Source organism: Cetorhinus maximus, chromosome 4, assembly GCF_964194155.1.
Source record: "Cetorhinus maximus chromosome 4, sCetMax3.hap1.1, whole genome shotgun sequence".
Classification (NCBI taxonomy): Eukaryota; Metazoa; Chordata; class Chondrichthyes; order Lamniformes; family Cetorhinidae; genus Cetorhinus; species Cetorhinus maximus.
The window spans coordinates 48,964,201-49,036,289 of NC_135882.1; the positions used below are offsets into that span (position 1 = coordinate 48,964,201).

A 72,089-nucleotide genomic window follows, 5' to 3' on the forward strand; every position below is an offset into this window, starting at 1 on the left:
GTGAGTGTCTGGAATTCGCTGCCAGAGGAGGTGGTGGAAGCAGGTACGATAGTAGTGTTTAAGAGGCAGCTTGACAAATACATGAATAGGATGGGAATAGAGGGATATGGACCCCGGAAGTGCAAAATGTTTTAGTTGACGGGCAAAATGATCGGCGCAGGCTTGGAGAGCCAAAGGGCCTGTTCCTGTGCTGTACTTTTCTTTGTTCTTTGAGTTCCACTGCTCTGATGCAGACTTAGCAAAAGTAACTGCTCCCAGTCCACTCTGGCCAAACCATATCTGATCTTATTAAATCGGCCTTCCCCCAATTTAGAACTCTGATTTCTGGCCCATCCTTGTCCTTTTCCATAACAACCTTGAATCTAACGGAGTTATGATCACTATCTGCAAAATGCTCCCCCACTGATTCCTTTATCATTTGCCCGGCTTCATTCCCTAAAATTAAGTCCAGGACTGCCCCCTCTCTTCTAGGATGTTCTACGTATTGGCTTAAAAAGCTCTCCTGGATGCATTTTAAGAATTCTGCTCCCTCTAAACCTATCACACTATTACTAACCCAGTTAATGTTGGGGAAGTTGAAATCCCCCACTATTATTACCCTATTATTTTTACACTTCTCTGAAATTTGCCTACATATCTGCTCTTCTATTTCTCTCTGACTGTTTGGGGGCCTATAGTACAATCCCAGCAATGTGATTGCTCCTTTTTTGTTTTTAAGTTCTATCCATATGGCTTCATTTGAGGAGCCTTCTAATATGTCATCCTTGCTTACTGCTGTAATTGATTCCTTGATCAATATTGCGATACCCCCTCCTCTTTTACTTCCTTCCCTGTCTCGCCTGAAGACCCTATATCCTGGAATATTGAGCTGCCAATCCTGCCCCTCTCTCAACCATGTCTCTGTGACAGCAATGACATCAGACTTCCAAGTGTTAATTTGCGCCCTCAACTCATCTGCCTTATTTGTCAGACTCCTTGCATTAAAATAAATACCTTCCAACCTTACCAAGCTCCCTTGTGCCTTAACTGACCTATAATTTCTATGCCTTCCAGACTCACTTGCTCTCTTTTCTAATTTTGGCTGTGCATCTCCCTCTGCTGAACCTCCTCCCAGGATCCCATCCCCCTGCCAAGTTAGTTTAAATCCTCCCCAACAGCACTAGCAAACCTCCCCGCAAGGATGTTGGTCCCAATATTTCCTACACCGTAGTTGAAGAGTGATGGAAGTTGTGTTTTGTAAACCCAAACACCTTGGAAGCCTTGGAGGCTGTTTATTGACTTTGTACATTCCACTTTAAATTATTTTGGATGTGGATTCCTAAGTAACAGTATTCTTTCGTAACGTCAAGGTGGGCATTGTGCATTGTGTAGTTGGGACATTGAGTATTTCTGGTTCGCATGATGTTGCTTTTTTCTACATTGAATTTCATTCCCTTTATGTGGCTTATTTAACAAAATTTAGGTCTTCCAGGAGACTAACCTCATCTGCTGCTTCAGTAATGGTTCTATAGACTAGGTAGTCATCTGTAAAGAATCTGATCCAGCTTCCATTCTGGATGTCATTTATAAAGAGAAGAAACAAACGTGGGCCCAGGATGCTACCTTGGGACATGCCGCTTAACACTGATTTTCAGTTTGAGGCCTCCCCATTCATTGTGACTCTTTGTTGCCATTTGGTAAGAAATATTCTTATCCGTTGCTTCTTCCAGAACTCTATTGTGCAATTCATTCACCATCCACTGGAAAGGGATGGGGGACGATGTACAACAACAATATGCATTCGTCTAGCACCTTTAATGTAGTAAAACATCCCAAAGAGCCTAACAGGGATATTATCAGACTAGAAGGGATATTACAGCAGGTGACCAAAAGCTGGGTTAAAGAGATCGTTAAAAGAGCATCTTAAAGGAAGGGAGGGAGGTGGCAAGGTTTAGGGAGGGAATTCCAGAGCTTAGGCAGCTGAAGGCACGGCCACTAACGGTGAAGCAATTAAAATCAGGGGTGCTCAAGAGTCCTGAATTGGGGAAAAGCAGAAATCTCGGAGGGTTGTGGGTCCACAGACAGTTACAGTAATAGAATGGGGCGAGGCCATGTAGGGATTTGAAAAGAATAAGAATTTTAAATTCAATGCATTGCTGGGCCCTCCCTGTTTTCTCCCTGGGAGCGTCGGAGAGCATCAGAATTATGGGCTGGAACGCTACTTTTGTCAAAGCAAATAATAAATTGAAAGCAGCAGAAACTATTTGCTGTCAAAAACCTGTAATTATTTATGGTCACTTACCATGAAGAACAGCAGCATCAGGAGCAGACTGAAGTGCTACAACTATATGCAAAATTTCTTTAGTCAGTGCTTTAAGCAATGCTGCCTAATTACATTGCCAGCATGCTTCTTTGATTTGATTAGTTCGATTACTCAATTTCAGTTCTATTAATAAGGTTGAAACAGCTCTGGTACAGTGGGGAATCCATTTTCAATGAGTTGTTGAGATGGGAAAGTGATAGAGTAAAGCTTGTGTGTATGTATTACAATGACAACATTCCAAAGTTTCACTTCACCATTTAATTGAATGGCATGGTACTCCTTTATTTTACTGGTACTTATGGTGCTTTAAGAGATGGTGGTGTAATGGTAATGTCACTGAACTAGAACATGGGTTCTAATCCCACCACGGCAGCTGGTGGATTTTAAATTCAATTAATAATTCAGGAATATAATCACTACTGTCAGTAATGGTGCCCATGACAACAGCTATCATTGATTGTTGTAAAAACTCATTTGGTTCACAAAGAAGGAAATCTGCTGTCTTTTAAACCTGGCCTGGCCTGCATGTGACAGTAATGTGATTGACTATTAACTACCTTCTGAAATGGCCTAACAAGCCACTCAGCTCAAGGGCAATTAGGGATAGACAAAAAATGCTGGCCTTGCCAACAATGCCCACATCCCATGAGAGAATAATAAAAGCTCCTACCTTAGTGAAATGACTAGCATACTTGCTCCCCAACCTTATGTGACTCAAATCTGTTCTCCTGGGCCGGTAGATTAATTGTGTAGGCAAAGTGGGCATTCCAGCGTCATTCTTGCTTGACAGGGGGAAGCCCATCTTGCAAAGTTAGAAAAGCGGGACCTTTGTTTCACCAGAAAGAGTTGTAAGGGAGTTGTCGTTTTCCGATGAAACGTTAAACCGAGGTCTCGTCAGCACACCCATCCCCCCCCGCCCAGGAGGACCCAGAAGATCCTATGGCCACCAATCAAGGAAGAGCAGAGAATTCTTCCCCAGCTCCCTGGAGCCAACACCTATCACACAGCCAACAATGCCAAAAAATAGACCACCTGGCCATCACCGCACTGCCGCCCATGGGAGTCCACTGCATGCAAACTGGCCATCATGTCCTCCGCACTAGAACAGTGACCACACTTGCCGGGCTACGGGAATACAGTGGGGAATGGGACTGACTGGATGGTTCTACAGAGAGAGAGCTGACATGGACTGGATGGATTGAATGGCAGCCTCCTGTGCCATAGTGACTCTAGAATTCCTTGATTCTATGACTGACTATAAAATAAAAATGTTTCTTTATTAAATACCATTTTTCTTGCCAATTTTTATTTTTTTTAGCTTTATTTTCACTGAAGTTTTTAGTCATGATTATATATATTATGTATTCCAGCTGTTATGAGTGAGTGGAGCACGCTTGATAAACCAGCCAGTCTTATTCAGTCCATCAATTTTATATGTTTGTATTTGCATGGTTTGCTCTATGAATTCCAGATAAGCTACAGAAACAGCCTCACATAGCCATATTTTAGTGTAAATTTGCTGTTATATTCTAGTCAAACCTATGTGGCATTCCAGAGGCAGCTGGCATAACTTTGGCATTTCTTTAGCATTGAGTCCTGGAAGCAGTGTTGTGAATCTGAAAATATTTCAACACTTACAATGAGCTCCCTGCTTACTGCCAGGCACTCAACAGATGCCTGAAGTAACAAAACTTCCAAGTTTCAAATAAAACATTTAATGGCGAAATACTGGGGCTATATTTTGTGTTCTTTATGTAAAATGCTTCTTTATTCTCCTTATCCCAGCAATCTATGTTCTTCCATGCTTGGATGGAGGCCTCTGTTTAGAACAGTACTATTGTGATTGCCCATCAGGGCAGACTGGCTCACGATGCCAGTGTGGTAAGGCTGCTTCAGAGCCTAATGTGCCACGGTACAAGGGTATCTGAAATGAATCATACAGCACAGCAGGAGGCCATTTCGCCCATCATGCCCATGCCAATCCATCAAAAGAGCTATCCTCTTCGTCCCGTTTCCACACACCCCACCCACAACCGGTTTTTCCCTATTGTCCTACACATTTGTCCCTTTTCAAGTATTTATCCAATTCCCATTTGAAAGTGACCATTGAATCTGCTTCCATCACCATATCAAAAGTGGCAATTCCAGAGCACAATAACTCGCTGTATTAAAATATTTCTCCTCATCTTCCTCTTGGCTTTTTGTCAATAATCTTAAATCTGTGTCCTCTGGTTACTGATCCTCCAGCCAGTGAAAACAGTTTCTCCTGATGGATTCTGTCAAAACCTTTTGTAATTATCAAAACCTCCTAAATCTGGGAAATCTTGTAGCGCTGCCTCTGCCTCTGAGCCAGATGCTCCAAGTTCAAGCCCCACCCCGGGACTTGATGACTAAGAACAGTGTGTTCAGAACGCTGCCGTAGAGGCTGATACTCAATCTACAAATCCTTCCAATACATGACAATGGCAGGTGGTAAAAATAGGAGAGTTTCCTGGTCAGCCATGTGACGAAAAGCCTCTACCATTACTATCCATAGCTCCGGGCTGCAACATGCATGTAAAAGTGCATGTTGCTACAACAAATCAAGAATCCAAGTGAACTATGACATACCACCTGTTAAATCTCTCCTGAACATACTCATGCTGCTTTATCTTATTTAGGGGTCAGACAGTTTCTAGGAAACTGATTGTTTAAGACCCACGCTCTATTTCATGAAAATTTGTTTAGGTCAAATCAGAAGCTTATTCATGTGTATATGTTACAAAAACTGGGGCAATTAGACAGCATAAGTTGCTTGTTCACTTGGGTTGTTTTAATGAGGGATGTATCACATGCCTAAAAACACAGGGCTAGCATGTGAACGGTCTGATGATTTGTTGGTCTAATTTAACTGATATAATTTCTGTCCATTAATTAGCTATGTACCATCTCCACTTTTAAATGGTGGCAAATACATTTGACCCAATCAATGTCACTGCCTACCTAGTTGGAGTGACAATGACCGCTCCAGGTAAGCCCATTTCCTTCATTTTAATTATTCATAGTCTAGTTTAAAAGACAACATTTGAAAATTGGCTACAGGATGAGATTATAACTGTAGCATGTCAAACTGCTAAGTCAAAGTGTCTTTTTGTTATGAAGTCTTCAATTCATCACCTCTTACACGTCTCCCCATACCGTACACTTGTCACGACTGAAGGGGCAAATAGGCAACTTCCCAACTGGGAGTTCTCCCCAGTGCCCTGGACAATATCCATTTACACCACAATTGCAGTGCCACTTTTAAAAAAAAATTCATTCAGCCAGCATTTGTTTCCCATACTTAATTGCCTTTTGAGAAGGTGACAGTCAGCTACCTTCCTGGATTGGGTGGGTAGTGCTGTTAGGAAGGGAATTCCTGAATTTGACCCAGTGACGGTAAAGAAAGGACAATATAATTTCAAGTCAGGCTGATGTGTAGCTTGGAGGAACTTGCAGGTGGTGATGTTCCCATACACCTGTTCCCCTTGCCCTCTTTAGATGGTAGAAGTTGCACGTTTTATATGTGCTGTTGAAGGGCCCTTGGGAGGGGGGGTGGTGGGGGTCGGGTGGTTGCTGTTGTACATTTGTAGATAATGCACACTATTGCCATTGTGTGTTGCTGGTGCAGGGAGTGGATGTTTAACGTGGTGGATGGGGTGCTGATCAAGCGATCTGCTTTGGCCTGGATGGTATCAAGCTTCTTAGTGTTGGAGCTGCACTTCTGCAGGCAAGTAGAGAGAATACCACCAAACTCTTGACTTCTGCATTATAAAATGGTGGACAGGCTTTGGGAAGTCAGGAGGGGAATTACTCACTGCAGAATTTCCAGTCTTTGACCTGCTGTTGTGGCCACAGAATTTATAGGGCTAGTCCAGTTCAGTTTCTGGTCAATGGTAATCTCCAGAATATTTATAGTGGAGGATTCAGCAATGGTAATACCACTGAACAAAGGGATTGGTTAGATTCCCTCTTGCTGGAGATGGTCATTGCCTGGCACTTGTGTGGTGCAAATGTTATTTGCCATTTATCAGCCGAAGCTTGAATGTTGTCCAAGTCTTCCTGCATATGAACACTGCTTCAGTATCTGAGGAGTAGTGAATGGTGCTGAACATTGTGCCAGCGAACATCACCTCTTCTGACCTTCTGATCACGCTTAGTCAAATGCTGCCTTGATGTCAAGGGCAGTCACGACCACTTCACCTGTTGGACTCTTTTGTCCGTGTTTGGGCCAAGACTGTAAATAAGGTCAGGAGCTGAGTGGCCCTGGCAGAACCCAAACTGAGCACCAGTGAGTAGGTTATTGCTGAGTTGGTGCCCACTTGACAATACCTTCCATCACTTTGGGACAGTAATTGGCTGAGTTGAATTTGTCCTGCTTTTTGTGTACAGGACATACCTGGGCAATTTTCGACATTGCTGGGTAGATTGCCAGTGTTGTAGCTATACTGGAACAGCTTGGTGAGGGGTGCAGCTAGTTCTGAAGAACAAGTCTTCAGTACTAGTGCCAGAATGTTGTCAGGGCCCATAGCCTTTGCAGTATCCAATGCCTTCAGCTGTTTGATATCACATGGAGTGAATCAAATTGGCTGGAGACTGCCATCTGTGATGCTGAGGACCTCCAGAGGAGGCCGAGATGGATCATCCACTCAGCACTTCTGGCTGAAGATTGTTGCAAATGCTTCAGCCTTATCTTTTGCATTGATTTGCTGGGCTCGTCCATCATTGAGGATGGGGATAATTGTGGAGCCTCCTCGTCCAGTGAGTTAATTGTCCACCACCATTCATGACTGGATGTGGCAGGGCTGCAGAGCTTAGATCTGATCTGTTATTGGATCACTTAGCTCTGTCTATCGAATGCTGCTTCTACTGATTAGTATGCATGTAGTCTGTTGCAGCTTCTCCAGGTTGACATCTCATTTTTAGACACGGCTGATGCTGCTCCTGACATGTCCTCCTGCACTCTTCATTGAACCAGGATAGATCCTTGGCTTGAAGGTATGGCAGAGTAGAGGATATGATGGCCCATAGACATCCAGTTTTCAGTTGCTAGATCTATTTGAAATCAATCCCATTTAGCACAGTGGTAATACCACATAACACAATAGAGTATGTCCTCAATGTGAAGATGGAACTGCTTCTCCACCAGGACTGTGTAGTGATCACTTCTATGCCATCATGGTCAGATGCATCTGTGGCAGGCAGATTGGTGAGGATTAGATCAAGTAGGTTTTTCCCTCTTGTTGGTTCCCTCACCACCTGCTGCAGGGCTAGTCTAGCAGCTATGTCATTTAGGACTCGGCCAGCAGTGGTGCTACTAAACCACTTGCTGATGGACATCGAAGTTAACCCCCAAGCCCCCAAGAGTACATTCTGCGTTCTTGCCACTCTCAGTGCTTCTTCCAAGTGTGTTCAACATGGAGGAGTACTGATTCATCAGCTGAAAGGGGGCAGTAGGTGATAATCAACACAAGATTTCCTTGTTCATGTTTTACCTGATGCCATGAGATTTCTTGGGGTCCAGAGTCAATGTTGAGGCTCCCAGGGCAACTCCCTCCTGGCTATATACCACTGTGCCACCACCTCTGGTGGGTCTATCCTGCCAGTGGGACAAGACATACCCAGGGATGGCGATGTCAGGACAGTGCCTGTAAGGTATGATTTTGTGTGTATGACTATGTCAGGCTATTGATGGACTAATCTGTAAGACAGCTCTCCCAATTTTGGCACAAACTCCCAGCTGTTAGTAAGGAGGACTTGCAGGGATGACAGGACTGGGTTTGTTGTCATCGTTTCTGGTGCCTAGGTCGATGCTGGGTGGTCTGTCTGGTTTCATTCCTTTGACTTTTCTGTAGTGGTTTGATAAAACTAATGGCTTGCTAGGACATTTCAGAGCCAGTTAAGAGTCAATCACATTGCTGAGAGTCTGGAATCACATGTTGGCTGGACCAGATAAAGATGGCAGATTTCCTTCTCTGAAGGACATTAGTGATGAGATGGGTATTTACATCAGTGGTCAATGATTTCATGGTTGTCATTACTGAGACTAGCTTACAATTCTAGATTATTAATGAATTTAAATTCCACCAGCTGCCATGGTGGGGTTTGAACCCACAAAACCAGAGCATTAGTCCAGGCCTCTGGATTGCTCATCCAGTGACATTGCCATTACATCGCTGCCTCCCCCTAGAAGTATAGGTATTTGCCAGGTATGAAGGAGAATTCCCCTGCTTAGAAGACAAGAATACAAGAGGAGGAGTGAGCCATTCAGCCCCTCAAGCCAATTCCACTAATCAGTAAGTTCATGGTTACTGATCTTAGCCTCAACTCCACTTTCCCATAACCTTTGACTCACCTATAGTTCAAAAATCTAACTATCTTAGCCTTGAATATAGCAATCAGTCATCCTTCACATCTCTTCAGGTTGTAGAATGTCAAAAGTTCATGATCCACAAAGAGAAGAAATTCCTCCTCATCTCCATCATAAAAAGGGATACTGCTTATTTGAAACTTGGTCACATAGTTCTAGATTTCCACACGATAGGAAGCATCCATTCAGCCTCTACCTTGTCAAGCCCTCTCCAGAATCTTACGATTCAATAAGATCACCTCTCATTCTTCTAAACTCTAATGAGAATAGGCACAACCTTTCCTCATAAGTCAACCCCTTCATCCCAGGAATCAGCCTAGTGAACTTTCTCTGAACTTCCTCCAATGCAAGTATATCTCTCCTTAAATAAGGAGACTAAAACTGTGCAGTACTCCTTCGAAATAATGGAATCTTTTACATCCACCTGACAGGGCAGGTGGCACCTTAGATTAATGCCTTACCCAAAATATACCCCAATAACAAATCATAGGGAGACATTTGATCAAATTATAAAATCTTTATTTGTAATATATTCAATACAACACAATAGATTGAGCACCACTTTCCTTTTTAACCAGCAGACACAACATGCAATGTAATAACTACATGATTCAAAGTAAAAGCTTGAATAGGGCTACTGGCAATCATATTCAAACCTTCTCTTTTCTTCATGATAGGAAGAAAATTGTGTACACAGAAAGTGAAATACAATTACTAAAAAAAAAAAATTTTCTTTATGCAACAAAAGGGACTGAGGAAAAGATCTGTGATGATTTTTATTTTGAGAGACAGTTTCAGTCCTAATATGTAGTCCTGCATTCAAATTTCATGGGGGTAAAAAAAAAATACATTCCTCCAAAATTATGTACAAAAAAGGTCTCTGGTTAAAAACCAGACAGAAACAAACATTTATGGAGAGCTGCCAGTCAATAGATCTCTCCAGGACCAGAAGAACCACCAGAAGCAGTGTCCACTGCCAGTATGACAGGAGGATCAGGCAGACAATCAACAATGGAGTCTCTGGAATTGAAGAATGGTTAATGAGCAGCACACTGTCTGAACCAGGAAGTGAAGCTGGAATAGTTTATTCAATGTTAAATCATAAAGACATGGTGAAATAAAGGGAGGGAAAGAAAAATGGGATTAAGAGGGTAAGATAAGAGGTACACAATGGAAATGCTACAAAAATATTGAAGCTTTTATTTTTTTAAATCTCCAACAATAATTAAAATCTGAAAGAAAAAGACACTCAAAAGCATTTTTCCACCTAGGAAACCCTTTAAAAAGATCACAGGCTAATTCCAAGCTTCTTACACGTAATCCAAAATCAGATAGTTTCAACCATTTACACATAATCTAGACACAAAATTTCAACACAATCCAAAAATCAGTCGATTTGAAACCTGTTATACATGAACAAATCTATACATATCCCAGCAGAAAGATCCTCAACCTCTTTATTTAGACCAGCACACCATAAGATTGTATGCAGTAACATATCATTTAAAAAAAACCACACAAAGATCCATCTACTGAACCCTGAACTGTACCACTATTGGAACTGCTCCCTCTGTCTCTGATATGAAGTAGTGAGTAAACTGAGCAACAGATCAACCATGCAAGTTTTAATATATTGGCACTGTGTTATTTTAAATTGACTGATTAGAGATTTATTGGACCCATATGGTTGCAATAAGGAAAAACACTGTTGATCTTCATGTCTACTCCTAATTAGTGTATTGGGGCAATTGACTTCCATCGCTGTGGAAGAGAGGCTCCAAGAATTCAGCATGAAGTAGACATTACTAAGAATAACCAAAAACAATCTCAACCAAAAAGTGGAGATCTTTATACTGTGATCAACACTGAATTAATTATTCCTCTAAAGCTTCTTGGGGGGGATGCTGGGGCTCCGAAAGAAGCTTCCATCTTAAAATGAAATCCACAAAGTTAATTCCAAACACCTGTTGAAGAAGGATTTATGGATTATCTGCCAATTCCCATTATCTAGAGAGGTTCCTTCATTATGACAGTTAATTGAAGGCCCAGTGGATTTTACTCATATTAGCTGAATGTTTCCTTTGGTAGTGAATGGTGCAAGTATCTAGCTGGATCTACACAGGACGTATTCCAAACCCCCAAGCACTACCATCTAGAAGGACAAAGGCAGCAGATAGATGGGAACACCATCACCTGGAAGTTCTCCTCTAAGTCACTCACCATCCTGACTTGGAAATATATCGCCGTTCCTTCACCATCGCTGGGTCAAAATCTTGGAACTCCATTCCTAACAGCACTGTGGGTGTGCCTGCAGCACATGGACTGCAGTGGTTCAAGAAGGCAGCCCACCACCACCTTCTCAAGGACAACTAGGGATGGGCAATAAATGCTGGCCCAGCCAGCGAAGCCCACATCCTGTGAATGAATAAAAAAAATATTGGCCTAGAAGTTGCTGAAATGGCACATCATGAGGTGATTGCCATGAATTTGACAATTTCTCACTCTATAGTTGATAGTATATTTCCACTACAAGTTGCTGGAATCTGGCACAGATACAATGGGCTGAATAGCCTCTTTCTGTGATGTAACTTTTCTATTGTTCTGTACAAATTGATAATGGTGTAGCGATATCAAAGTCAAACCTGACAGTTTGTGAACATTGGGTCTAGTGGTCTATCTTCTTAACCAATGAAAGAAAAGGATAGAGACAGAAAGACCGCATTCAACGGGGAAGGAAATAGGATGAATTTGAGTCAATTTAGAAAGAAGGTTAAGAGAGAGGAAAAAAAACAAAGGGAAAGTAAAAACAAAACGGAAAGGAATAATTAGAGAGGATATTGCAATCCAACTGTGTTTAGGAATTGCTGCATTGCTCCTCGAGAAGTTCATGAGAAAGTGGAAGGGTAGGTGTGCAAAAAGTGTAAACATTCTTGACCCATGAAATACAGAACAAACAGTTCCATCCATCATGATCAGGAATGTGAAACTGCTTTCAAATAACAAGAAATTGCTAGACAAGAAAAGGCCAAGGTTAATTGATTTTGTCTTCTACTATTCTGGTAGTCACATGGCACAAAGGCATGGAGTTGTCATAGCAATCAATCTCTATCAATCAGCTACAGCAGATCCAGACATAACATGCAGTAACCTCAGTGGTGAAGAGCTGTGGGAACTACAGGTCCAATCGCACCTTTTTCTTCCCAAGAATGGTAAATGCACCACACTATGTCTCAATTTACTCACACATGCTGTATCACAAAATTATTTTGTAAAAGACATTGATCTAATTTGCATTTCTGAACATCAAACCTAATTAAAGAAGTTGAAAAACCCTCTAGTAACAACTCATTACCTGCTAGAGTGAGGGGCCATGGTGTCAATTGTTCCCATCCAGGGCCTGCATGATTGAGTTTTACAGTTAGGACCAGAAATCAGATCATTAACAGAATCCTTACAGCATGAATTATCAGCTCTAAATGGCAGCAGTGAGTTTAATTTGCATTTACACTACAAATCGAGAAATTTCATGACATTATTAATTTCAATGGAGGGGCTCCTCCATTGAGTTTGCAATTTTTTCATCTTTTGCATGGCTAATGATAAATCGTCCGCAATTTGTGGAGAAATAGAACTCATGATATATCCTTTCACTTCAAATTGCAGGGTATTTTGTGAACTAATAATGGTGCTAATTCGCAACTGTTTTCCAGCAATTTCTAGTACAATGGCACCTCTTTAAAAAAAATTACCAACATTTTAGTTGTCTTGTTTTTCCAATAAGGCTGCTTCTTTCTCGAGGATCTGCAGCCTGGCTTGAAACCGCCAGTAGGCGAGATACACCCACATTAACCTGCCATTTTCCTTTTTGTCTGAGTTGAAAACATTCGCACAGTGAGTTTCATGTTTAAAGATCTGTTCCAGGTCAGCTTCAATGCCCAACTCTTTAGCGATTGGGTTTGTGAGAGCTTGGTTACGCATCTTCGTTTCTAATTCCAGTCTTTGACATTTTGGTGTTTTCCTGCTGCAGTATATACTTTGTCTAACTAGCAGGGAATCTTGAAATTGTTTTATTAATGCTCTAGCTTGGCTTTCCCACATTGCTTCCCTCTCCGCCGCGGCATGTTTCTTCTGTTCTATAGTTAGACCTACTTGCAGCTGTCTGCGTTCTTCAACCAGCTGCCGGCTCTGTGCCGAAAGGCCTTCACAGAAACGTTGGACTTTACTTTTGAGCTTCTTCTGCTCTAACTCACTTTGTGTGGACAAGTGTTGGTACTTAACGAGATCTTTTTCTGTGTTCTTATGTTCTGCTCTTATTTGCTCGATCTCGATCTCTTTCTGTGATTTTCTGGCCCGGGCCCAGTCTTGAGAAACAAAAGACAGTTTTCATTCCAATTTGCTTTTTTTTTTCAAAAACAGTAAGAGGAAAACTTTCAACTGTAGACCAGATCTTTCTCTTTCAAACAGCAGACATTAATAACAAATTAATAACGTTGGAAGTTGTGAGCTTTGCATCATACAACATAATATTATTGGGGTCAAAAAGTGGGGAGGGAAATTGTTTTAAACAACAGATCAATGGCCACTTCTGTTCCTAATTATTTTTAATTCCAGAAGTTGCATTTTATAATGTTAAGAAGGGAAAAGGGTTACAGCCAGAACATGGCAATGTAAATCTAAATTCACAACACTTACCTAAAACACCCACTCCCAACAGCGACAACAGTGAAATATAATCCCATTTGCTTCCTTTACCTCCACCATCCTGGCAATCGGGGGGAATATTCCAATTCTGCTGGTTGAGGTTATTCATGAAGTCGCAGTTTGTGAGCAACAGCAATGATATCTGGATTTGGGTAACGAAGCATAAAAGAAATAACATTACGTAGAAAATGCAGCACAGAAACAGGCCATTCGGGCCAACCAGCCTATGCTGGTATTTATGTTCCATTCACAGGCGGCTCACTATCTTTCCTCAGCTAACCTTATCAACATATTCCTTTATTCCTTCTCCCCCCATACTTATCTATCTTCTACTTCAATGCATCTATATTATCCACCTTGTGGTAGCAAGTTTCAGATTCTCACCACTCTTCCATGATCTTGTCAAATGGTGGAGCAGGCTGGACAGCATACTCCTGCTGCTAATTGATATGTTGGTGTATACTCTCATGATAAAGAAGTTTCTTCTGAATTCTCTACTTCATTTCTTAGTGACTACCTTATATTGGTAAACTCTAGTTTTAATCTTCCCCACAAATGGAAACTCTTATTGATATTTAAAATAAAACAAACTTGTGAGACAACAACAATCTTTGTAATTCCCTGATCACACTTATGACTCAAAGTGCAATAATATGGTTTTGCCAAATACAGAACTGTAGCTCCTCAACGGTAATATACTGATCAAAGCAAAGACAACGTAACCATCAATTGCACCTGAGCAATATGTTACATTTTGAAGAAGCTGATAGATTCTCTGGTATTTTGTGGTATTGTCCCTTCTCCTGTCAAATGAGCATTATTTTATCAAAACGTAAATTATACTAGAGGTAACTCATGTTATTCTTCACCTGGTAGTGGCTAAAGCAACAGTAATAAAGAAAGCTTTATTCTACCGATCTCTTGTGCTCTTACACTTATGATTTACCATTAAAAAGTCAATAGGACTTCATCTACTTGCTCTCACTGCTTGGTGGCTTTCCAATTAAGTATCTATTCTATTCATTGTCTTTTTCTTCAAAATGTATTTCCTCACATTTAGGGCTGAATTTAATGGCCACAATGGTAGCCCCATCCACCTGCAGGAAAGCGCGAGGCAGCCTCGTCATGACAATTTTCAGGAGCCAGGATGGAATTAAATGTCAAGCTGGCAATTGGCTGCCTTCTAACAGGGTTTCTGTTCTATTAAAGGTGAAGCTTCCGCCTCCACGGACTGCTGGTCAGTCAGAGGGCTGGCAGCTCTTCAGTCCCAGAATAGCCACCAGGAGAGTCACCATTATATACTGTAGGAGACCCAGAGCAGCAGCCATGGTGCAGGCCCCAGCACGGTGGAGCGGGTTATTCACGTGGCGATGGCATCTCCATGGGACACAGCACGCTCGATCAGAAGAGGTCCTCCGACCTCAGGCCCAAAGGAGGCTGCTGGCTTTAACTGGGCGGCCTTCCCAAATAGCAGGGAGGATTTTATGGAGCAGGAAATATGGTGTACTGGACACTGAATTAGGCAGGATGTGAAATTTCAATTTCCCAAAGGCAGGTTGGGATGCAGAGATAAAATTAGCTTGTGTTAGGTCTCACCCCATTCTGTGGTGAGTTTGTACCTGTAATACATTTGCAAGCCATGAATACCCATTAGCGTAAACCTTATTCAATAAAGTCCTACCTTCAAGATAAAGTCAGTGGTGCACGAGAATCTCATGTCACCCAGTTCATTTTGTTGAAAGGTGACTAGCAACGGTCAGCTTTGTGCAGTTGTGTCTGATATTAGTTGTTTTCCTTTTGAACTCTACGGCACGAGGGAGGGGAGCAGGAGAATGGCGGCTTGCCCGGAGGCTCGGGATCGGCAAGGGTGAGTCAGTGGTGGGTGGGGCTGTGGGGTGGTGTGGGAAACATGGAGTAATGGAAGGAAGATTCAAGGGAGGACAGAGGGTGGGGTTGGGGGCATGGAGAAGTGAAGTGGGAAGGGCTTGGCGTCCTGGGGTGTGGTGGATGGGCTCTGGGGACAGTCTGTCAAGGTAAGAAAATGAGGAGCCTAAAGGGCCCATTTCCTGGTGTTGGCTGGCAGAGTCCTTACAGGGCTTTGAGTTCACCCACAATATTTCAATTATCACCACTGAGGGGGCTCTCAGACAATGTCCTTTACAATGCACAGAAGGGGGACTTGGTGAGCCTGCAAGTTCAGCCATGTCCCACAGAGTGACGAATACAACCCTGGACACTAACATGAATGTTCAATAAAGAGGGGACAAAAAACACGACATTGTTTCTTCCACAATAAAGGAAATGTCCTCAACTCCCCTGTAAACATCAATGCGTGCCAACCATGAGGCTTGCCAGTACATTTAGCTCTTAAGTAAGCTAGTCTCAACAAATAACAATGATGCACACATGAATAAAGTGAAACCAATGTAAAGTGAAATATTTACAAGTGAAATTTTAATTTGAAAAACACCCACGCAACGTTTGTGCTCTCAATAAGTCTTATGTTAATGGAAATGGAGCAGGATAGGAAAGTTTTGTCCCTGATGCAAAGCTACCCTGTTTGACCAGGAGGCTCTTTTATAGCCCACTCCCACCTGCTGTCTTGTCAGCTGGTGACAGGTTTCACCACTGAAAAGCTTCCCCCACCACAAGATCGCAAGTGTTTCCCCTACACGCCACTGGCACTTAAAATTTTAATTGTAATCTTGTGGGAAACGGGAAACGTCAAGAGAGTGGAAGTGGTGCAAATTTTTGGTTCTGCCATGGGAATGGCATGCAACTGACAAAATTCCACCCATCATATGGCCACTTAGGCTCTCAATTGGCCCCCGGGTGGGAAGGCTGTCCTTGACCTTCCCTGCTCCTGACTTAATTAGCGGGAGTGTCAGGAAGGGAAAAAGCATTCCTGCCCATGCCTTACCTCCCCTTCCACCTCCTATTCTGATCCCAGGCAGAGGGAATTAAATCAAATTCTGCCCTTTATTCTAACGAGACTGCATCTCCCATCAGTCCACTCACTTGCTGACCCATGCCTTCTTGAAGTCATTTTACAGTTCTCCTCACTGTTTACCAAATCTACTTCTGTGTCACCAGTAGGTTGTTTTCTTACAGCCAAGTCCACATCATTTATACATTGTCACAGGGCTATGCCCCTTTATTTGTGAAAATATGAATTTTCAACTGACTGGAAATTTGCAATCTGAAAGGAGGTTGAATAGAGGGGAGTCAGTTTACCCCTCCTCATCTGGTTATAACAACATATGAAAGCAAAAATAAACTTCAAAAGTATTTCAGTCAATATGAAGTACTTTGGGACGTACTGAGATTCTGAAAGGCACTATATTTATACAAAGTCCTTTCTTTCTCATGCACACTGGTTTATGATTAGGCGTAAGCAAACTGGACCAGCAGAATGATGAAAACCTAACTAAACATGGTTATTTGGATGATTTCACATCAGATCACTATCAAAATTGTTTATGCTGGTACATCATTTTCTGCACAACTGAAATACTATTATGCTAGAAAAATATTTGGTGCATTAATTTTAGCAACATAGGCTGAATGCTGCATGTTGTTATTAATATTCAAATCATCCAGAAAATTTAGGAGATGAAGAGATATATTGTGAATCTCCAGAATCTGCTGATCGAGTTAGATAGCTTCACCTTTTACTTTCCACAAATGTTATTGCACCCTTCACCTCCTTGTTATTTTTAAGAGTGCATTTGATTTGCACATTAACTTCATATTAAACTTGCCACAAAGCCTTAAGTCTTGCACAATTAAGAGTACCAGTACCCTTTTTAACAATGTGTTTATTGCAATGCCAATCAACATTCTGATCCAGAATGAGAACAATTTGAAGCGTTCGATCCTTTTCCTGCATGTAGTCAATTGTTGTTAGAGACTTTTAAAAGAAGTAAAATATTTTTAAAATCTTACTTCCCTGTTGTCTCTTTTTCTGTCTCTTAATCCAAACTTTCTTTTTATCTCTGTTTCTCTTTCTGTACCTGATTTGACTGTAATTCACTGCCTTCTCCATTGTTCAGCATTCTTTCTCAAATCCTTAAATCTCATTGGTTAAGGAAATACCCATTGATCCTGCCTTTAGTAAAGGGCCCAGGTGCCCTGTTACCCTTGGCACACTGCTAGCAACTCGCATTTCCAGCAAGTTATGGCATGAAAATGTTTAGAACTGAAGGGTGCAGGAAATCCTTTAAATAATAGTATGCACGGCACAACTCTCTGCTCCACAAAGACCTGTCCCATAAATCTGCAGCAAGGATGTTCATTTTATATTGGGTATGGAATTACACAAATTTAAAAGCTGACTGCCAAAATAGCATTCCCATAATTGGAACTTCAGTGTAAAATATGCAAATGTTACATATCAGAAAGTTACCAGATATCATATACTTTCTAAAAACCAGATCTTCACATTTCAAGGCAGAACATGGAGTTCCCTTATATAATTTGCTCAAGCATTGCATAAACCATCAGCAGGTTGTAGCATCTCCTCCTGGCAAGCAATGACAGGTTTGGTTTTATAAATATAGTGCACCATGCAGTTTGAAGTTAGCACATTATTATTTCTGTTTCCATGACATTGCAGCGGTCTTCAGTCCTGTTCGACATCCAGTATTAGGTAAAAAGAGAATCTCCATATTGTACCTCAGTGTAAACATGGAGAAACAGTGACTTGCTTTAAAATTGTTGTAGACCAATGTTGTCCAGAGGAAAATCATTGACTAACCACAGGTGTGGATATGCCAGCACCATTTTAGCCACATGCACTATTTTTAGTAGAAATTACCTTACATACTCACACAACATAGGTAAATGTATTTCATCTGTGTATATTTATTTAATAAGTGTTACGGATAGGAGGAGAGAGATAACCCAACACCCCCAATTCCCTCCATAATCTGTGTGTTTTTTTTTGGAGAAGTAGATGTGTGTTTCTAAGCTTCCTTCTGTGTCTGGTCAATTTAGAAAACCAGCAGCAGACTTTTGTGGGTTTAAATAAAGATCCACGCATTCACCCCGAAAACCTAATGACTAAATCACACATACTTTAGAAAGATACAGTTAAAGAGAATAATGCGCTTTTACAAAAGGTAAATGAAAGAATGGTTCACAGTTCATATTCTTGGCTCATCTTTGAAGTTCACAGGCATTGCGGGCCTGATAAAGAAAGGAGTCTTTTCCATTCTTGAGTTGTAGCTCATCTTTGTTGAAATACCTGGAGTCGGTTATCAGGATTCATGCAGGATTCCCTCAAAGAGATGGCCTTCCAGCAGATCATGAAGTTGGTTCCTTGTGGCTGCCTTACCAGGAGATCAAGCTCTGCACTGGTGGACGTTTGAGAGAAAGGAATCAGGCTGGGAGGCTTTTTGAATTTTACAGCCTGCTGTACTTAAAGGCGAAGATGATGATGCCCTTTTCTGCAGCTGTTGTGACTTGCTGTGTTTCCTACAGACTGCCCAGATCTTTTTGGTTTTTAGATAAAAACCCATGATCTCAAAGCTGGCTTTGGGCTCATGGTCAATGCTGGTATTGTTGATTCAGAATGGCTTAGCTGAAAGCCATTGTTATGCAATAGAGATAATACATGGGCAGAATTTTCCGCTTGTCGGGCAGGCGCGTGCCGATCCGAATGAGCGTAAAATGACGCTCAATGACATTTGGCAATCATCTCGATGTCATTGCGCACTTGCGCGATATTTTGCTTGATGGAAGTACACGGGAGTCGGAGTCATGCCCGCCATTAATTAAGAGGCCAGTTAAGGCCCTTGACAATCTAACTGATGGCAATTTAACGTTGCCCATTCAATTTTTCGCTCATCGCATGGGCAAAACAGGCTGGTGGGCAGCCCACAATTTGCAAAACCTCATCCACGGGCAGGATAAGAAGGGTCAGCAGCATTGTCAATGTGAGTAGTGAGGAATTTTGGCGATAACTTGCTGCTGGTGGCTTATTGGTACTATCAGCTTAATCAGCTACTAGCAGCTACCTCAATATGTTGGACATGCAATGCCAAAGGAGGCTCCGCCTCTCCAGGGAGAGCGTGACCTTCATTTGTCAGATGATCGGCCCTGAGATCAGCTCCAACTGTGTGGGTGGACCCCCCATGCCAGTGGCTCTGAAGGTCACAGCAGCCCTCAACTTCTATGCCTCCGGCTCTTTCCAGGGCTCAGTGGGGAACCTGTGTGGAGTCTCCCAATCAGCTGTCCACAGTTGCGTCAAGCTGGTGACAGAAACTCTGTTCAGGCGGGTATTGATTTTCATTCATTACCATACAGACGAGGCCAGCCAGGCTGAGTGAGCCAGGGTGCAATCGACTGCACACATGTGGCCAACAAGGCCCCAGTAGGTGACCCAGGAGCCTTCGTCAACAGGAAGGGCTTCCACTCCATGAACGTGCAGATAGTGTGTGACCACAGGATGCTGATTCTACAAGTCTGTCCAAGGTACCCAGGCAGCTCCCATGACGCGTACATCCTGACACACTCCCAGGTGCTGAGGCTCTTCAGTGCTCCAGCCCTACTGGATGAATGGCTGCTGGGTGACAAAGGCTATCGATTGAAAAGGTGGCTCATGATGCCTCTCCGCCATCCAAGAACAGAGGCTGAGCAGCGGTACAACAGGATCCATGCCTCCACAAGGCGGTGGTGGAGAGAACCATAGGTCTTCTCAAGATGCGCTTCCGATGCCTGGACCGTTCAGGGGGCTGTTTCTAGTTTTTCTGTATGTGTTTGTGGGAGGGACCTGCCTCTCTGGACCCCTGTTGCTAGGTAACAACCCAACTGTTCTACTCTTGCTTGTTTACCTTAGCTGCAACAGTAAAAACCTCAATAGGCGCCTATTTAAAATGAAACAAAAACTCAATTTGACCTTTCTAACACACAGATACAGAAATACAAATCAAACTTAAACTTTAAAGCTAAAACTCATTCCTAACACCTACAAATACCAATATAACTTACTTAAGCTATCTCTATTTCCTAACAAAACGAACAGCAAAGTTAAAACAACTTGGATAAGCTACGTGAGAATGAGTATTGAGGTTGCATGCTTAACTCTGCTCATTTTTATTTACTAATTAGAAATGCAATTAACCTCATCGTGATTCCTAATTAGCCAAATCTGGCTGAATATATACTGAAAAAGGTGCTCCATAAACTTAACAATTTCTTCAATCATTTATGTTAATTACTCAACCCTTGAGTACAGATACAGGAAGGAAGAGCAAATGAATGCATGGCTGAAGTAATGGTATAAGTGGGAGGGCTTTAGATTTCTGAGGCATTGGGATCAGTTCTGGGGCAGGTGGGACCTCTACAAGGATGACGGGTTAAAGCTTAGCGGGACCAGGACCAATATCCTCGCCTGGAGATTTGCTAGTGCTACTTTGGCCACAGGATTGGAACCAAAGGGAATTCAGATAGGAGAGAAACAGCTAGGGTAATGGTAGGAAGAAAAGTAGAAAGCCAAATTGGAAGGCAGTAGAAAAAAAGCCAGAAACAAATAGGGCCAAAATATGGAAAAATGTTAAAAAGGCAAAATTAACAGCTCCCTATCTGAACGCATACAGCATTTGCAACAAGGGAGATGAATTGACAGCACAAATACAAGTAAATTAGTAAGATATAATTGCCATTATGAAGATGTGGCTGCAGGGTAGCCAAGGCTGGGAACTGAATATTCAAGAATATTAAACATTTAGGAAGGATAGGTGAAAAGGAAAAGGAGGTGGGGTAGCACTGTTAACAAAGGGTGAGATCAGTACATCAGTGAGAGATGATCTTAGATTGGAACTTAAAGATGTAGAATTACTTTGGGTGAAGTAAAGGACAGCAAACACTGGTGAGAGTTATTGATAGGCCATCAAACAGTAGTGATAATATAGGGCATGGCATAAATCACAAAATTAGAGTTGCATGTAACAAGGATAATGCAGTAATCATGGGGGACTTCAATCGACATATTGTCTGAGTAAACCAAATTAACATTAATGCTGTGGAGGATGAATTCCTGGAATGTACATAAGATGGTTTTCTAGAACAATAGGTTGAGGAACCAACTAGGGAATGGGATGCTTTAGATCTAGTATTGTGCAATGAGAAAGGACTAATTAATAATCTCATTATAAAGGAGGCTTTTGGGAAGAGTGACCATAATATAATATTATTTTGCATTAAGCTTGAAAGTGATATAGTTCAATCTGAAACTAGGGTCTTAAATCTAACTAAATGAAGCTACAAAGTTATGAGGGGCAAGTTGGCTGTGGTAGATTGGGAAACAACATTAAAAGGTATGATGGTCAACAGGCAATGGCGAGCATTTAAAGAATTAATACCTAGCTTACAACAAATATGCATTCCTTTGAGGCACCAAAAGCCAACAGAAAAAGTGATCCAACCGTGGCTAACAAGAGAAGTTAAAGATTGTATCGGATCAAAGGAAGAGGCTAATAAAGTTGCCAAAAAGCGTAGTAAGCATGGGGATTGGGAGCTTTTTAGAATTCAGTAAAGGAAAAGGAAACTAGAATATGAGAGTAAACTAGCGAGGAACATAAAAAAGGAATGTAAAAGCTTCGATAGGTATGTTAAAAGGAAGAGATTAGCAAAGGCAAGTGTGGACCCATTACAGGCAGAGACAGGAGAATTTGTAATGGGGAATTAGGAACTGGCAAAGAAAATAAATAAATATTTTGGGTGGAACTTTACAGCCCAGCCGCGGCGGGTGTGGGGCCCTAAAATGCGGCGAGCCACTCAAAAATCCATTGGCTTTGGCAGGATGGGAAAATTCCGCTGGCAAGAGGGGCCATAAAATTTCTCCCTTTGTGTGTGACTTCACAAAGGATGATACAAAAAAAGTCCCAGGAATATTAGATAACCAAGGGAATAGCGGGAATGAGGAAGTGAAAGAAATTAGTATGAATAAAAAAGTAGTACTAGAGGAATTAATGGGATTGATAGTTGAGAAATCACCTGGACTTGGTGATCTACATCCGAGAATGTTGAAAGAGATGGATGCAGAGATAATGGATGCATTGGTGGTCATCTTCCAAAATTCAATAGATTCTGGAACAGTCCTTGCAGATTGAAAGGTAGCAAATGTAACCCCAATATTTAAGAAAGGAAGGAGAGAGAAAAGGGAGAGACCTGTTACCCTGACTCAGTAGTAGGGAAAATGCTAGAATCTATTATAAAGGATATGACAACTGAACACTTAGAAAATAATGGTAGAATTGGACAGAGTCAACATGGATTTATGAAAGGGAAATCATGTTTGACAAACCTGTTGGGGATTTTTGAGGATTTAACTAGGAGGATAAGGGGGAACCAGTGGATGTGGTGTATTTGGATTTTCAGAAGATTTTTGATAAGCTCATACACAAGAGGTTAGTAAACACATTATTATTAGAGCACATTGGATTGGGGATAATATACTGGCATGGATTGAGAATGAGTTAATGGACAGAAAAACATAGAATAGGAATAAACAGCTCATTCGAAGGTTGGCAGGCTGTGAGTAATGGGATATCACTAGGACCAGTGCTTGGTGCCCAGCTATTCACAATCTATGTCAATGATTTGGATGTGGGGCCAAATATAATATTTTCAAGTTTGCTGATGACACAAAACCAGGTGGGAATATAAATTGTGAGGAGGATGCAAAGAGGTTTCAGGTGATTTAGACAGGCTAAGTGAGTGGGCAGGGACATGGCAGATGGAATATAAATTGAAAAAATGTGAAGTTATCCACTTTGGTAGGACAAACAGAAACGTAGAGTGTTTTTAAAATCTTGACAGATTGGGAAGTGTTGATGACCAAAGGGACCTGGGTGTCTTTGTTCATGAGTCACTGAAAGCTACACTTGGTCCAACAAGCAATTAGGAAGACAAATGGTATGTTGGCCTTTGTTGCAAGAGGATTTAAGTACAGGAGTAAAGATGTCTTGCTGAAATTGTATAAAGCCTTTGTGAGACCGGACCTGTAGCATTGCGTATGGTTTTGGTCTCCTTTCCTAAGGAAGAATGTATTTGGCGTGGAGGGAGTGCATTGAAAGTTCACCAGACAAAATTCTGGGGTGGCGGCTTTGTTCAATGAGGAGAGATTGAACAGACTGGGTCTGTATTCCCTAGAGTTTAAAATAATGAGAGGCAATCTTATTGAAACATACAAAATTCTTACTGGGCTTGACAAGGTAGTTGCAGGAAGCATGCTTCCCCTGGCTGGGGGTCCTGGAATCAGGGGACACAGTCTCAGAATAAGGAGTGGGCAATTTAGGGCTGAAATGAGGAGGAATTTCTTCACTCAGAGGGTAGTAAATCTTTGAAATTCTCTACCCCAGAGGGCTGTGGAGATTCAGTCATTGAGTATGTTCAAGACAGAGATTGATAGATTTCTAGGTAGTAAAGACATTAAGGGATATGGGGATAATGCGGGAAAATGGCATTGAGGTAGAAGATCAGCCATGGTCCAACTGAATGGCAGAACAGGCTCAAGGGGCTGCATGGCCTACCCCTGCTCCTATTTCCTATGTTCCTAAGAATACAAGATGGAAAGGTTCATTGTGCCCTAGAGTTCATGGCCAGAATTTTACATTCGGCGTGTGGACGCGCACCCGACACGCCTGAGCATAATATGACATGCAATGACATCAGGCGTGCGTCCCAACGTCATCGCGCACTCGCACAATATTTCGTTCAGCGGGCGCACGCCAGAGTCGGCTGAGCGCCGGCCAATTATTGAAAGGCCTAGTAAGGCCATTAACAAGGTAATTAACTTGAAATTTACGCTGCCCGCCCAACCTTATAGTTGGCAGGCAGGCAAAAAGGCCAAGCAGCCTTTACATTTTTTAGGAAACCTCATCCACGAGCGGGATGAGGTTTCCTAAAGCTAATACACATTAACAAAAAACTTTATTTTGAATTTAAAGACATGTCCCATCTCATGTGACACAGTCACATGAGGGGACGTGTTTTATTAAATTTTCATTGTCTTTATTAACTTTTTTACAAAGCGCTTCAATCTCCCTGAGGCAGCTCCGCGAACTGCGGGTGAGGCCCGCTCTCCCTCCTCCCCCGCCCACACAGGTAGCGCTCAGCGCTGCTGCTCGCGATCCACACAGGGTGTGCCTTAATTGGCCCACCCGAGTGAAATCACGGTGCGGAGCTGATTGCGTGCGGCAGTCGGCTCCCACCGAGCCCACCCGACAAGGGAAAAATTCTGGCCCATGAGTATCAAGCAGTTTACATACTGAAACACTATTGTTCTGGACATGCTTATGCATCTTTCACCTCTTCCTCTAGCACTGTCAGGTGGACTGCAGGATGTCCCAACACTAATTCCAGATGAAACAGTGATTTATTTGTACTACTTGCAATTCACTATACTGTGTTAGCTGCTCATGATGGGGAGACCTAATGCAGATTGGGTGATCATTTTGTTGAACATTTTCATTCAGGGAGCAAGTATAGCCTGAGCTTCCAGTCACTTGCCAGTTCAATTCTCCATCTCACTTTCACACTGACCTCTACCTGTTCCAATGAAGCGCAACAAAATTTCAAGAAATAGCACCTCATCTTTCTATTAGGCACAATATAGTTCTTTATCTTAATGCTGAGTTTAACAACTTTAGTTCTTAACCACCACTCTCATTTTCTCTTGGACAGCAAATGCTGGTAATGGAAGATGGCTGCACTAAAGCCATTGGGAGTGCAGGAGCTGTGGGGTTAGTGCATGGGGTGGGTATCACCTATTGACACACAGTCGAGAAGATGGTCTGAACATCCTGTGGCCCACTTGCCTTTCTTTCTCCACAACCCCAGGACGTAGGATTCTTCTCCTCTGTCAGATTTTCCTTGCTTCTCTGATATTCTGCTGTAACTATCTAAACCTCCTCTAAACCCGAGGGTCCTTTGACTGCACCTTTCAAACCCATAATTGCTACCACCAAGAAGGACAAGGGCAGCAAACACATAGGAACACCACCACCTGCCAGTTCCCCTCCCAGCCACACACAATCCTGGCTTGGAAATATATCGCTGTTCCTTCATTATTGCTGGATCTAAAACCTGGAACTCCCTCCTTAACAGCACTGTGGGTGTAGTTACACCACTTGGATTGCAGTGATTCAGGAAAAGGCAGCTCACCACCACCTTCTCAAGGGCAATTAGGGATGGGCAACAAATACTGTCCCTTCCAATGCTGCCCAGACTCCATGAACAAATAAAAAAATTGTTATTATACTTGGCTCATTATCGCCTCCTACACCATCATCTCTTGTTATTAAATCACTCCTGCCCTCTGCTGCACCACACCTCTATTATTCTTTCCCCTAAGTCAATGCTTCCTTAAAAGTTGTACACCTCTAACATTTTCCAGTTCTGATGCAAGATCATTGACTTGAAATGTTAACTCTCTTTCTTTCTCCACAGGTGCTGCCTGACATGCAGCTTGTTTCCAATAATTTCAATTTTTATCATTGAAACTCCCTGTTGTTGAGTACAAGCCTATCTTGCCACACAAATTAAACTCCCTGACATTGGCTACATGCCAATGTCACCACATACTGAAAACTCCCTGTCATTGGCTACATGCAAATGTTTCTGCATACAAAAAACTCCTTGTCATTGGCTACATGCCAATACTCTCACATTGAAAACTCCTTGTCATTGGCTACATGCAAATACTCCTACATACAGAAAACTCCCTGTCATTGGCTACATGATTTGAGTGTTTCTGCCTTCACCACCAAGCCAGGCAGTGAATTCCAGACACCCACTGCCTTCTGGGTGAAGAAGTTTTTCCACATGTTCCCTCTAATCCTTCCACCAACCACCATAAATCTGTGCCCCCTGGTAATTGACCCCTCTGCTGGGGGAAACGGGGAAATCCTGTGTAGGTCCCTCATAATCTTGTACTCCTCAATCAGCTCAGCCTCCTTAGCTCCAAGGAAAACAACCCCAGCCTATCCAATCTTTCCTCATAGCTGTAATTTTCAAGCCCTTGGAACATTCTTGTTAATCCCCTCTGTACTCTCACCAGAGCAATTATGTCCTTCCTGTAATGTGGCAACCAGAGCTGTAAATAAAATTCCAGCTGTGGCCTAACTAGCGTTTCATACAGTTCCATCATTACATCCCTGTTTTTGTATTCTATACCTCGCCCAATAAAGGAAAGCATTCCATATGCTTTCTTTGCTACCTATCCACCTGTCCTGCCACCTTCAGGGAACTATGGACATGCACTCCAACGTCTCTCACTTCTTCTACCCCTCCCAATATTCTCCCATTTATTGTGTATTCCCTAGCTTTGTTTGCCCATCCCAAATGCATTACCTCACACTTCTCTGGGTTGAATTCCATCTGCCACTTTTCCGTCCATTCAACCAAACTATTGATATCATGCTGGGGACAATGGCTATCCTTTTGAATCCCAAAAAGCTAACATACAAGTTCAGCAGGTAATAGGGAAGGCAAATGGAATGTTGGCCTTTATTTCAAAGGGAATGGAATATAAATAAAGGGAAGTCTTGCTAAAACTTTATGAGGCACTAGCTAGACCACACCTAGAATACTGTGAACAGTTTTGGTGCCATTATCTAAGGAAAGATGTACTGGCATTGGAGGCAGTCCAGAGAAAGTTCACTAGGTTGATCCCAGGATGGAGGGATTTTCTTATTAGGAGAGGTTGAGTAGGTTGGGCCTGTACTCATTGGAGTTTAGAAGAATGAAAGGCGACCTTATTGAAACATATAAGATTCTTAGGGGGCTTGACAGGGTAGATGCTGAGAGATTGTTTCCCCTTGTGGGAGAGTTTAGGACCAGAAGACATAATCTCAGAGTAAGGGGTCACCCATTTAAGACAGAGATGAGGAGGAATTTCTTCTCTCAGAGGTTGGGTAGTGAATCTGTAGAATTCTTTACCGCAGAGGACTATAGAGGCTGAGCCATTAGTATATTCAAGGCCTTTGATAAGGTGCCGCACAAAAGATTAATACACAAGATAATATCACACAGAGTTAGGAGTAATATATTAGCTTGGATAGAGGATTGGCTAACCAACAGAAAGCAGAGAGTCAGGATAAATGGGTCTTTTTCTGGATGGCAAGCTGTGACTAATGGGGTGCCACAGAATTTGGTCCTTGGGCCCCAAATATTTACAATCTATATTAATGACTTGGATTCAGGGATAGAAGGTACTATAGCTAAATTTTCAGATGACACCAAAATAGGTGGGAAAGTAAGTTGCAATGAAGAAATAAGAAATTTACGAACGGATATGGACAGGTTAGGTGAATGGGCCAAAATTTGGCAGATGGAGTTTAACTTGGATACATGTGAGGTTATCCATTTTGGTCGGAAGAATAAAAAGGCGACTTATTCTTCAGAATGCTTCAGTGCAGAGGAATTTGGGTGTCCTCATGCATGATTTTCTGAAAGCTAGCATGCAGGTACAGCAGGTAATAAGGAAGGTAAATGGAGTTTTGGCATTTATTGCTAAAGGACTAGAGTATAAAAATAGGGAAGTGTTGTTGCAACTGTACAAGGCTTTGGTGAGACCACACCTGGAGTACTGTGCACAGTTTTGTTCCCCTTACTTGAGGAAGGATGTAGTTGCACTGGAGGCCGTTCAGAGGAGGTTCACTAGATTGATTCCAGAGATGCGGGGCTTGTCTTAAGAGGAGAGATATAGCAGTTTAGGCCTATACTCGCTAGAGTTTAGAAGGATGAGAGGAGATCTAATTGAGGTAAATAAGATGCTAATGGGATAGACAAAGTAGACGTTGAGCGGATGTTTCCCCTTGTGGGGCATTCTATAAAGAGAGGCTATAGTTTTAGGCTACGGGTAGTAGATTTAAATCAGAGATGAGGAGGAATTACATTTCTCGAAGGGCCGTGAATCTGTGGAATTCACTACCTCAGAGTGCAGTGGATGCCGGGACGCTGAATAAATTTAAGGAGGAGATAGACAGGTTTTTAACTAGTAACACGTTGAAAAGTTATGGGAAGAGGGCAGGAAATTGGAGTTGAGGCCAAAATGGGATCAGCCATGGTGGTATTGAAAGGCAGGGCAGGCTCGAGGGGCTGAATTGCCTACTCCTGCTCTGAGTTCTTATGTTCTTATGTTCTGCGATAGACAGATTTTTAATCAGTAAGGGAATCAAGGGCTTTGGGGAAAAGGCAGGAATGTGGAGTTGAGGATTATCAGTTCAGCCACAATCTCATTGAATGGCGGAGCAGACTCAATGGGACGAATGGCCTACTTCTGCGTCTATGTCTTATGGTCTTATGTTCTTTTCACTATCAACTACACAGCTAATTTTTGTGTCATCTACAAATTTCCCAATTATGCCACCACATTTCAGTTTAAATCATTAATATATACAACAAACAGCAAGGGACCCAACACTGAGCCCTCTGGAATGCCACTGGAAACTGTTTTCCATTCACAAAAGCATCCATCAACCATTACCCTTTGTTTCCTGTCACGGAGCCAATTTTGGATCCAACTCGCCACATTTCCCTGCATCCCATGGGCTTTTACTTTTCTGACCAGTCTGCCATGTGGGACCTTGTCGAATGCCTTACTAAAATCCATGTAGACAATATCCACTATACTACCCTTATCAATCCTCCTCATTACTTCCTCAAAACATCTGATTAAATTAGTAAGACGCGACCTTCCATTAGCAAAACCATGCTGACTATCCTCGATTCATCCATACCTTTCTAAGTGTTAGTTTATCCTGTCTTCCTGAATTGATTCTAATAATTTTTCCACCACCAAAGTCAGACTGACTGGCCGACAATTATTTGTCCTATCCCTCACACCCTTTTTAAATAATGGTACAACGTTCGCAGACCTCCAATCTTTTAATGCCTCGCTTGTATCTAGTGGGGTTTGGAAAATGATCCTCAGAGCATCATCTATTTCCTCCCTGGCTTCCTTTAACTGCCTGGGATACAATCCATCTGGCCCTGGTGACTTATTCACCTTCAAGGATGTCAGTCCCTCCAGTACTTCCTCTCTCACTATGCTTATTGTATCTAATGTTTCACAGTCCACCTCTTCAACTAGAATATCTGCATCACCCCTCTCCTTATGAAGACAGAGCCAAAGTACTCATTGAGAACCCTGCCCACATCTTCAGCATCATTGCACAAGTTACCATTTACCTCTCTCATAGGCCCTACCCTTTCCTTAGTTATTCTCTTGCTCTTAATGTACTGGTAAAACATCTTTGGCTTTTCTTTGATTTTACCTGCCAATATTTTTCATATCCTCTCTCTGCTTTCCTAATTACCTTTTTTACTTCACCCTTGTACGTTCTATACTCCTCTAGGCTTTTTACAATATTAAGTTTTTTGTGACTGCCTTAATCTTTCTTTTTCTGCTTTATCTTATCTTGTATACTTCTTGATAATCAGGGGGCTCTAGATTTGGCAGTACCACCCTTTTTCTTTGTGGGGACATGTCTACAGTACGCCTGTAGAATCTCACTTCTAAATGCCTCCCACTGGTCTGTCACTGATTTCCCTTCAAGTAGCTGTAGCCAGTCCATTTTCACCAGATCGCCTCTCAGTTTTGTAACATTTGTCGTTCCTCAATTTAGAACTTTTATTCCTGTTCTATCTTCTTGACAATGATGCTAAATCTATTTATATTATGGTCACTGATATATTATCCTGCCTGAAAACTCTATATCCAGGGATGTTGAGCTGCCATTTTTGCTCCTCTTTAAGCCAAGTTTCCATTATAGCGATGATATCATGCTGCCATGTGTCTACCTGTGCCCTCAGCTCATCAGCTTTGTTTGCTATGCTCCTTGCGTTTAAATAAATACCTTTTAACATTGCCAAATTCCTGTGCTGTAAACCTTTTAACCTTTGCTTCTTCTGTCTTTCAGAGTCACTCGTTAATTTTCTGTCTCCCGCTCCCTGCTCTGAATTTGTCCTTTCTGAATCTGCCTGCAGGTTCCCATCCCCCTGCCAATCTAGTTTAAACCCTCCCCAGCAGCACTAGCAAACCTTCCTGCAAGGACATTCCTCCCGGTCCTATTCAGGTGTAGCCCGCCGGACACGTACAGATCCCGCCTTCTCCAGAACCAGCACCAATGCCTCAGAAATCTGAAGCCCTCCCTCCTGCACCATCTCTCCAGCTATGCATTCACCTGGTGTATTCTCCTATTTCCATGCTGACTAGCATTTGGCCTTGGACGTAATCCAGAGATTTCTACCTTTGAGCTCCTACTTGCTAATCTCTTTCCTAACTCCTTGAGCTCAATCTGCAGGACCTCATCCCTTTTTCTACCTACATCATTGGTACTAATGTGAACCACGACCTCTGGTTGTGCACCTTCACCCTCAAGAACGCTCTAAAGCTGCTTGGTGATATCCATGACCCTTACACAAGGGAGGCAACATACCGTCCTGGAATCATATCTGAAATCACAGAAGTGCCTGTCTGTTCCTCTAACTATAGAATCCCCTACCACTATTGCTCTCCTGCCTTTTCTCCACCCAACCTGCTCAGCTGAGCCACCCATGGTGCTCTGGTCAAGACTCTCACTGCACTCTACAGAGGAACCCTCTCCTCCATTGGTGCTCATAACTGAGTACCTGTTAGAAAGTGGGATGACCTCAGGGGTCTGCTGCACTACCTGCCTTTTCTTTCTATTCAATCTAACAGCCACCCAGTCCCTCTCTGCCTGCTCTTTCATAATCTGCGGAGTGACTGCCTTCTGAAACGTGCTATCCACTTAGCTCTCATCCTCGCGAATGTACCTCAGTGATACCTGCTGCCCCTCGAGTTCCAAGATATGCGCTCGAGTTTTTCCATTTGAGGGCACTTTCTGTACATGCAGTTGTCCAGGACATGGGTAGCGCCCTGGAGTCCCCACATGGTACAGGATATGCACTTGATGGGTAAGAGCAGCCCTGCCACGCCTCAAATCATTTATTTACTGCACCAAAATTGGAATGCAAGTAAACACAATAAAATGCTAATTAACTCTCATTCTATCTTCGCACTGGTTATTTTTTAAATTCCCGACTCTCGCTGGAACTCTCGCTCTGTCTTTATGCGATTATATTTTAAATCTTCGATTCTCACTGGAGCTCTCATTCTGTCCTCTTGCCGGTTATTTTTAAAATCCCTAACTCTCACTGGAACTCTTGCTCTGTCCTTGTGCCAGTTTATTTCAAATCCCATCTCCAAAAAGAGAGAATCTAATCATCTCCCTTTGGCATTTAATGGCACTCAACAGCAACGTGTTATGATATGGCAGGTGGTAAATGCCGACCTGATCAAATCCCAAAGGGAAACTTGACCAAGCTATCACAATGATTTGCAATTTGTATTTTTATTGTGAGAAGGTATGTGCACTGAAGTCAGAAGTAAAGATTCCACTACCACTTTTGGAGATTTTAAATATTAAGTTAAAACATTTATTAACAAAAGAAAAGAAAACTTAAACACACAAGATTAGTTACACAGTTAAATTTAGTCTTATAACATTTACCAAAAGATTTCTACTTAATTAGTCTCCCAAACAAACACCCTTTCCCAGGCAACAGTCCAAATAGGTTCTTAATTTATAAAACATGCAATAATATTACCACAAGTCACCCACTGTTGCTATAAGGAAGGTATTTCGCAGCTTCTCTCTTCCTCTACCTCGACAATGGAATATCTACAAGGCACCAGTCAGGAGTGTGATGGAATACTTTTCACTTGCCTGGCTGAGTGCTGCCCCAACAACACACAAAAAGCTCAACATCATCAAGGATGAAGCAGTACATCCACCACCATGAGCATTCATTTGCTCCAGCACCATCACACAATAGCTGCAGTGTGTACCATCTATAAGATGTGCTGCAGCAACTTCCAAACCTGTGACCTCTCTCTTCCTCAGTCTCTCTATCTCTCCTCGCTAACACCAATCTCTCTCCCTCCCTCCCTCCTAGCCTCCCTATCTCTCTCTGCCTCAACAAATTTTTCTCTCTCTACCCCAGCCTCTCTTTCTCTCTGCTTCCCCAGTCTATGTCTCTCCTCAAGCCTCTCTCTCTGTCTCCCCTATTTTTCTCTCTTCCCAGTCTCAGTCCCATCTTTCTGCCAATCTCTCCCAATGATTCCCTCTTCATCTTTTGCCCAATCTCTCTCACTCCCTATTTCCCAGTCCCTGGCTCTCTCTCTCTCTCTCCCCACAGTTTCACTCCCTCCCTCCGCTGTATATGCCACTCTCCAGTCTCACTCTTCTTGCCTCCCCCAGTCTCTCTCCCTTCCTCTCCACTCTCCCCCAGTCTCTCTCTATCTGTCTATCTTTGCCCAGTTGCTCTCACACTACCCAATCTTTCTCCTTTTCCCTCTGGGTCTCTCTCTCTCCCCAGTCTCTCTCCCTCCAGTCTCTCTCCCCCCCTGTCTCTCTCTCACCCCGCCTCTCTCTCTCTCTCTCTCTCTCTCTCTCTCTCCCCAGTCTCTCTCCCAATCTCTCTCTTTCTCTATCACTCCCCAGTCTTTCCCTCTTTCTCTCCCCCACCCCCAGTCTCTCTCCCTCATCCCACTCTCTCTCTCTCATTCCAGTCTCTCTCTCTCTCATCCCAGTCTCTCTCTCTCTCTCTTGCCCCAAGCCTCACTCTCCTTCAATCTCTCTCTCTCTCCCTCTCACCCCCAAGTCTTTCTCTTTCCCATCTTTCTCTGTCCCACTCTCTCCCTCCTCCCAGTCTCTCTCCCTCCCTCTCCCAGTGTGAGTCTCTCTTTCTCTCTCTCTCTCTCTCCCCAGTCTGTCTCTCTCTCTTCCACAGGTCTCTCTTCATCTCCCTTGCCCAAAGTCTCTTTCTCTCCCATCTTGCTCTCCCCAACTCACTCTCTTCCCAGCCTCCCTCTCCCAAGTGTGTGTCTCTTTGCTCAATCTCTCCAGTATGTGTCTCTCTCTGCCCAGTCTCTCTCTATCCTCTTTCTCTCTCTCCTAGTCTATCTCTCTCACCTATGTCTCTTTCTCTCTCTGACTCTTTTCCCAGCTTCTCTCTCCCCCAGCCTGTGTCTCTCGCTGCCCAGTCTCTCTCTCTTTCTCAAGTGTCTTTCTCCCTCCCTCGTCTCCTTCTCTATCCGTCTCTCTCTCATTTATTTTTCTTACCTTGATTCTGTTCTTTACTGAGCAGCAATGATGTTAGAGGGCGAGACTTGGCACTTACAGAGAGGAACAGACAGGAGCGCATTTGGGTGTGGTTGGCAGTTCCAGTTTTGCCTCATTGTTTCATGATTGTTTCAACCTGGTTATTGCAGAGTTTCGATCGAAGGAAAGATAAGTAAATTTTGGAAATGAAGGGTACTGGTAAAACCTGTCTGACTTGGTCATGTATACATTAAAATGGAACCCCAATATTACTGGTGCCGGAATTTCTGATTTTTACAGGGATTTGACCATTTTGAAGTGGCTTTTACTTCTCGACAGTCAGGAAGTGAGAAGCTCGGGGCTCAGACCCTGTTGTCTCCTCCAAACATATATTCATTGCCCAAGGCTTTGTTCATAGAACCCGAGTGTGGAGCAAACTCTTCATTAAGGGCCTGGAGACAGAGAGGGAATGGGTAACCACCAGGCAGTCCAAGAGAAGTAAGCAGATAGTGCAGGAGTCCCCTGGGGTCCCACTCACAAATCAGTTTTCTGTTTTGGAAGCTGGTGAGGGTGTTGGTCCCTCAGAGGAGTGCAGTCAGAGCCAAGTTTGTGGCACCACGAATGGCTCGGCTGTACAGGAGGTCAGGAAGAAGAAAGGAAGAGCTATAGTGATAGGAAATTCATTGGTTAGGGGAACAGACAGGCATTTTCTGTGGCCATAGACGTGACTCCAGGATGGTATGTTGCCTCCCTGGTGCCAGGGTCAAGGATGTCACAGAGCGGCTGCAGGACATTCTTCTGGGGAGGGTGATCAGCCAGAAGTCGTGGTCCACATGGGCACCAATGACTTAGGCAGGAAGGGGGATGTGGTCCTGCAATCAGAATTTAAGGAGATAGGTCAAAAATTAGCAAGCAGGACCTCTAATGTAGAATCTCCTGATTACTCTCAGTGCCACATGCCAGTGAGTACAGAAATAGGAGGATAAGGCAGATGAATGCATGGCTGGAAAGATGGTGCAGGAGAGAGAGCTTTAGATTCCTGGGACACTGGGACTGGCTCTGGGGGAGATGGCACCTGTACAAGCTAGATGGGTTGCACCTGAAAGAGCTGAAATTGCGTTCCTTGAGGGGTGTTTTGCTAGTGCTGTTGGGAGGACTTTAAACTAACTTGGCAGGGGTGTGGGAACCAAGACAAAATATTAGAGAAGAATACCAGGGTGCACAAAATACTGAGAGGGACAGATAGCATTAGTATAGGGAATAGTAAGTTAATAGGTAAAGTCGGGGTAAGGGAGAAAGTAACAAAATCTAAATCAGGGTTACTATGCATGTATGTGAATGCACGGAGTATAGTAAATAAGATTGGTGAATTACAGGTGCAGATTGCCATGTGGAAATATGATGTTGTGGCGATAACAGAGACCTGGCTCAAGGAAGGGCAGAACTGGGTGTTAAATATTCCCGGGTACAAGGCGTTCAGAAGAGATAGGGCAGGAAGAGAAGGAAGGGGGGTGGCAATGTTGGCTAAGGAGAGCATTGCAGTGCCAGAGAAACCAGAGGGTTCAAGGACAGAATCAATTTGGCTAGAGCTAAGGAACAGAAAGGGAGCAATTATATTGCTCGGTGTAGTCTATAGACCACCAAATAGTGGGAAGGATGTAGAGGAACAAATCTGCAGGGAAATTACAGAGAGATGCAGGCATTATAGAATAGTTATAATGGGGGCTTTAATTACCCGAATGTAGACTGGGACAGTGGTAGTGTAAAGGACAGAGAGGGGCAAAAGTTCCTAGATTGTGTTCAGGGGAATTTTCTACATCAGTATGTGTCCAATCCAACAAGAAAAGATGCACTGTTGGATCTGGTTCTTGGAAGTGATGCAGACCAAGTAGATCAAGGGCAGAATTTTGCCGTCGGTGAGCAGGGGGCAGGGCCCGCTTGCCGACGCGTAAAATGACGCGGGATGACGTGGAGCGGAACCCCCGATGTCTTCCCGCCCCATTTAAATTTTCAGGAAGGTGGGGGCGCAGCAAAATCAGCTGCGGGCCCGCCGACCTGTCAATAGCCAATTGAGGCCATTGACAGGATCATTTAAACAATTAAAGGACCTGCCCGTCCAACCTTAAGGTTGGCAGGCAGGCCAGGAGCCCTGGCGGCAAATACGTAAAACATGAAACCTCATCCAGCGGTGGGATCAAGTTTCATGCAGGGTTTTAAAAATTTTAATAAAGTTTTTCTGTAAACTATGAACATGTCCCATCTCATGTGACATGAGGGGGACATGTTTGGGAATTTTTTATTTTCTATTTTTAATATTTTTCAAAGTGGAAGCGATCTCCCTGAGGCTGCACTTAGCCTCAGGGAGATGTGTGCTCTTTCATGCGCATGCGTGAAAGAACACACTATCGCTTTTAGGGAATCGGCCCCGCCTGCACAGCAAGCGCATAGCGCTTCCTGCCGGACGTCACGCTGGGCGGGCCTTAATTGGCCCGCCCACGTAAAATGGCGATGCAGCCCATGTTGCTGGTGGGGATCGGCTCCCCGCCCGCTGGAGATTGGGTCGGGCCCGCCTGCCTGACAGGCAGAAAATTCTGCCCATTATCTCAAGCCAGTTTTGGTCACAAGACCAATTCTACTTTATCCACTCAGAATGACTTAGCTGAAAGCCATTGTTGTACAATGGATATAATGCATGAGTTCTTCACACTTACTCAGGATAAATTGATTCTGCCCAGCTCTCATTGTTAGGGTTCCAACTCGGGGATCCTGAGTCTGGACTTGTGGTTTGGGTAAATCTCCAAACAATGACAAGTGTAAATTCCACAGATGGTCTTCATTTGTGTGTGTCCATTCAAGGGGGAGGCTCTCACCCATAGTTATTCAAGCAGGAACTTTCCTGAAGGTTTGAGGCAGTAATTGCAAAATCACTTGACCTCTTTTTACATGAAAGACAGTTCTGAAAACATATATACAAACTCAGTCCATGTTTGAAGTTATGATTAGGATATGCCTTCACTGGACATGACACAATCATCTACCATCGTTCAGTGCCAGAGGAAGTAAAGCACTCACAATGATCAAACAACTCTTGGTACTCAGCTTTTCATCTTACCGATTTACCAATAAACACACAGAAAAGTTAAAATGCACTTGGAAAGCTATGCAAGTAGCGGTATTGAGATCACACGCTTAACTCTGCTGATTTTTATTTACTAATTAGAAATGCAACTAACCTCATCTTGATTCCTAATGAGCCAAATCTAGTTGAATATATATTGATAAAAATGCTCCATAGACTTAACAATTTCTTCAATCATGTATTCAAGCAGGTATGTTTCTGAAGGCAGAAATTGCAAAAGCACCTGACCTCTTTTTAAATGCAAGACAGTTCTGAAAAATTATGTACAAACTCAGTCCATGTTTGAAGTTTTGAATAGGATATGCCTTCACTGGGCATGACACACGCATCTACTATCGTTCAGTGCCAGAGGAAGTAAAGCACTCACAATGATCAAACAACTCTTGGTACTCAGCTTTTCATCTTACCAATTTACCAACAAATGCACAGAAAAGTTAAAACGTGCTCGGATAAGCTGTGAGTATGAGTATAGAGATGATATGCTTAACTCTGCTCATTTTTATTTAATAATTATAAATGCAATTAACCTCATCTTGATTCCCAATTGCCAAATCTGACTGGTATGTACTGAAAAAAAATTGCATTTGTTTAGCACCTTATATAGCCATTGAATATCGCAAGGTGTTTTACAGCCAATGAAGCACTTGTAATTGTAGCCACTGTTGTAAAGTTGGAAACAATTTTCCGACAAACAATATTGAGAAAATAATCATACAATCTGGTTTAGTGATGTTGGCTGAAGGGTAAATATTAGCCTGGGCACTGGGGGGAACTCCCCTTTCTGCTTCAAAATGTTGCCAGCATTCCTATATCCACCTGGGAGATCAGTCTAGGTTTAACAATTCATCTGAAAGACACAATCCCAGACAATACAGTGTTTCTGAGCACAGCGCTGAAAAGTCAACCAAGATTACGTCCTCAGATTTCTGGAGTGGGCCTTAAACCCCACTATCTCCTGACTTAAAGGTGAGAACACTATCACTAAGCCAAGGCAGAAACTTCATGTTAAAAGCAAACCTATAAAATCCGCATAAGATAGAGAAGTTTCTTACATTAAAAGTGCTGCATATACTTAACAATTTCTTCAATCATTTATGTTAAGTTGTTAAATCGTGAGTACAGAAATAGGAAGATAGAGCAAATGAACATGTGGCTGAAGAGATGGTGCAGAAGTGAGGGCTTTAGATTTCTGAGGCATTGGGACCAGTTCTGGGGTAGGTGGGACCTGTACAAGAATGACAAGTTACACATTAGCAAAATCAGGACCAACATCTTCGCCGGGACATTTGGTGGGGCTGTTGGAGAGATTTTAAACTAGCTTAGCAAGGGGACAGGAACCAGAGAGGGAATTCAGATCGGAGAGAAACAAAGCTGGTAATGGTAGGATGAAAGGTAGTAAGCAAAATTGGAAGGCAGTAGAAACAAAGGCCAGTATCAAGTGGGGTCAAAATTTGGAAAAATGTTAAAAAGACAAAATTAAAGACACTCTATCTGAATGCATGCAGCATTCGCAACAAAGGGGATGAATTAATGGCACAAATAGAAGTAAATGGGTAAGATCTAATTGCCATTGTGAAGACGTGGCTGAATTCCTGGAATGTATACAAGATGGTTTTCTACAACAATATATTGAGAAACCAACCAGGGAATGGGTTATATTAGATCTAGTATTGTCTCAATGAGAAAGGGTGAATTAATGATCTTGTTGTCAAGGTGCTTTAGGGGAAGAGTGAGCATAACATAATAGATTTTTACATTAAATTTGAAAGCGTTTTAGTTCAATCTGAAATTAGGGTCTTTAATGTAATCAAAGGAAACTACGAAGGTATGAGGGGCAAGTTGGTTGTGGTAGACTGGGAAACTACATGAAAAGGTATGATGGTAGACAGGCAATGGCTAGCATTTAAAGAATTAATACCTGATCTACAGCAAACATACATTCCTTTCTAGGCACCAAAACCCAACAGGAAAAGTGATTCAACCGTGGCAAACAAAAGAAGCTAAAGATCCTATTAGATCAAAGGAAGAGGCTTATAAGTTGCCAAAATGAGTAGGAAGCCTGAGGATTGAAAGATTTTTAGAATTCAGCAAAGCAGGACCAAGAAAATGAAAAAGAAAGGGAAAATAGAATATGAGTGTAAACTAGCAAGAAACATAAAAACAGAATATAAAAATTTTGATAGGTATGTAAAAAGGAAGAGATTAGCAAAGACAAGTGTGGGCCCATTACAGGCAGAGACCGGAGAATTTATAATGGGGAATAAAGAACTGGCAAAGAAACTAATATTTTGTGTCTGTCTTCATGAAAGAAGATTCAAAAAAGCTCCCAGAAATGCTAGAGAACCAAGGGACTAGCGGGAATGAGGAAGTGAAAGAAATTAGTATGAATAAAAAAGTAGTACTGGAGAAATTAATGAGACTGAATGTTGATAAATCCCCTGGACTTGATGATCTACATCTCAGAAGGTTGAAAGAGGTGGCTGGAGAGATAATGGATGCATTGGTGGTCATCTTCCAAAATTCTACAGATTCTAGAATGTTTCCTGCAGATTGGAAGGAAGCAAATGAACCCCATTAATTAAGAAATGAGGGAGAGGGAAAACAAGGAGACCAGGTACCCTGACACCAGTAGTAGGGAAAATGCCAGAATTGATTATAAAGGATATGTTAACTGAACATTTAGATAATGATGGTAGAATTGGGCAGAGTCAACATGGATTTGTGATAGGGAAACCATGTTTTACAAACCTGTTGGAGAGTTCTGAGAATGTAACTAGGGGAATAGATAAGGGGGAATCACTGGATGTGGCACATTTGGATTTTCAGAAGGTACAACGAGACTCACACACAAGAGGTTAGTAAACAAAATTAGAGCACGTGGGGTTGGGGGTAATACGCTGGCATGGATAGAGAATTATTTAATGGACAGACAACAGAGAGTAGGAATAAACAAGTTATTCTCAGGTTGGCAGGCTATGACTAATGGGATATCACAAGGACCAGTGCTTGGGGCCCCAGCTATTCACAACCTATATCAATGATTTGGATCTCGGGACCAAGTGTAATATTTTCAAAACTAAGATAAAAGCAAAAAACTGCGGATGCTGGAAATCGAAAACAAAAACAAAAACAAAAATACCTGGAAAAACTTAGCAGGTCTGGCAGCATCTGTGGAAAGGAGCACAGTTAATGTTCCAAGTCCGCATGACTCTTCAACAGAACTCAGGAAAAATAGAAAAGGGGTGAAATATAAGCTGGTTTAAGGGGGGGGTTGGGACAAGAAGAGCTGGATAGAGGGCCAGTGATAGGTGGAGATAACCAAAAGATGTCACAGGCAAAAGGACAAAGAGGTGTTGAAGGTGGTGATATTATCTAAAGAAATGTGCTTATTAAGGGTAGAAAGCAGGACAAGCAAGGTACAGATAGCCCTAGTGGGGGTGGGGTGGGGTGAAGGAATCGCAAAAGGCTAAAAGGTAGAGATAAAACAATAGATGGAAATACGTTTAAAAATAATGGAAATAGGTGGGAAAAGAAAAATCTATATAAAATATTGGAAAAAACTAAAAGGCGGGGGAAAAAAAAGAAAGGGCATGGGAATGGAGGAGAGAGTTCATGATCTAAAATTGTTGAACTCAATATTCAGTCCGGAAGGCTGTAAAGTGCCTAGTCGGAAGATGAGGTGCTGTTCCTCCAGTTTGCGTTGAGCTTTACTGGAACAATGCAGCAAGCCAAGGACGGACATGTGGGCATGAGAGCAGGGTGGTGTGTTGAAATGGCAAGCGACAGGGAGGTCTGGGTCATGCTAGCGAACAGACCGAAGGTGTTCTGCAAAGCGGTCACCCAGTCTGCGTTTGGTCTCTCCAATGTAGAGGAAACCGCATTGGGAGCAGCGAATGCAGTAGACTAAGTTGAGGGAAGTGCAAGTGAAATTCTGCTTCACTTGAAATGAGTGTTTGGGCCCTTGGACGGTGAGGAGAGGGGAAGTAAAGGGGCAGGTGTTGCATCTTCTGCGGTTGCATGGGAAGGTGCTGTGGGAGGGGGTTGAGATGTAGGGGTTGATGGAGGAGTGGACCAGGGTGTCACGGAGGGAATGATCCCTACGGAATGCCGCCGGGGTGGGTGAAGGGAAGATGTGTTTGGTGGTGGCATCATGCTGGAGTTGGCAAAAATGGTGGAGGATGATCCTTTGAATGTGGAGACTGGTGGGGTGATAAGTGAGGACAAGGGGGACCCTATCATGTTTCTGGGAGGGAGAAGAAGGTGTGAGGGCGGATGCGCAGGAGATGGGCCGGACACGGTTGAGGGCCCTGTCAACAACCGTGGGTGGAAAACCTCGGTTAAGGAAGAAGGAGGACATGTCAGAGGAACTGTTTTTGAAAGTGGCATCATCAGAACAGATGCGACGGAGGCGAAGGAACTGAGAGAATGGGATGGAGTCCTTACAGGAAGCGGGGTGTGAGGAGCTGTAGTCGAGGTAGCTGTGGGAGTTGGTAGGCTTGTAATGGATATTGGTGGACAGTCTATCATCAGAAATTGAGACAGAGAGGTCAAGGAAGGGAAGGGAAGTGTCAGAGATGGACCATGTGAAACTGATGGAGGGGTGGAAATTGGAAGCAAAATTAATAAAATTTTCCAGGTCCAGACGAGAGCGTGAAGCAGCACTGAAGTAATCATCGATGTACCGGAGAAAGAGTTGTGGGAGGGGGCCGGAGTAAGACTGGAACAAGGAATGTTCCACATACCCCATAAAAAGACAGGCATAGCTGGGGCCCATGCGGGTACCCATAGCCACACCTTTTATTTGGAGGAAGTGAGAGGAGTTTAAGGAGAAATTGTTCAGTGTGAGAACAAGTTCAGCCAGACGGAGGAGAGTAGTGGTGGATGGGGATTGTTCGGGCCTCTGTTCGAGGAAGAAGTGGAGGGCCATCAGACCATCCCGGTGGGGGATGGAGGTGTAGAGGGATTGGACGTCCATGGTGAAGAGGAGGCGGTAGGGGCCAGGGAACTGGAAACTGTTGATATGAAGTAGGGTGTCAGAGGAATCACGGATGTAGGTGGGAAGGGACTGGACGAGGGGAGAGAGAATGGAGTCAAGATAGCAAGAAATGAGTTCCATGGGGCAGGAACAGGCTGACACGATCGGTCTGCCGGGACAGTCCTGTTTGTGGATTTTGGGTAGGAGGTAGAAGCGGGCCGTCCGAGGTTGGGCGACTATCAGATTGGAAGCTGTGGAAGGAAGATCTCCAGAGGAGATGAGGTCAGTAACAGTCCTGGAAACAATGGCTTGATGTTCAGTAGTGGGGTCATGGTCCAGGGAGAGGTAGGAGGAAGTTTCTGCGAGTTGACGCTCAGCCTCTGCGAGGTAGAGGTCAGTGCGCCAGACAGCACTTTACAGCCTTCCGGACTGAATATTGAGTTCAACAATTTTAGATCATGAACTCTCTCCTCCATCCCCACCCCCTTTCTGATTTTTACCCCTCCTTTTTGTTTTTTCCAATAATTTATATAGATTTTTCTTTTCCCACCTATTTCCATTATTTTTAAATGTATTTCCATCCATTGTTTTATCTCTACCTTTTAGCCTTTTTCGATTCCTTCACCCCACCCCACCCCCACTAGGGCTATCTGTACCTTGCTTGTCCTGCTTTCTACCCTTAATTAGCACATTGCTTTAGATAATATCACCACCTTCAACACCTCTTTGTCCTTTCGTCTATGACATCTTGTTATCTCCATCTATCACTGGCCCTCTATCCAGCCCTTCTTGTCCCAACCCCACCCACACCCCCCCACCCCCCTAAACCAGCTTATATTTCACCCCTTTTCTATTTTTCCTTAGTTCTGTTGAAGAGTCATGCGGACTCGAAACATTAACTGTGCTCCTTTCCACAGATGCTGCCAGACCTGCTGAGTTTTTCCAGGTATTTTTGTTTTTGTTTTTGTAATATTTTCAAGTTTGCTGATGGCACAAAGCTAGGTGAGAATGTGAGTTGTGAGGAAAATGCAAGGAGGCTTCAAGGAGATTTAGGTAGGCTAAGTGAGTGGGCAAGAACATGGCAGATAGAATATAAATTGAAACAAAAATGAAGTTATCCACTTTCATGGGAAGAACAGAAATGCAGAGCATTTTTTAAATGATGAGGGATTGGAACGTGTTGATGACCAAAGGGACCTGGATATCCTTGTCCATGAGTCACTGAAAGTTAACATGAAGGTGCAGCAAGCAATTAGGAAAACAAATGGTATGTTGGCCTTTATTGCAAGAGGATTTGAGTATAGGAGTAAAGATGCGTTGCTGAAATTATATGGGGTCCTGGAAAGACCACACCTGGAGTATTGCAAACAGTTTTGGTCTCCTCTCCTAAGGAAGAATATACATCTCATAGAGGGAGTGCAATGAAGGTAGGCCAGACTGAATCCTGGGATGGCAGGATTGTCCTATGATGGGAGGGTGAATAGACTGGGCCTGTATTCTCTAGAGTTTAAAATAATGAGGCAATCTTATTGAAACATACAAAATTCTTACAGGTCTTGACAAGGTAGATGCAGGAAGCATGCTTCCCCTGGCTAGGGGTCCTGGAACCAAGAGACACAGTCTCAGAATACTGGGTAGGCCATTTAGGACTAATTGAGGAGGTATTTCTTTGCTCAGTGGGTGGTAAGTATTTGTAATTCTCTATCCTAGAAGACTATGGAAACTCAGTCATTGAGTAAGTTCAAGTCAGAAATTGATAGCTTTCAAGATATTAAAGACATCAAGGGATATTGCGAAAGTGCGGGAAATAGCATTGAGGTAAAAGATCAGCCAAGAGCTAACTGAATGGCAGATCAGGCTTGAGGGGCTGAATGGTCCACTCCTGCTCCTATGTTCCTATTTTGCTAAGAATACAAGACAGACTGCATGAATTTCAAGCAGTGTACATTTGAAACATTATTGTTCTGTACCTGCCAATGCACCTTTCACCTCCCCCTCTAGCACAGCCCAGGTCCCCAACACTCATTCCAAATGAAACTTGTACTTGTTCCCCCCGACGTCATCCTGTGTCATTTGCCCTGCCCTGTGCTCGCCGACGGCAAAATTCAGCCCAGTGAAGACTCCGTCATTGGCTACATGCCAATGCTCCAACATAGTGAAAACTTTCTTCCTGTACATACTTGTTCAACAGGGTTTGATTGGGAATAGAAATTAAAAACATGGAGGGAATAGAAAATTAAAATTAAAATAAAGGCACATACCTCCCAGATCTGTTCCCATTGCTTTTTCCCTCCTTACTTGTTGCATTTCCCACCTCCCTCTTCAAGGAATAGTTGAGGTAAATAGCATAAATGCATTTAAGGGAAAGCTAGATAAGCGCAAGAGGAAGGAATAGATCAATTATGCTACGATTAGATCAAGAGTGGTAACCGGAAGCTCATGTGGAGCATATATACCGGCGTAGACCTGTTCAGTCACAAATCTTTGAAGGTAGTATAACAAGCCATTGAGGCTGTTAATACAGTCCAACGCCATATCTCATCTGTACAATGAACAAACTCTGTGGGCTGCTAGACTTTGAATCTTGATATGCAAAGCACATAATCTGATGATTGGTACGTTATTCTACTCTCTTCTACCATTTTTTTGTATTTTGTGTTTTGCTCAGAATTATTGATTGTAAATCTTGCCTTAATTCAGTCCCTGCCTCTGACAAAAGTTGACTTTTAAATAAATAAATTTTTGAATCGAAAAGAAAATTGAATGAACAAGACAACCCTGTCACTTATGGGATCCTGTCCTGTATAAATAGGAGCAGAGAGTATAAAAGCAAGGATGTTATGCTAAACCTTTATAAATTGCTCTTTAGGCCCAAGGTGGAGTACTGTGCCCAATTTTGTGCATCACACTTTAGGAAGGATGTCATGGCCTTCGAAAGGGTGGCAAGGAGATTTACTCTGATAAGCAGGGCTGAGGACTTCAGTTACATGCTGAGACTAAACTGGAATTCCTGTCCTTAGAGAAGAGAAAATTAAGGGAACAAAAACAGAAAATGCTGGAAAAACACAGCAGGTCTGGCAGTATCTGTGGAGAGAGAAACAGAGTTAACGTTTCACGTCCATGTAACCCTTCTTCAGAGCTGAAGAAAGGTACTAATCTGATGGATGTTGTACTGTTGAAAAAAGGGTGGAGCAGATGGAGTAAAATAGAAGATTTGGGATAGGTGGAAACTCAGGAGGCATTTGACAAAGATGTCATAGGCTCAAGACAAAGGGAGTGTTAATGTAGTGTTAAAGACTAAATAAGGTCCTAGTAGTGGCATAAAGGTCAGATAGCAGAATATGTTAACAGCAGAACAAAGGTCAGTGCTCTCTGAAAGCAAAACATAAGAACAAGCTACAAGTTTCAGGGGGCTCTGTGAAGGGAGGGGTTTGGGGAAAAAAACAATCAAAATGGAAGACAGAATTCATGGTCTGAAGTTGTTGAACTCAATGCTAAGTCCAGAAGGCTGTAAAGTGCCTAATCAGAAGATGAGGTGCTGTTCCTCCAGTTTTCGTTGGGCCTCACTTGAACATTGCAGCAGGTCAAGGACAGAAATGGGGACATGAGAACAAGATGGTAAATTGAAATGGCAAGCGGCAGGAATGTTGGGGTCATGTTTGCGGACTGAGGGAAGTTGTTCCGCAAAGTGCTCAGTCTCTCTCTCCACAGATGCTGCCAGACCTGCTGAGTTTTTCCAGCATTTTTTGTTTTTATTTCAGATTTCCAGCATCTGCAGTATCTTGCTTTTATTTTAATAAATATTAAGGGAGATTCTTTTTTTAATTTATCCTTTCATGGGGTGTGGGCATTGTTGACAAGGCCAGCATTTGTTGCCCAACCTTAATTGCCCTTGAACTGAGAAGCTTGCTAGGCTATTTCAGAGAGAAGTTAAGAGTCAACCACATTGCTGTGGATCTGGAATCACATGTAGGCCAGACTGGGTAAAGATGGCAGATTTCCTTCCACAGAATCACAGAATTGTTATGGTACAGAAGGAGGCCATTTGGTCCATCATGTCTGCACTGGCTCTCTGAACATTTTAACTTAGTGCCAACTTCTTGCCTTTTCCCTGTAACCCTGCATATTGTTTCTATTTAAATAATCATTCAATGCCCTATTGAATGCCTCAATCGAACCTTCCTCCGCCGCACTTCCAGGAAGTGCATTCCAAACCCTCACTACTTGCTGTGTGAAAAAGTTTTTCTTAAAAGACAATGAATGAACCCAGTGAGCTTTTACAACAATCAATGATAGTTGTTACGGTCCAAATGACTTCTTTTCTATCCTATCTACCCCACTCCTTGTTTAAGATGCTTCTTAAAACCTATTTTAATGACCAAGCTATTAGCCACTTGTCCTAACATCCCCTTATGTGGCTCAGTGTCACATTTTGCTTAATAACCCTTCTTTTATTCAGCTGGGGAGCTTTTATAGTATTAAAAGAGCTATATAAAGGCAATTTGTTGTTGTTGTATGATTTAATATCCCTTCACACATTGGCTGAGGAAGCCAGTAGAATTGGGCTATTCCTCCATGTGAATTAAGAAGGCATTCCAGGTGAACTGATCCTGTGCTCAGCAGACACTGAGATACATTCCAGTACTTGCCAGTGGTCAGTGACGATGGGCAGGAACCAGAACATCTAAGGCCAATTGCATTTCACCTGAAGTAATGACTGTAACACATAACAACTTACCTTTATATAGCACCTATACAGTAATAAAATGTCCCAAGTTGTTTCACAGGAGTGTTATCAAACAAAATTAAAATGAGCCACATAAACAGATACTGGGGAAGAAGAGGTAGGTTTTAAGGGGACTGCAGATGGCAAACCTGGGCTCCCACAGCCCCTACAATGAAGAGGGGAGGAATGAATGAGGAGGCCACCCACTCCACCAGCCGCAAGTATCCCACTGGATGTCAAACCAGAATTCAGAGCTGGAGCTCAGGTCTCCACTTTCTGGGACTGGAGCAAGGTTCAAACTCTGCAATTGCTTACACAGGTGGGAATGCTACCACTGAACTGAATGCTTGCTTCTAATTTGCAAGTGAGGTGCAAAAAACACATAAGTGTCAAATATGGGATGACTCCAATGTTGTTCCTAAAAGAGTCCACGGGTACTAAAACCTTCCCCACTCTGCTATCAAATCAAAAAACACCATTAAAATCAAAGACAGAACACCCTCTCCGTCCCTTCCCATTTACAGTGCTAACACAGCTGAGTCGTTGTGACACATGACCCTCAGGGGAGTCCATAACCCTGTCCTTTTTGTTGTGAAAATGAAAATCAAATAAAAATATGTTAAAGGCCCATTTAAGGTTACAGAGGTGAAAACAGGATTTCCGTTTTGTTAAAGCACTTTGCAGAGTTAATACTGTTTTGGAACATTTCCTAGGTTGCTGGGGGAGTTGAAAGATGAGTTGGAGGGAGTGGGGGAGGGGCAAATGAGAAAGAAAAAGATATTCAAATGAGAGGAAGCAAATTTTGAAAGAATTCAAAGGAGAAGCCGCAGCAAGTTGCAGAGCATAGCAGATTAGTGTAGTAGGAGGGTCTATTACATACAGGGTTAATGTGGGACTGTGTACAGTACCACCCAGACAGTGATGTAAGAAGGCACATGACCCAGAACCAGGGGTCTGAGTGGCATTGGACAGAGATGTATAAAGATCTAGGATGGAGACAGCTCCATACTGTATATATGTGTATATAGTTACTAGTTGCTAATAAAGACCTCCTGTTAACATACAGAGTACGAAGACTTCTTCATGGTGGCAGCTTTGAATCAGAAACCCTCATCCTCACAAGAATGCTGAGAAACTAAGGAAACAGACAGCTTTGATGGATTCTGAACTGAAAGAAATTCCCAACTGAAGCTACAGACACTGAGACAATTCACCAGACAAAGTCCAGAGACAAGAGCCTGGAAGCAAAAAGGTAGAAGTTTACTGCCGTAGACGACTCCATTGAATCTCACTTGGATGTCCAGCTTCAGCAGGCAGAGTTCACAGCCTGCAAGGGTGAGATCAATTCTTTTGATTTCCAGGGCAGCCAGTTCTAGGAAGCCTTTTTTATTAATTCAGTCAGAAGCGCCATCTGAATAAAACCCGTCGTTAATCACGATCCCTGACTCCGAGCCTCAACACATGGCCTCCAAGTGAAAAAACAGAATTAATAATTCATTTACTCAACTCTCGGGCACCTCATGACTATCCAATTCCACAGTGAGCCAGCGTTCTTTTAAGCACTTTCTTGCTCACAATTCTACATCGCTGATTAAATCAAGTCAGTAGCCAGCCGACTCAAGCGACAATTGAGGAAACTTCTTTTTCCCGAAGTGTGCCACCACCATTTTGCAAAGTCCGCCATAACTGGCAAGCGCGGGAAATCCATTGTTCTGCAGTGAATGGTGACACCATCTTAGAAGACTGTAAGCTCTAAAAGCTGTACCCACACTTTAAAATTTTTCAAAATGGATCATAATTCCACACTTCCAACTCCACTGGGACTCACCCACAGCTCAGACCAGTCACAAAATTGGAGTCTTCGGAGAAAAACATTTTTAAGCTACAGCATTGTTTCAGGCCTAAATAAAAAAATCAGAAGCAGAACAAGTAAACACACTTCTTTACTCCATTGGGTCAACTGCAGATGACATCATTACGCGACAAGCTATTGATGAGTCATCAGCCAAAATTTGATTATGTTTTAAAATCCTTTGATGTTTATTTCAACTTAAATCCAATAAAACATGAGAGAGAGCTAAATTTAATAAGAGAGCCCAACTGCCTGGGGAACCTGTCGATTCCTTCATAAATTATTTTCGCAGGCTGGCAGAGGGGTGTGAAGATGGCAACTTAAAGTCTGAGCTCACCTGAGACAGAATCATGGTGGGTGTTGAAGACGATTCACACTCTGACCTTCCACAATTAAAGATGATCTCACCTGAGACAAGGCAATCCAGCTAGTTAGACTGCTTGAGCTATATGAATAACACAGGCCATCCTAAGGGAAGTGAGTACAACATGGGGTAGAAACCAACCCTCAGCAACTCCTAAAAACGCAAGGACAATTCAAGTCAGGGAAAGCAATTCCTGAACTTCCCAACAGAGCGACCTTGCCAGTGTTGCGGTGTGAAGCACCCTCGCCGGAGAGGTCAATGTCCTGCGAGTATGGCCCAATGCCACTGAAAGGGACACTTTGATAAATTGTGCAAGTCAAAAACCCAGCACTGCACAGGTATCCCAAAGGTCCCAAGGTTGCTCTGTTGGGAAGTTCAGGAATTGCTTTCCCTGACTTGAATTGTCCTTGCGTTTTTGGGAGTTGCTGAGGGTTGGTTTCTACCCCATGTTGTATTCATTCCCCTTAGGGTGGCCTGTGTTGTTCATGTAGTTCAAGCAGTCTAACTAGCTGGATTGCCTTGCCGAGACCGAAAACCCGGAAGACGCACAACCATGCTTCTTGGGTGAGATCAAAGATTGTGGCTCTTCATTTTGGAATGCTGACATCCTGGTAAGTGATTATCTAGCAAAGTTTAAATTAGATTCAGCTACCAGCATGACAGTCCTGTCAGATGAGGAACCATAGCTCAAAGACCTCTGGCTTCGAATGGTGGACTCTCCACTCTATGGAGTTGGGATGTCTGACTCCTGGTCATCAGCATGATCCTCGAACCACTGAGGTGTGGCAGCAGACAGATCTTTGAGCTGATGTACGTCATTCGTAACTAGCCTTCCTCTCTTCTGAGCAGGGATGCCTGCATAGCCCTCGATTTCTTCCAGATGGCGGAAGATGTCAAGACTACCACTGTCATTCATCAGCCAGAACAGCATGATCCTGAGTGCTGAAGCGCTAAAGAGTATTCAGAGTCTGATCTCACCTTTAATCCCTCTCCTCTCTTTGTGGGACAGGTTTGTCCATTATCATTCCAGGTCCTGCCGGGACGTGCCTCCAGGTCGAGCACTTCCTCCTCCAACTCCTCGACCCTGGATTTCTGCCTCTTTGTCGACCCCCTTGCGTATTCCTGACAGAAAACGGGGACGAGTCTTGCCCACGTCCCACCACCGCCTCAAGGAGGGGAAGCCTCCCCGCTTCCTTCTCCAGCCGGCCCAGAAACGACGGAACGAGTCCAGGAGCCGCTCATCCTCCAGCAGCAGGTTGTTAAAGTGCGAGTATGTGACCCCGTCCGAGCGCAGAACGGAGTGAGCTCCACCCACACCAGACGGTGGTCAGTGCACGGCACCTGCCGCATGGAAGCCGATGGAACGCAGGACACAAATGCTTTGGAAATGTAAAAGTGGTCGAGTCTGGACTCTCCAACTCCAGGTGGCACGATAGTGAAAACGCTGGAGTCAGGATGGAGATGTTGCCAGACGTCCACCAAGTTGAAGGACACAGCCAGGTCCCTCAACTTACTTGCACCTAGCTTGTGGTGCTGCGCACCAAGACCAGGTCCCTGGTCCCAATCGTACAGTTGGAATCCCTCCCTCTTTTTCCTGAAGAAGGACAAACGCGAGACCGGGAGCTTCTTATAGGGGGTTTGGGGTCTACACCGGGTTTTGTGAAGCTCTCCTATCTAAACTACTCGCCAGCTCCATCCATCCCAGTCAGTCGGAGTAGCAGCTGGAGTGGAGCGAACCTGGGGGCGAATGGTGCCAGAGAAGCTTCTCAATAAAAGCCTAAGGGTCAAGGTCCAGATGAAGTCAGTTGGAGCAGCAGCTAACCCCAACAGGAACCCTATCAGAATTCAAAAAGGCTGACGAAAGTGACGTCAGCACTAAAACAGAGAGCTATTTGATAGGTAATGGCTACATTAAGGAGATGTAAGTGTTCTAGCTTTTTTTTTAAAAAAAGAAACTTAAGTAATTTTCTACTTGGCTTAAATTTAGGGTAAGTGTATTTTAACTAAAGGTATGGTAGCTCAGTCCCATGTGTTGCACAGCCTACAGTATGTGGGAAGTCTTAGTCTTCCTCGCTTTCTCCTCCCCCGTTGTGCATCTGGGATCTGGCTGCACTCCCCAGAGGAACCATCACTCTCATCGTTTTCCAACACAGAAAAAGTGTTCTGGAGTGAGTTGCACTCTGGGGCTTTCCTGACTACCTGCCTGCCTCCCTTCTTCTGACTGGTGGTCATCCATTCCTTCTCTGACTGCACTTCCTTAAGCTGTGGGGTGACCACATCTAAGAACTCTCAGCCTTATGGCTGCACTGCTGTGGCAATCTGGATGACCACATCTGCAGGAAGTGCCACAGGTTTGACCAGCTTGAGTGCCGGGTTTTGGAGCTTGAGCACTGGCTGGAGGCAGTGCAGTCATGAGGCTGAGAGTTCTTAGGTGTGGTCACCCCACAGCTTAAGGAAGTGCAGTCAGAGAAGGAATGGATGACCACCAGTCAGCAGAAGGGAGGCAGGCAGGTAGCCAGGAAAGCCCCAGAATGCTTCTCACTCCACAACAATATTTCTGTGCTGGAAAACGATGAGAGTGACAGTTCCTCTGGGGAATGCAGCCAGATCCCAGCTGCACAAGGGGGGAGGAGAAAGCGAGGAAGAGTAATAGTGGTAGGGGGCTCAATAGTGAGGGGTACAGACAGGCGTTTCTGCAGCTGCAGATGGGACTCCAGGATGATGTGTTGCCTCCCTGGGGCCAGGGTCAGGGGTGTCACTGAACGGCTGCAGGGCATTCTGGAGGGGTAGGGCAAATAGTCAGAGGTCGTGGTTCACATTGGTACCAATGACATAGGTAGAAGAGGGATGAGGTCCTGCAACAAGAATTTCGGGAGCTAGGTAGCAGATTAAAAAGCAGGACCTCAAAGGTTGTAATCTCTGGATTACTCCCAGTGCCATCTGCTAGTGAGTATAGGAATAAATGGATAGAGCAGATGAATGCATGGCTGAAGAGTTGGTGACGGAGGGAGGGCTTTAGATTCCTGAGTCACTAGGTCTGTTTATGGGGATGGTGGCACCTGTACAAGTCCGATGGGTTGCACCTGAACCGGAACAGGGCCAACATCCTTGCCGGGGGGTTTGCTAGTGCAATTGTTGGAGGTTTAAACTAATTTGGCAGGGGAATGGGATATGGAGCGGAGGTATAGCGGGGGGTGATGTACAGACAAGTATAGAAGAAAAACCAAGTCAGTCTGGAAGGCAGAGTGTTTTTGTCAAGTTAAGTCACAAGGAAGCATAGCAAGGCTGGATGGCATTTATTTTAATGCAAGGAGCATTGCGAGTAAGGTAGATGAGTTAAGGGTGTTAAATAACACATGGGGATATGATATAATTGCTATCACGGAGACATGGTTGAAGGAGGAGCAGGACTGGCAGCTCAATATTCCAGGGTAAAGAATCTTCAGGCGAGACAGCGGGGGAGGTGTAAAAGAGGAGGTGGTGTCGCACTATTGATCAAGGAGTCAATTACTGCAATAAAGAGGGATGATATCTTAGAAGGTTCCTCAACTGAAGCCATATGGGTAGAATTAAAAAACAAAAAGGAGGCAATCACATTGCTGGAAGTGTACTATAGACCCCCAAACAGCCAGGGAGAGATAGAAGGGCGGTTATGTAGGCACATCTCAGAGAAGTGTAAAAATAATAGGGTAATAACAGTAGCGGATTTCAACTTCCCCAATATTAACTGGGATAGACAAAGTGTGAAAGGCTCAGAGGGGGCGGAATTCTTAAAATTATCCAGGAGAGCTTTTTAAGCCAGCACGCAGAAAGTCCTACAAGACAGGGGGCGATGCTGTTCCTAGTTTTAGGAAACGAAGCCGGCAAGTGTTAGAAGTATCAGTGGGGGAGCATTTTGGTGATAGTGACCATAACGCAGTAAGATTTAAGGTAGTTATGGAAAAGGACAAAGCTGGACTAAAGGTTCCAAATTGGGGGAAGGCCAATTTTAATATGATAAGACAGGATCTAGCCAAAGTGGACTAGGAGAAGCTACTTGCAGGAAAATCTACAACAGAGCAGTAGGAGTCATTCAAAAAGGAAATAGTGAGAGTGCAGGGCCAACATGTTCCTGTAAAGGTGAAGGGTGGGACCAATGAGTCCGGAGAACCCTGGATGTTGAGGAATGTACAGGATTGGATAAAGAAAAAAAGGGAAGCTTATGGTAGATACTGAGGGCTCAAAACAGCAGAGGCCTTAGAGGAGTGTAGAAAGTGCAGGGGGTTACTTAAAAAATAAATTAGGAGAGTGAAGAGGGGGCATGAAGAAACACTGACAAGTAAAATAAAGGAAAATCCAAAGGCTTTTTATAAATATATTAGGGCCAAGAGTAGAGCCCATTAGGGACCAAGGTGGCAATCTGTGTGAGGAGCTAGAAGATGTAGGTAAGGTTTTAAATGAGTACTTTACACCTGTGTTCAATATAGAGAAGGACGATGTAGGTATAGAAATCAGGGCGGGGGGCTGTGATATACTTAAACAAATTAGCATTGATACGGAGGAGGTATTAGCGACTTTAGTGGGCTTAAAAGTGGATAAATCCCCAAGCCCAGATGAGATGTATCCCAGGCAAGAAGGCATGGGAGGAGATTGTAGGGGCCCTGACACTAATTTTCAAACCCTCTCTCGCCACAGGAGAGGTGCCAGAGGGCTGGAGGGCAGCGAATGTGGTACCATTATTCAAGAAGGATGGTAGGGATAAATCAGGGAACTATAGGCCAGTGAATCTAACATCAATGGTAGGAAAACTTTTGGAAAAAATTCTAAGGGACAGAATTAATCTCCACTTGGAGAGACAAGGATTAACCAAGGATAGTCAGCATGGCTTTGTCAAGGGGAGATGATGTCTAACAAATTTGATTGAATTTTTCGAGGAGCTGCCAAGGTCTCGCATGGGAGAATGGTCAAGAAAGTAAGAGCCCATGGGATCCAGGGCAATTTGGCAAATTGGATCCAAAATTGGCTTAGAGGCAGGAGGCAGGGGGTGATGGTCGAAGGTTGTTTTTGTGATTGGAAGCCTGTGTCCAGTAGTGTACCGCAGGGTTTGGTGCTGGGTCCCTTGCTGTTTGTAGTGTACATAGTAACATAGAAACATAGAAACTAGGAGCAGGAGTAGGCCATTCGACCCTTTGAGCCTGCTCCATCATTCAATAGGATTATGGCTGATCCTCTATCTCAACACCATATTCCCGCTTTCTCTCCAGACCCCTTGATGCCCCTAATATCCAAAAAATTATCAATTTCTTTCTTGAATATACACAGTGACCCGGCCTCCATAGTCTTCTGTGGTCGAGAATTCCACAGGTTGACCACCCTCTGAGTGAAGAAACCTTTTCTTATCTCAGTCCTCAATGACCTGCCCCGTATCCTGGGACTGTGGCCCTTGGTTCTAGACTCCCCAACCAGGGGAAATATCCTCCCTGCATCTAGTCTGTCTAGCCCTGTTAGCATTTTATACATTTCAATCAGATCCCCTCTCATTCTTCTAAACTCTAGTGAATACAGGCCCAGTTGAACTAATCTCTCCTCCTACGACAGCCCTGCCAACCCCGGTATCAGCCAAGTGAACCTTCAGTGCACCCCCTCTATGGCAAGTATATCCTTTCTTAGGTAGGGAGACCAAAACTGCACACCATACTCCAGGTGTGGTCTCATCAAGGCCCTGTATAACTGTTGTAAGACATCCCTACTCCTGAACTCAAATCCTCTTGTAATGAAGGCCAACATACCATTTGCCTTCCTAATTGCTTGCTGCACCTGCCTATTTACTTTCATTGACTGGTGTACAAGAACACCCAGGTCCCTTTGTACATCCACATATCCCAATATATCACCATTTAAATAATACTCTGTATTTCTGTTTTTTCACACTGAAGTGTATAACTTCACATTTATCCATGTTATACTGCATCTGCCATGTGTTTGCCCACACCCACAGCTTGTCTAAATCACCTTGAAGCCTCCTTGCATCCTCCTCACAACCCCGCCTAGTTTTGTATCATCAGCAAACTTGAAAATATTGCATTTGGTTTCCTCGTCCAAGTCATTTATATACATCGTGAATAGCTGGGGCCCAAGCACTGATCCCTGCGGTACAACATTAGTCACCGCCTGCCATCTGGAAAAAGATCCATTTATTCCCACTCTCTTGCCAGAATTTTCCTGTCAGCGATTTGGGGGCGGGGCTTGCCGACGGGAAAATGACGCGGGATGACGTCGGGAGGAACCCCTGACGTCATCCCGGTCCATTTAAATTTTTAGGAAGGTGGGCGGACAGCGAAATCAGCTGTTTGCCCACCGACCTGTCAATGGCCAATTGAGGCCATTGACAGGATCATTAAGCTCATTTAAAGACCTGCCTGTCCAACCTTAAGGCTAGCGGACAGGCCAGGAGCCCCAGCGGGCTTCTGAAAAAAGATAAAACTTCATCCACTGGCAGGATGAGGTTTCATCTCAGTTTTTAAAAAGTTTATTAAAGTTTCACTCATATTTATTAACATGTCCCATCTCGTGTGACAGTGTCACATGAGGGGGACATGATAATGTTTTTCTTTCTCTATTTTTAAAGTTTTTTAAACATTCAGCGCTCTTCCTGAGACAGCACTTACTCTCAGGGAGCAGTACGCTCTTTCGTGCGCATGCGTGAAAGAGTGCACTTTGACAGATGGGGAATCCCTGCCTCCCCCGCACAGGAAGCGCATAGCCTTAATTGGCCTGCCCACTCAAAATGGTGGCCAGCCCCGTCTCGGCGGCGGAGTTCGGCTGCCCGCCTGCCGCTGAGCTGGTGGGGCCGCCCGCCCATCGAGGTCAAAATTCTGGCCTCTGTTTCCGGTCTGTCAGCCAATTCTCAATCCATGCCAGTGTATTACCCCTGATTCCATGTGCTTTAATTTTGCCCACTAGCCTCTTATGTGAGACCTTATCAAAAGCCTTCTTGAAATCCAAATACACCACATCCACTGGTTCTCCCTTATCTATTCTACTAGTTATATCCTCAAAAAACTCCAGTAGATTAGTTAAGCATGATTTCCCTTTCATAAACCCATGCTGACTTTGTCTAATCCCGTTAATGCTTTCCATTACCACGTCTGTTATAACAATAATACGTTAATGATCTAGACACGAATGTAAGGGGTATGATCAGTAAGTTTGCAGATGACATGAAAATTGGTGGTGTGGTGAATAGCAAGGAGGAAAGCCTTAGACTACAGGACAATATAGATGGGCTGGTCAGATGGGCAGAACAGTGGCAAATGGAATTTAATCTTGAAAAATGTGAGCTGATGCATTTTGGGAGGACTAACAAGGCAAGGGAGTATACGATGAATGGTAGGACCCTAGGAAGAAAAGAGGATCAGATGGACCTTGGTGTGCATGTCCATAGATCCTTGAAGCAGCAGGACAGATCAATAAGGTGGTTAAGGAGGCATATGGGATACTTGCCTTTATTAGTTGAGGCATTGAATTCAAGAGCAGGGAGGTTATGATGGAGCTGTATAAAGGGTTAATTAGGCCACATCTGGAATACTGTGTGCAGTTCTGGTCGCCACACTATAGGAAGGATGTGATTGCACTAGAGAGGGTGCAGAGGAGATTCACCAGGATGTTGCCTGGTCTGGAGTGTTTCAGCTATGAAAAGAGACTAGGTAGGCTGGGGTTGTTTTCCTTAGAGCAGAGAAAACTGAGAGGGACCTGATTGAGGGGCATAGATAGGGTAGATAGGAAGAAACTTTTCCCCTTAGTGGAGGGGTCAATAACCAGGGGGCATACATTTAAGGTAAGGGGCAGGAGCTTTGGGGATTTGAGGAAACATTTTTTCAGCCAGAGGGTGGGATGTTTCTGGAACTCACTGCCTGAAAGGGTGGTTGAGGCGGGAATCCTTACAACATTTAAGAAGCATTTAGATGAACACTTGAAATGCCATAGCGTACAAGGCTATGGGCCAAGTGCTGGAAAATGGGATTAGTGTAGATAGGGGCTTGATGGCCGGCACGGACATGATGGGCCACAGGGCCTCTTTCCATGCTGTAAAATTCTATGAATGTATGACTGTATGACTCTATGACAATGCACTCGCCTGGGTCAATGGAGCCAAGATGAGTGGCTATTTCCTCAAAAAAGCTCGCTTGCTGCTGCGTACACATTCACAAAGTGAAGCGCCGCGCCCCCTAGACACACAGTAAGGTGCAGCAACTGGCCTGGCACTGCCTCCAGCTCCTTGACCCCCCCATTTCTCCAGCTGAAAATGTGGGGCCAACAAGATAGCCACCCCGCCAGAATTGGAGGCTAGGTGACTCATGTAGACCCCACCTCACCACTCCAGGAGTCACGTAGCTTTGTGTCCCAGAATGGTATAGGTTTCCTGCAGGAAGCACACTGCATACTTCCCGTCCCTGAGGACCAAGAATTTCTGGAACCTGCGGCTGTGTGTCTCTACTTCCATTGATGCTGAGGCTAGCTATGGTTGTTTTTGTCAAAAAAGTATGTGCTAGCATCACCATAGCCTAGTTTAAATGCAGAAGGAGAGGAATTAAAGCTTTCCTCTCCTTTAGGATTCCAGTGAGAAATGTGTGGACCCTCCGCTTGGTGTACTAGTCCAGCTCGGGGCTTTTAGGGCCTTGTGGGTGGACCAGAACACCAGTGGAAATGAATGCTACTGGTCCAAGGCCAACTGGACCTTGTCTCAGCAACTGCAATTATTCGCCAGTGTCCCGGAGCTCCCCAGTGGGGATGAGGGGCGAGTTGACAGCGGCCACCAGATATCGACGCCACCTCCCCTTCCGTGTCGTCGCCCCTGGCTTCCGACCCTCGGAGCTGCCAGCTGGTTCTACCTCCACCTGGGGGTGGAATCAAGGCCAGAGGGGTCCTGTCTGGTCTCCTCTTGGGGCTCTGGGTCAGAGGGCGGCAGCGGCTCAGAGACCTGCTCCACCCCAGGTACCGGGTCGTTCAGTGTATGCGTGGAAATTTCTGAACCCAGAATGGCAGTGCCTGACACCAAAGGCTGAGACGGAGCGGGGAGGCCCTCCTCACTACCGCCACCCAATGACTCAGTAACTGGCGAATCACTACGGTCCTTGGAGGCGGGGCAATTCTTTCTAATGTGTCCCAACTCGTTACAGGCGTGGCACTACACACTGTCCGCTGTCCAAAACACGCAGTGTGGAGCCCCTCATGCTCAACATTAAAGCCCCCCTCTGTGTACTCCTTCCAGGCCAGACGGATGAAAACCTGGCTCCAGAAGGAGTACACGTGGTGGAGGGCTGCCTCCTTGAGGCCGAGCGGGTTAGGCGCGACCCCTGACCTGACCTCTTCCAGTTGTTGGAGGTGGAAGAGGAGGAGCTCACTGGGGACAAAAGGCGGGACATTCAAAATTATTATCTCCTGGGCAGTGGCCTCCAGAGGGTCCGCCACCAGAAATGTCCCACCCACAGTGAGCCCCTTATCATGGGGCAGGAGCGCCGCCCGCTCCGACCTCGAGATAAAGACGGCTTTGCCGTACAGTTTCGAGGCTGCAACAATGACTGAGGGGCTGATGACCCCAGCCATCGCCTTTTCACAGGCCTCGATCGTCATGTCGGGGTGGGTATAGCTCTTAACCCCCCAGCGTCTTTGTGAGGAGGTAGAAAGGTGACGGGGCAGTGGGAGCAGCAGGAGCCGCTGAAGCAGCTGCACCTGCATACGTTTTCTTGGGGGGGCCCCGCCAACAATGACAGCACCACCTCCACAGTCACCCAGGAAGGCCCGGCTACAGGCAACCCTGTCACAGACATAGGGGGAGAGCCACACCCATCTCAAGCTCAATAGTTAAAAATATCCCACCCGGGGGAGAGGGGAAAAGGACGGTGTGACCTCTCCCTCTGGAATGGCAAAAACAGGGAGGAGAGAGGGGAGAGGGGGAAAAAGGGCAGGGTGATACAGGAGGGAAAGGGTAAATGGTGCAGGGTGGGTAGGTATCACTAGGTGGAGCGGAGTGGGGGTGGGGGCTTTGCTGGTCTTCCTGGAGGGGGAGGACGATATCTTCACCAGGCAGCTGGTACTGCCTGGCACACAGAAGTCAGCACCATCTTTCTTCACCAGGCAACACCAGCTACCTGGACTTGGACACTGGCACAGTGAAGGGCGGGGTTGGGGGAAGATCTGTCCAGATAGCCACCTCAGATGTTATTTAAAAAGTCCTTGCCTCCTGGCCTCCCTGTCCTGCAGAATCTCTTCTCTCTCTCCTCCAAGCCTTCAGGCCTCAGGCCTTGTGGGCTCCAGGTCCCTGCAGCCCCAGCAACAACACTGGCAGTAAGGTCTTGTACTCAGTTGGTGTCTCCTTTCAATGACATTGCAAAAATTTCCAGAACATGAACCCGCCCTGCGATGTCTTTATTGCTTCAGTCAGAGTGGTGATGGAGTTTTTCTTTCCCAGAACCTCCCTTGTGTGTGAAGGTAGAATCACAGACATGATGAAGCCACTCTCTTCCCTAACACTGGGAAGATGTAACTCTTTTGGAGTTAAAACAATTAAACTAAATTAACAAAATAAGGGATAAAACAAGCACCGCCCCTAAGTCAGGTCAGCTGTAAAACCAAGGACAAAGTTTAAAGGAAACTTAAAAACATTAAACTAAAATGTGATTAAAGGGGCAATAAAACACCCCAGTCCCCGTGGTGCCCACCGAGCACGGAAGGCCTCGAGGGTGCCGGCAGACACCGCGTGCTCCCTCTCCAGGGACACCCGGCCGCGAACGTAGCCGCGGAAGAGGGACAAACAATCGGGCGGGATGACCCCCTCGATCGCCCGCTGCCTGGACCTGTTAATGGTCAACTTGGCCAGGCCCAGGAGCAAGTTCACGAGGAGGTCCTCCTCCTTCCCGACCCCCCTCCGCACCGGGTGTCCATAGATCAGGAGCGTGGGACTGAAGTGCAAACAAAACATTAATAAAAGGTTTTTTAAATAACTGAAAAGGGAGTGCAGCCTATCACACTCTATATAAGCATGGGCCACGGACTCCACAAGACCACAAAAAGGGCAGGTGTCCTGGGAGTCCGTGAACCTATACATTCTCCTATTGTAGGGGACTGCTGCGTGCAACACCCTCCAACCCAGGTCCCCGATAGAAAGCAGGAGGACACCTCCGTAGAGGGACTCCCATCAGGGGCCTCCGCCGCTGGACGGTAACAAGGCACGCCAGGGCGTGTCCGGGCGGCAGACGAGGGCGAGAAAATGGAAGGTGTGCAGCAGCAGTCCGTACAGAAAACTCCTCCGCACCGTGCCAAATGGCACAGAGGGCATGTCCCCGAGGCGGCTCATATTGCGGGGCACCGGCACCCGAGGGAGGGTTCGGGGCTTGGGGCCAATGTGGAATTCTGTCCAAACAGGGGAACGTTCAGGCGGAAGACCACCGCGCACCTGGGTCACCTCGAGACCTAAAATTACATTGGGTCCGAGCACGACCGTCCTTAGATCTCGGATGCCATCGGCTGTGAGCTGGACACTCACGGACGCGCGACACGCCAACTCCTGCGGGAGCATCCAGCCCAGTCCTCCGCCACCCAGCACGTCCCTGATCCTGGTCACCCCGGCACTGGGAAGATGTAACTCTTGTGGAGTTAAAATAATTAACTAAATTAACAAAATAAGGGATAAATCAAGCACAGCCCCTAAGTCAGGTCAGCTGTAAAATCAAGGAAAAACTTTAAAGGAAACTTACAAACATCAAACCAAAATGTGATTAAAGGGGTCAATAAACCACCCCAGTCCCCGCGGTGCTCACCGAGCACGGAAGGCCTCGAGGGTGCCGGCAGACACCGCGTGCTTCCTCTCTAGGGGCAACCGGCCGCGAACGTAGCCGCGGAAGAGGGACAAACAATCGGGCAGGACTCCCCCCTTGATCGCCCACTGCCTGGACCTGTTAATGGCCAACTTGGCCAGGCCCAGGAGCAGGTTCACGAGGAAGTCCTCCTCCTTCCCGACCCCCTTCCACACCGGGTGTCCATAGATCAGGAGCGTGGGACTGAAGTGCAAACAAAACAGTAACAAAAGGTTTTTTAAATAACTGAAAAGGGAGTGCAGCCTATCACACCCTATATAAACGTGGTCCACAGACTCCACAAGACCACAAAAAGGGCAGGTGTCTTGGGAGTCCGTGAACCTACATATTCTATGGTTGTAGGGGACTGCTGCGTGCAACACCCTCCAACCCAGGTCCCCGATAGAAAGTGGGAGGACACCTCCGTAGAGGGCCTCCCATCGGGGGCCTCCGCCGCTGGACGGTAACAAGGCACACCAGGGCGTGTCCGGGCGGCGGACGAGGGCGAGAAAATGGAAGGTGTGCAGCAGCAGTCCGTACAGAAAACTCCTCCGCGCCATGCCAAATGGCACAGAGGGCATGTCCCCGAGGTGGCTCATATTATTGCGGGGCACCGGCACCCGAGGGAGGGTTTGGGGCTTGGGGCCAATGTGGAATTCCGTCCGAACAGGGGAACATTCAGGCGGAAGACCACCGCGCACGTGGGCCACCTCGAGACCTAAAATGACATCAGGTCCGAGCACGACCGTCCTTAGGTCTCGGATGGCATCGGCTGCGATCCGGACACTCACTGACGCGCGATGCGCCAACTCCTGCGGGAGCATCCAGCCCAGTCCTCCGCCACCCAGCACGTCCCTGATCCTGGTCACCCCGGCATTGGGAAGATATAACTCTTTCGAGTTATCAACAGATCGCATGTAACTCTTTCGAGTACATTCACAGTTCTTGGTTTCCGGGAGTGGGACATGAACCCACAACCTTCTGATTCAAAGGCGAGGGTGCTATGAACTGATCCACAGCTGACACCTCACTGGGAAACTCTTTTGAGTTACCAACAGTCACAGATTGCAACTCTTTTCGAGTACAATCACAGTTCTTGGTTTCCAGGAGTGGGACATGAACCCACAACCCTCTGATTCAAAGGCGAGGGTGCTATGAACTGAGCCACAGCTGACACCTCACTGGGAAGATGTAACTCTTTTGAGTCAAAACAATTAACTAAATTAACAATAACAAGGGAGAAATTAAGCACAGCCCCTAATTCAGGTCAGCTGTAAAACCAAGGACAAAGTTTAAAGGAAACTTACAAACATTAAACCAAAATGTGATTAAAGGGGTCAACAAAACACCCCAGTCCCCGCGGTGCCCATCGGCCACAGAAGGCCTCGATGGTGCCGGCAGACACCGCGTGCTCCCTTTCCAGGGACACCCGGCTGCGAACGTAGCCGCGGAAGAGGGACAAACAATCGGGCGGGACTCCCCCGTCGATCGCCCGCTGCCTGGACCTGTTGATGGCCAACTTGGCCAGGCCCAGGAGCAGGTTCACAAGGAGGTCCTCCTCCTTCCCGACCCCCTTCCGCACCGGGTGTCCATAGATCAGGAGCGTGGGACTGAAGTGCAAACAAAACAGTAACAAAAGATTTTTTAAATAACTAAAAAGGGAGTGCAGCCTAAGACACCCTATATATGCATGGTCCACGGACTCCACAAGACCGCAAAAAGGGCAGGTGTCCTGGGAGTCCGTGAACCTAAACATCCTCCTATTGTAGGGGACTGCTGCATGCAACACCCTCCAACCCAGGTCCCCGATAGAAAACGGGAGGACACCTCCGTAGAGGGCCTCCCATCGGGGGCCTCGGCCGCCGGACGGCAACAAGGCATGCCAGGGCGTGTCCGGGCGGCGGACCAGGGCGAGAAAATGGAAGGTGTGCAGCAGCAGTCCATACAGAAAACCTCTCCGCACCGTGCCAAATGGCACGGAGGCATGTCCCCGAGGCGGCTCATATTATTGCGGGGCACCGGCACCCGAGGGAGGGTTCAGGGCTTGGGGCCAATGTGGAATTCCGTCCAAACAGGGGAACATTCAGGCGGAAGATCACTGCGCACCTGGGCCACCTTGAGACCTAAAATGACTTCGGGTCCGAGCACGACCGTCCTTAGGTCTTGGATGGCATCGGCTGCGACCTAGACACTCACTGACGCGCGGCGCGCCAACTCCTGCGGGAGCATCCAGCCCAGTCCTCCGCCACCCAGCACGTCCCCGATCCTGGTCACCCCGGCAGCCACAGCCCTCCTCTCCGCCAGCCACTGAAAGGGACGGAGGGGCGGATTCCTGAGCAGCGGCTCTCTGACGATAGCCGCTACACCTTAACGGGGGAGAGCTGCGTCGCGTGGCGACCATGTTCCAGACTTTGATCAGGTCCTGGTAAAAGACAGGCAACGCCTGGAAGGAGCCGAGGCCCCTCTGCTCTATAAACAGGAGCTGCACGTCATAATTCAGGCCGTGCACCTGGCGGAAGAAATATGTCGCCAGGGCACACCATCTCGGAGGAGGCTCGACGTAAAGGTATCGCTGCAGGGTCTGAAGATGGAAAGTCGCCACCTGCGTGCGTAGGCACACTAGCGCCTGACCACCCTCCCTAAGCGGGAGACTCAGAACCTCAGCAGCGACCCAGTGCAATCTTTTGTCCCAGAAGAAGTCGACTAGCATTCTCTGGATTTTTACGACAAAGTCCAGGGGAGGGGTCAAAGTGACCAGCCGATACCACAACATGGCGGCGATCAGCTGGTTTATGACCAGAACTCGACCCCGGTAAGACAGCACTCGGAGCTGTCCTGTCCAGCGCCGCAGGCGAGCGGTGACTTTCGTCTCCAGTTCCTGCCAGTTCGCCGGCCAGGATTCCTCGGCAGGGCAGAGATGGACACCCAGGTAGAGGATGCTGGTCCTGCTCCAGGTGAAAGGCCTGAGCTCCTCGGGTAGGGGATCCATCTGCCACGGGCCGACCAGGAGTCCAGAACATTTATCCCAGTTGATCCTGGCAGAAGAAGCCGCAGAGTAGACCTCCTGGCACTCGCGCATCCTACGCAGGTCAGCCGGGTCACTAAACATTAGGAGCACGTCATCAGCGTATGCCGAGAGGACCACCCCGATGCCCAGCCCGCGCAGAACCAATCCCGACAACCTCCTCCGCAAGAGGCGCAGGAAAGGCTCCACGCAAATAGAATACAACTGGCCAGACGGGGCAGCCCTGACGTACCCCTCTCCCAAAGCGAAGGGGCGCCGTCAGGGACCCGTTAACCTTCACTAGACACTCCGCGGCGGTGTACAGAAGTCGGATCCGGGCGACAAAATGCGTCCTGAAACCGAATGCTTGCAGAGTCCCGAGTAAATATTCGTGATCCACCCTGTCGAACGCCTTCTCCTGATCAAGGGACAGGAAGGCGCTCGACAGACCAGCCCTCTGGGAATGGTGGATTATGTCCCGGACCAGATGGATGTTATCATAAATTGTGCGGTCCGGGACGGTGTAGGACTGGTCAGGGTGGATCATGTGGTCCAGCACGGTGCCGAGCCGAGAAGACATGGCTCTGGCGAAAATTTTATAGTCCGTGCTGAGGAGGGAGACTGGGCGCCAGTTTTTAAGTAGGCGGAGATCCCCCTTCTTCGGCAACAGGGCAATCACGGCCCTGCGCCACGAAAGGGGCATCTCCCCGGTAGCAATACTCTCCCCCAGGACCCCCGCGAAGTCGCTCCCCAGGACGTCCCAGAACGCCCTGAAGAACTCCACGGTCAGCCCGTCAAGTCCCGGGGATTTGCCCCTTGAGAGACCATCGAGGGCGCCGGTCAGCTCCCCCAGACTTATAGGGGAGTCAAGCTTTCCGGCGCCCTCCGGGCCAACCTGCGGCAGGTCCTCCCACAAAACTCTGCAAGCATCCTCGCTGGACGGATCCGGAGAGAACAGGGCAGTATAAAAGTTCCTGGTAATGTCCCTGATGCCCTCCGGATCCGAGACGAGGGATCCATCGTCGGCCAGCAGCGTAAAGAGCTGCTGACGGACCCCGTGCCTTTTTTCCAGCGAGTAGAAGAAGGGGGAGCCACGGTCCAGGTCCTTGAGGAACCGGATCCGTGACCTCACGAACGCGCCCCGGGACCCGACGAATTGCAGGTCCCGCAATGCGCCCTTCTTCTCATCGTACACCGACCGCAGGGCCGGGTCCACGTCGGGCTGACGGAGACGTGCCTCCAGGTCGAGCACCTCCTTCTCCAACTCCTCGACCCTGGATTTCCGCCTCTTTGTCGACCCCTTCGCGTACTCCTGACAGAAAAACTCGGACGTGAGTCTTGCCCACGTCCCACCATAGCCTCAAGGAGGGGAAGCCTCCCCGCTTCCTTCTCCAGCCGGCCCAGAAACGACGAAACAAGTCCAGGAACCGCTCGTCCTCCAGCAACAGGTTGTTAAAGTGCCAGTGCGCGGACCACGTCCGAGCACAAAACGGAGCGAGCTCCACCCACACCAGACGGTGGTCCGTGCACGGCACCTGCTGCACAGAAGCCGCCAGAACGCAGGACACGTACGCCTTCGAAACGTAAAGACGGTCGAGTCTGGACGCTCCGACTCCAGGTAACACAAAGGTGAAAACGCTGGAATCAGGATGGAGATGTCACCAGACGTCCACCAAGTCGAAGGACCCGACCAGGTCCCGTAACTTATTCACACCTAGCGTACGGTGCTGGGCACCGTGACGGTCCCGGGCCTCGAGGGTGCAATTAAAATCCCCCCCGAGGACGATGCACTCGCCCGCGTCGATGGAGCCAAGATGAGTGGACACTTCTTCAAAGAAGCTCGCTTGCTGCTGCGCGCCCAGGGGAGTGTACACATTCACAAAGTGAAGCGCCGCGCCCCCCAGGCGCACAGTAAGGTGCAGCAACTGGCCTGGCACCGGCTCCTTGACCCCCAAGATCTCGGGCTGAAAATGCGGGGCCAACAAGATAGCCATCCCGCCTGAATTGGAGGCTAGGTGACTCATGCAGACCCCCCCTCGCCACTCCAGGAGCCACGTAGCTTCATCTCCCGGAATGGTATGGGTTTCTTGCAGGAAGCACACCGCATACTTCCCGTCCCGGAGGACCGAGAAGTTCTGGAACCTGCGCTGTGCGTCCCTGCTGCCGTTGATGTTGAGGCTGGCTATAGTTGTCTTCATTGTCAAAGAGTATATACCACCGTCACCTTATTTAAAAGGAGAGGACTTTTAATCCTTCCTCTCCCTCAGGAGCCCAGCGAGAAACGTTTGGACCCTCCGCCGGGCGTTCCTGTCCAACTCGGGAGCCTTGAGGACCTTGCGAGTGGACCAAAACACCAGCGGAAAAGAATGCCACCGGGCCAAGGCCAACTGGACTCTGTTTCGGCGACCGCGATGACTCGCTAAAAAGTCCCGGAGTTCCCGTGGAGGGATGAGGGGAGAGTCAGTGGAGGGCACCAGGGTATCCATCGACTTGCTTGAGAACGAGTAGAGGTCATCCCCGGTGCTCACCACCGAAACTCCATCCTCCTCCGGGTCGTCGCCTCCAGCTTCCAACCCCTCCCCCGTATCGAGTACGGGGGCTGGTCTGGAGCTGCTAGTAGGCTCCACCTCCACCTCGATCCCACCCCCAGGATCAAGGCCAGAGTGGTCCTCTCTGGTCTCCTCTAATAGATTTGGGCCAGAGGGTGGCGGCACTACGGATGCCCCCTCTCCTCCTGGCACCAGGTCGTCCGGGGAGCTCAAAATGAGCTCCTGACCCAAAACGATGACGCCCGGTGCTAAGTTCTGGGAGGGAGCGGAAAGGCCTTCCTTGCCACCACCACCCAATGACCCAGTTAAATTTTAAAAATTTTTAAAATTATTCATCTCAGTCCCCCGACGGGCCAGAGGATACCTCGGGTGTATTGAGTGGGTTTAAAATGGGCACCCCCACAAGGGAGGTGCCCTCAGAGACCCCCGAGGGGCCCTGCTCAGGGGACTGCAGCAGGTTGGTGGGGGGAACTGTGGGTGTAGGGGATTGGGATTGTGACTCCCCCAGAGGGCAGGTTGAGGTCTTAATGGGTGGTGGAGACGCCACCACCTCTTCATCAGGGGAGGGGACAAACCCAACCTCTTCAGATTGGGCGTCGCCCTCCCCCTCCTTTTCCTTCTTCGAGGGGTGGCGTCTCTTCCGAGGGAGGCTGGGGGCTAGGGAGACCTCCATCTCTGGGGCCTCCTCCACTTTGTCCAGCCTACCCGGACGCCCCGCCCTCTGGGGTTTGGGGTATTCCTTTTCCCCCGGCTCGGGGACACGAGTCTCGCCCCCGCTAGCCCCGGGAACCCGCGCAGGAACGACGCCGGGCCCAGCACATGGCGCCTCAGCACCTACGGCCCAGGAGCACGTGCGGAGACGACGCAGGGGCCTGATGTTGAATTATCCCCCGAGCCGGTGTCTACAGGGGTCTGGGGATCCTTGGGGGGTTGGGGAGTCTCGGGGACCGCCCCCAGGTTGCGGGTCTTCCTCCGCGCCTTCTTATGACGCGGGGGCTCTCCCCCCGCCTCACCGGCAACCGAGATAGCAGTGGCTGCCGGCGACGCCTCCCCTTGCGGGGAGGGAGATGGAGTAGTGGCGGGGGGAGGAGGGGCGGTGCCAGCCGCGGCCGCTTGAGTGGTGCTGGCGGCCTTGAGGACGGGGCAGTTCTTCCTTACATGCCCCGCCTCCTTGCAAGCATGGCACCGCATGCCCTCCGCGGTCCAGAAGACCTGGTAGGCGGTCCCCTCATAATTAATGGAAAAGGCCCCCTCCAGGCACTCCTCCCAGGCCAAGCGGACGAAGACCTGGCGCCGGAAAGAGTACACGTGGCGGAGGGCCGCGTCCTTGAGGCCGAGCGGGATCGGTGCCACCCCCGACCTGACCTCCCCCAGTTTACAAAGGTGGGGGAGGAGGAGCTCACTTGGGAGAAAGGGCGGGACGTTAGAAATTAGAATCCTCTCGGCGGTGGCCTCAAGAGGGTCCACCGCCAGAAAGGTCCCGCCCACAGTGAGCCCCTTTTGTAAGGCGAGGTGCACCGCCCGCTTGGACCTCAGGAAAAATATGGCCTTCCCATACATTTTTGAGGCCGCGACTATGGCCGAGGGGCCGACGACCCCAGCCATAGCCTTTACGCAGGCCTCAATAGTCATTTCAGGGTGAGCATAGCTCTTTACCCCTAGGGCCCTCGTTAGGAGGCGGAATGGTGACAGGGCTGCGGGAGCAGCAGGAGCTGCAGAAGCAGCCACCCCCGCATAGGTCTTTTTAGTAGGCCCTGCCACCGGTGACAACACCGCCTCCACATTAGCCCTCGAGGGCCCGGCCACAGGCGATGGTGAATTGGCCTTTGGGCCCGAGCTACACCCACCCTGGGAAGGATTGGCCATTGTTTTGGTGTTTTTTTTTAAAAAATATATCTATTATTTTTTTTCTTTTTTTAAATAAAGCTCCTCCCTGGGGGGGAAAAAGGGGGCGAGAGGGTGAAATAACCTCCCCCCTTTTAATGCAGGAGAGGAGAGGAGGGAGAGGGGTAGAGGACAGGGAGGCACAGGAGGGAAAGAGGGGAAACTCTAGGTGGGTGCCTCTGGTTCTAAGATGGAAGGTGGATGGGGGCTTGTTGGTCTTCCAGTAGGGGGAGGCGATGGCTTCAGCCAATACTGGCCACTGGAAAAGGCTGGGTTGGGGGTGGGGGGGGGAGGGGTGGCAGCAAAGATGGTTTGTAACCACACACACACCCTCCCTCTTCCTTCCCCAAGTCCTCCGGATGGTCTTCTGGCCTCCCCCTACAATACACAGTTCTTAATAGCCCCCACCTGAAAACAAAGCACAAAGTCCAAACACCCACCTAGGATGTTGTAAGTCCCAAGTTCAGGCCTCCTGGCCTTCCTGTCCTGCAGCAGCCAAACAAAAGAGAAATGGTCTTCTTCTTCTTCTCTGTCCTCTCTGGCCCCTCAGGAACAGCAGCAGCAGTATCTAGATGTTGAACTCAGTCCACAGCAGGAACAGCAGTAGCAGGAACACCTCCTCTCTCCTCTGCATCCAGCTCCAAACTGAGCAACAACGAGCTCAACAAGATCATTAAGATGTAACTCTTTTGAGTCAAAACAATAAACTAAATGAGCAAAAAGAACAAGGGAGAAAACAAGCACAGCCCCTAAGTCAGGTCAGCTGTAAAATCAAGGAAAATCTTTAAAGGAACCTTACAAACATCAAACTAAGATGTGATTAAAGGGGTCAACAAAACACCCCAGACCCCGCGGTGCCCACCGAGCACGGAAGGCCTCGATGGTGCCGGCAGACACCGCGTGCTCCCTTTCCAGGGACATCCGGCCGCGAACATAGCCGCGGAAGAGGGACAAACAATCGGGCGGGACTCCCCCGTCGATCGCCCGCTGCCTGGACCTGTTGATGGCCAACTTGGCCAGGCCCAGGAGCAGGTTCACGAGGAGGTCCTCCTCCTTCCCGACCCCCTTCCGCACCGGGTGCCCGTAGATCAGGAGCGTGGGACTGAAGTGCAACCAAAACAGTAACAAAAGATTTTTTAAATAACTAAAAAGGGAGTGCAGCCTAAGACACCCTATATACACGTGGTCCACGGACTCCACAAGACCGCAAAAAGGGCAGGTGTCTTGGGAGTCCGTGAACCTACACATTTTATGATTATAGGGGACTGCTGCATGCAACACCCTCCAACCCAGGTCCCCGATAGAAAGAGGGAGAACACCTCCGTAGAGGGCCTCCCATCGGGGGCCTCCGCCGCCGGACGGCAACAAGGCACGCCAGGGCGTGTCCGGGCGGCGGACCAGGGCGAGAAAATGGAAGGTGTGCAGCAGCAGTCCGTACAGAAAACCCCTCCGCGCCGTGCCAAATGGCACGGAGGGCATGTCCCCGAGGCGGCTCATATTATTGCGGGGCACCGGCACCCGAGGGAGGGTTCGGGGCTTGGGGCCAATGTGGAATTCCGTCCGAACAGGGGAACGTTCAGCCGGAAGATCACCGCGCACCTGGGCCACCTCCAGACCTAAAATGACTTCGGGTCCGAGCACGACCGTTTTTAGGTCTTGGATGGCATCGGCTGCGACCTGGACACTCACTGACGCGCGACGCGCCAACTCCTGCGGGAGCATCCAGCCCAGTCCTCCGCCACCCAGCACGTCCCCGACCCTGGTCACCCCGGCAGCCACAGCCCTCCTCTCCGCCAGCCACTGAAAGGGACGGCGGGGCGGATTCCTGAGCAGCGGCTCCCTGACGATAGCCGCTACTCCTGACGGGGGAGAGCTGCGTCGCGTGGCGACCACGTTCCAGACTTTGATCAGGTCCCGGTAAAAGACGGGCAACACCTGGAAGGAGCCGAGGCCCCTCTGATCTACAAACAGGAGCTGCACGTCGTAATTCAGGCCGTGCACCTGGCGGAAGAAATACGTCGCCAGGGCACACCATCTCGGAGGAGGCTCGACGTAAAGGTATCGCTGCAGGGTCTGAAGACGGAAAGTCGCCACCTGCGTGCGTAGGCACACCAGCGCCTGACCGCCCTCCCTAAGCGGGAGACTCAGAACCTCAGCGGCGACCCAGTGCAATCTTTTGTCCCAGAAGAAGTCGACTAGCATTCTCTGGATTTTCGCGACAAAGTCCGGGGGAGGGGTCAAAGTGACCAGCCGATACCACAACATGGCGGCGATCAGCTGGTTTATGACCAGAACTCGACCCCGGTAAGACAGCACTCGGAGCAGTCCTGTCCAGCGCCGCAGGCGAGCGGTGACTTTCGTCTCCAGTTCCTGCCAGTTGGCCGGCCAGGATTCCTCGGCAGGGCAGAGATGGACCCCCAGGTAGAGGATGCTGGTCCTGCTCCAGGTGAAAGGCCTGAGCTCCTCGGGTAGGGGATCCGTCTGCCACGGGCCGACCAGGAGTCCAGAACATTTCTCCCAGTTGATCCTGGCAGAAGAAGCCGCAGAGTAGACCTCCTGGCACTCGCGCATCCTCCGCAGGTCAGCCGGGTCATTAAACATTAGGAGCACGTCATCGGCGTATGCCGAAAGGACCACCCCGATGCCCGGCCCGCGCAGAACCAATCCCGACAACCTCCTCCGCAAGAGGCGCAGGAAAGGCTCCACGCAAATAGAATACAACTGGCCGGACAGGGGGCAGCCCTGACGTACCCCTCTCCCAAAGCGAAGGGGCGCCGTCAGGGACCCGTTAACCTTCACTAGACACTCCGCGGCGGTGTACAGAAGTCGGATCCGGGCGACAAAGTGCGTCCCGAAACCGAATGCTTGCAGAGTCCCGAGTAAATATTCGTGATCCACCCTGTCGAACGCCTTCTCCTGATCAAGGGACAGGAAGGCGCTCGACAGACCAGCCCTCTGGGAATGGTGGATTATGTCCCGGACCAGATGGACGTTGTCGTAGATCGAGCGGTCCGGGACGGTGTAGGACTGGTCAGGGTGGATCATGCGGTCCAGCACGGTGCCGAGCCGAGAAGACATGGCTCTGGCGAATATTTTATAGTCCGTGCTGAGGAGGGAGACCGGGCGCCAGTTTTTAAGTAGGCGGAGATCCCCCTTCTTCGGCAGCAGGGCAATCACGGCCCTGCGCCACGAAAGGGGCATCTCCCCGGTAGCGATACTCTCCCCCAGGACCCCCGCGAAGTCGCCCCCCAGGACGTCCCAGAACGCCCTGAAGAACTCCACGGTCAGCCCGTCAAGTCCCGGGGACTTTCCCCTGGAGAGACCGTCGAGGGCGCCGGTCAGCTCCCCCAGACTTATAGGGGAGTCAAGCTTTCCGGCGCCCTCCGGGCCGACCTGCGGCAGGTCCTCCCACAAAACTCTGCAAGCATCCTCGCTGGACGGATCCGAAGAGAACAGGGCAGTGTAAAAGTTCCCGGTAATGGCCCTGATGCCCTCCGGATCCGAGACGAGGGATCCGTCGTCGGCCAGCAGCGTAAAGAGCTGCTGACGGACCCCGTGCCTTTTTTCCAGCGAGTAGAAGAAGGGGGAGCCACGGTCCAGGTCCTTGAGGAACCGGATCCGTGACCTCACGAACGCGCCCCGGGACCCGGCGAGCTGCAGGTCCCGCAACGCGCCCTTCTTCTCATCGTACACCGACCGCAGGGCCGGGTCCGCGTCGGGCCGACGGAGACGTGCCTCCAGGTCGAGCACCTCCTTCTCCAACTCCTCCACCCTGGATTTCCGCCTCTTTGTCGACCCCTTCGCGTACTCTTGACAGAAAACTCGGACGTGAGTCTTGCCCACGTCCCACCATAGCCTCAAGGAGGGGAAGCCTCCCCGCTTCCTTCTCCAGCCGGCCCAAAAACGACGAAACGAGTCCAGGAACCGCTCGTCCTCCAGCAACAGGTTGTTAAAGTGCCAGTGCGCGGACCCCGTCCGAGCGCAAAACGGAGCGAGCTCCGCCCACACCAGACGGTGGTCCGTGCACGGCACCTGCTGCACGGAAGCCGCCGGAACGCAGGACACGTACGCCTTGGAAACGTAAAGACGGTCGAGTCTGGACGCTCCGACTCCAGGTAACACAAAGGTGAAAACGCTGGAATCGGGATGGAGATTTCGCCAGACGTCCACCAAGTCGAAGGACCTTACCAAGTCCCGTAACTTACTCACACCTCGCGTACGGTGCTGGGTACCGTG

At 46.7% G+C, this 72,089-nt stretch overlaps 1 protein-coding gene across 1 annotated transcript; it reads right to left on the reverse strand.

Moving 5' to 3' along the window:
- Positions 1-12,151: 12,151 nt before the first annotated feature.
- Positions 12,152-22,493, reverse strand: LOC144679419 (coiled-coil domain-containing protein 127-like). The gene is made up of 3 exons (XM_078539776.1): positions 22,389-22,493; positions 13,383-13,533; positions 12,152-13,051 (listed from the first exon to the last, which is right to left on the reverse strand). The coding sequence occupies exons 1-3, from the start codon at positions 22,449-22,451 to the stop codon at positions 12,447-12,449; spliced, it is 819 nt and encodes a 272-aa protein (XP_078395902.1). The 5' UTR covers positions 22,452-22,493; the 3' UTR covers positions 12,152-12,446.
- Positions 22,494-72,089: the final 49,596 nt, after the last annotated feature.

Excerpts from the sequence above, each read along its gene's own strand:
- LOC144679419 (XM_078539776.1), bottom strand. The coding sequence starts at position 22,451 with ATGCATCCATTATCTCTGCATCCATCTCTTTCAACATTCTCGGATGTA. Across the intron at positions 13,534-22,388 it reads ATGTAGATCACCAAGTCCAG|ATATCATTGCTGTTGCTCAC; the intron begins GTGATTTCTCAA and ends ACCCAAATCCAG. Across the intron at positions 13,052-13,382 it reads GTTGGGAGTGGGTGTTTTAG|ACTGGGCCCGGGCCAGAAAA; the intron begins GTAAGTGTTGTG and ends TTGTTTCTCAAG.